This window comes from Pinus tabuliformis, chromosome 7 (genome assembly GCF_031772625.1).
Source record: "Pinus tabuliformis cultivar Carrire ecotype Pingquan chromosome 7, CPIR1, whole genome shotgun sequence".
NCBI classification, from domain to species: Eukaryota; Viridiplantae; Streptophyta; class Pinopsida; order Pinales; family Pinaceae; genus Pinus; species Pinus tabuliformis.
In genome coordinates, this window is record NC_142293.1 from 1,586,326,903 (window position 1) to 1,586,398,991 (window position 72,089).

The 72,089-nt window shown below is 35.8% G+C and overlaps 1 protein-coding gene and 1 pseudogene across 3 annotated transcripts; one reads left to right on the forward strand and one right to left on the reverse strand.

Moving 5' to 3' along the window:
• Positions 1-4,822: 4,822 nt before the first annotated feature.
• LOC149254155 (trimethyltridecatetraene synthase-like) lies at positions 4,823-56,503 on the reverse strand (annotated as a pseudogene).
• LOC149254156 (histone H4-like) lies at positions 24,247-26,018 on the forward strand. Of its 3 annotated transcripts, none has more exons than XR_016266265.1 (2): positions 24,247-25,117; positions 25,630-26,018. XR_016266265.1 is itself a non-coding variant. In XM_089456995.1 (2 exons), the coding sequence occupies exon 1, from the start codon at positions 24,285-24,287 to the stop codon at positions 24,594-24,596; it is 312 nt and encodes a 103-aa protein (XP_089313121.1). In that variant the 5' UTR covers positions 24,247-24,284; the 3' UTR covers positions 24,597-24,642; positions 25,630-26,017. The 3 variants fall into 3 exon arrangements, 1 of the variants encoding a protein (XP_089313121.1); XR_016266266.1 differs by having other exon boundaries at positions 24,247-24,809; XM_089456995.1 differs by having other exon boundaries at positions 24,247-24,642; positions 25,630-26,017.
• Positions 56,504-72,089: the final 15,586 nt, after the last annotated feature.

Sequence of the window (72,089 nt, forward strand, 5' to 3'; positions counted from 1 at the left end):
TAGAACAAAAGCATTGCCTTACTCCTACATATCATATCGAGTTATGAGATGGTTTAAATATTTGTCAAAATAATAGACTAGAGGTGAATACCCCATGAGCCATACAAAGATGTTGTGATGGGCACACACTAACAATGAAAAGTGGTTCACCTCGAAGTTTTTGGTCAACAAACGAGCAACAAAAATTGAACTATAGCTCACTAAGGACCCTCTAAATGAGAAAACTTAGGTGCAGAGCATATATTTTGCATGGCGATTTCCCTTTAGAGTTTTCAAATAACCATTAACAAGTATTACTCACATGGAAACAATAATGTAAACCACCTAAGTTACTAATAAACACACCCATAATAGGAATACAAAATTCCTCTGATGTCTTGATTTCCTATTCATAAACATGTTTGAATAGCTACTGTTTTGTTTGATAAGGTCCAAAAAAATTATTTTCACCTTCAAGCTTCTATTTTAGTAGTTTCATTTTTTAAATACAAATGCAATGAGGCACAGAGAAAGATGCAAGAAAAGGGGGTGGAGGGAATAAACTTAAGCAGGCTAAATGCACTAGCCAAGTTCAGACACATATTAGAAAAATAGATAACAAGAACACCTTTTAATGGTACATATTTGGGAATTGTTTGTAACTCATACTTCTCAAGTTCACCTTACATATATCATGCTTGCCCATTCCATTATTAAATGCACACTTAGTGAGTATGGTTCCAACCAAAATGAAGAGGAATGCATTTACTGAGACTTTTAGAGGAGGCAAAGATAGGAGCTACAACCCATAACATGATCCAACACCGAATATTTAAATAAAAACAATGTATGGGTATACTTGAATCCCAACATAGACTACAAGGATCCTAAGAGATTGATTATTCATACAAATTTACGATTTCTCATCGATGGTATTTAGTTGGTACCTAGAGAAATCATTCCTGATAAAAAATAAAAATGCCTTTACCATAAGAAGTTGCCATGCTTACCATAAAAGTATGTGATAAAGAATAAACATCATTTCCAACACAATCTTGACAATGCAATAGACATGAAAGCGGGAATTGGATTTGAATGTAAAACCATGAAATCATGCTATGTACACATTTTCAAAAGGCAAATATTCTCGTCTGATATATCATTGACATCATTTTTTCTTTTTAATTTTAATTGAAACAACTTTGAACAAATAGACATCCAAAAACAATTGATTGTATATTGGTTGCTATACATCTCAGTTTTCATCCATATTCCCTACTGATCTCTCCTCAACAACAAGAAAACCACTGCATCATAGTGAATTTTAAGACTAAAATTCCCAAATAAAAAATTATGTGATTATTGCTCTTTATACAAGCCATCTCGACCTTCTATTAGCATATATTTGTAGGCACCAAATAAATCGAATAAATGATGAAGTAAACAACCACTCTAAATACACAAGGAAGGTGGCTACTTTAAAAGAGCGTCATACTAACACTACACAACAATGTTTCAAAAATCCAACTGAAAGGTTGACACAACCTTGACCTTTAAAATTGATACCTATAAATTTGATACTATTGTCCGTACCACTACATGCACTTTGACAATTCTATTATTCAACTCCTTATCTGATCCATAAATCGCATCTTCAGACGACAATGTAAAAGGAAAGTCTAGTTGTATATATTGTAGTACAATATTCCTTCTACCAATTTGAGAATTTAAATCTCTTAGACGCTTTATATTACTGTGGTAGCATCAATGGCAATGCAATAGCAACCCACACTATGAGGGCAACACAAGTATGAACAATATTTCAATAAAACCATTTCTTGTCACCTTATTATAAAAGTTTGTAGACGATGACAGTGCACCACGCAACTTGCTTTGCTGTTCAGAGCCCACCACCACGTAGCTTCCTATTGATAACACACTGCTTATGGACAGTACACAGAGTTCATGCAGCTTGCTTTCCTGTTCACAACCTACCACCACGCAACTTCCCGTTGACAGCACGCTGCCAGTTGACAATACACAGAGTCCATGCAGAAGTTGCATATGGCAAATTACAATTAGGTGGAGGACGAAGAAAATCGAGGCTCGTGATTGGATTTGGTGAACATGGTTTGCCCACCTAAATCCCGCAGTGGAAGATGCTTATGAACATAATTATATAATTTAAATTTATAATTTTAACAAATTTTACGAATTCCTAAGTAAAATTACCATAAAATATAACAAAATCAATCATAATTATTAAACTATCACGAAATTATATATTTTTATTAATTATATAATATTAAATTTATTTATTTTTTAAAATAAAACGAAAATATAGATGATATAAATTATATGTCTTATAGATGATATGGTCATACATTATATAAAATTAAGAAAGTATGTTATTTCCTTTATCCCAAGTTAAATAAGATTTAGGATGATAAATATATATTTTGTATGTCATATTATGATACATATTATGAAAGTTTAAGAAAGTAAGTTCTTTTCTTTATGTTAGTGCAGAATAAGATTTTATAGGTGAGTAGAAATATATAATTAAACTAATTAATTAAAGAAAGTTTATAAGTTTGTTATTCTTGAAAGGTTGAAATCAATATATTTTTTTTATTATCACTTTTATTATAAAATGTCATAATTTTAGATATGGATTTCAAGACTAAGAAGGATTCACCCCTTATTTCAAACACTCTATCCATTGTTACATCATTGTTTACCTACTAAATACATAAAAATTTGATCATATACTCTTTAAACACCAATGTTACTCTTTTTTCTTAGAAAATCACCTCATTCTTCTTCATACTCTTTATTTACTTGGGTACCAAAAAACTAATCATCAATAATAGCACCCTTAATTTTAAATCAATGTGAACAAAACGAATATCACCACTTCATAACAACCCCACCAACTTTGTCATTTTGACACTACACAAATAACTAGAAAACCTCTCAAGTCTTAAATAAAAGCAATATTGTGTTAAAAAAAACAGAAATGTATAGTCCAAATTTTCTTTTAATTCTTTTTCCAAACATTTTTTACCATTCAAAACTCCTCATAATTAGATAATTTGTATCTCTGATTTGAATCATTACCTTTATTAAACTTTTTTATTTATATATATTAATTATTTAATTAATTATCTTATCCTAATACCTCACATTTTTAGAAAAATAATAAATTCCAACAGAGGAGATGGCAGTTTCCTGCATATTCAGGCTGAATTGCAAATATTTCCCACTTCCCGTTAATGCAAAGAGGACTTGAATAAAAAACCGTACATAAAATCCAAGAATATAGACAATACCGTGTCCCCTTTACGAGGCGAGATGCATATTTTTTATGCGAGATTCTCGGTAAATCGAACGGTGTATGATGAACACTGAATATGCTAACTATGCCGAACGTAAAGAGATAATTTTTATGATAGTTAATAAATAATAATTACAATGTTTTATTTCAAATTTAATTATTAGGACTAATAATAATGTTTTAGTTTAAGTTTAATTATTCTGATTAGATTTTTTTTAATGTTTAATATTCAAAGTTTAGTGTTGTTTATGTTGGGTGTGATTTTAGATATTTTTTAAATCAGTATAGATATATTTTTATTTTGTGTTTATTATGTGTTAAAAAATATCATATTTCTTTTTTAGTACAAAATTTCATGAAAAATTTACACATATTTTTTTTATCATATTTAATATATTTTAAGAGAGAAGGTGTTTATTGTAAATATTAAAATTTTATATATTTATTAATATGAAGTTCTAAAATATCATGGTTTATCGTAAACCATCACTATCTTAATTATCTTAATTTATATGATAAGATGGATACATAATTTATACTTATAATTTCTATCTTTTATATAAGATGTCACTTAGTGGGGATTTGAACTTAGGTGGTTAGGATAACAATGTGACTCACTCAACCACTCAAGGTAACCATAATTGACTTTATATATTTATGTATAAAAATATTCTTATTTCTAATGTTATGAAAACTTTCATAATACATATGTTTGACATTGTTTTGATTAGTATTTTTATGATGTTCATAGCTCTTAGAAGAGTCCACTTGCGCACAAACTTTTGGGTTTTCTTCAACCGTCTGTATTTCACTAAAAAATAGCTGTTTTCCCTTGTTTAAGTGCGCTACTGGTCCTAAATAAACTATCTTTATTATGAATGCACCCATAATGTGCATCTACAGAATGTAATTTTATCATTACCATAATGGAAGTATACCACCTTGGTGCTTATGTCTTAAACAAACACCTCGGTCCGTACTTTTTACAAACAACATCGGGACAGACAAAAAACGCTTGGAGACATGGTGTTTTATTTAAATTTACAACATTGGTGTTTATGATTTGCACAAAAGCACCGATGTGCTACTAATATAAAAGGACCAATGTTGTTAATTTGAATAATACAACATGGTTGGAAACAATATTTTGGAGCACTGAGGTGTTGGTTCTATGAAACCAATGGTACTTTAAGAATTACAATGCACCTGGGTTTTAAATGCAAACATTATCGGTGCTTGAAGAGTATAACGTCGTGGTGCTCATTTGTTTTTAATGCCTCGGTGTTGTACTTTTCATAAAAGGGATCGGGCCATGCAAAAAAGTCTTGCCCCATTGGTGCTTTTACGTAAAATAACGCATGAGTGTGTATTTATTTTACAGAGGCACCATGATACCATTGTTTATTATTATAAATATTGTTGCTAAAAAATTTGTATTCGAAGCGATGCACATTAATATACGATATCCTAGTATCCAATCCTTCGGTAAATATAAGGATTAGATATTTAGGTTTGTTGTTTGGATGGGTAGATTTCACAGAGATGCAAAGGTATGCAAGGTTAGGCCATTGCAATGAGAGGGTGTGTTTTAGGGGTGGACAACACAAATTCCCATATCCATGTCCTTGGGACTCTGCCCATTAGGAAGGGACCTTATAGGAATCTATGGATGAGATTAGCCAAACCCAAATGAACTACTTTCAGTCCCAGATTATATCTCGGGCACATCCTCCTCCCCGTCCCAAATGACAGCAATTGGTAATCTCTTCCCTTCATGTCCAACACACTCCATTGGAATCTCTCTAGTCAGAACTCATCAGGCTTCTCCCAAAAATTGCCATCCCAGGAAATAGTCCACATGTTAACATACAACCTTGTGTTGGTAGGAATGTCATAATCAGCAACGTTGTAGGGCTCTGTGGAGAGATGGGGAACATGTTGAAAAGTGTAACTAGGTTCAGCCTTCATAATGACATGTAATTATGACTTTTGTAAATGATGTAATAAAAATATTTTTGTGAGCCTTGCTTTATGGGTTTCATGAGCAAGTGATTTTATTTTAAATGGCTCCCATTGATATCCTTAGGATTTGTCATTAAGCGAAAAGAATTAATGTCATGTACGAAGAGCTCTTCTTGAGTGTATGTAAAATGTATATGAGTCAACCTAGTGTCTATAAATCCCTCCTAAAGACAAGCACAATCCTCCTCTCTTAAAGTCAGCATCCAAACGAAGTAAAGATCAAGTAGGCTTGCATTATAAAGACACATCGGTTCATTGGTTCATGTCGACTTAATAAGATGGAAAAACTACTATAAATGCCCAGCTCGAATCTTTTCATAAGCACAGATGAGAAACTCGGATACCTCTGCAACTTCAATGGGCAATAATAATGAATGAACTTCGAAAATCTGGATCTTTCGATAGAGAAGACAATTTGCAATTCTTATGTATTTTCGATGGGCAATCATAGTGAAAAGATCAATGGCAAATCACATTCAGGTTCTTGTATACCTCTGTGATCTTAGATAGGTGAGAGCAGATGCACATCTCTGTGATCTCGGATGGGTGACAACGAAAAGTAGTTTAGATTATAGTCATTATAGTAATAAAGTGCAGATAGTAATAAGGTGCAGCAAAGAAGGTTAAGGACCATACACAGGGACAGTAATTCGAAACAAGAATTTCTATATCTCAATAAGAATATTACAGGTTGGTCAACGACATAGATACCACAGTGATGATCTTGATATAATCTCTATCCTACAGTAAAGAGGATTCAATGTTAACCTAGGAAGGTGATTACAAGCATATGAAAAGGTCTCGCATAAACACGAAGAAGATCGAAGTGGAAGAGAATCAAAGAAAAGGGCTGACTGTCAAAAGGACTTGTGTCTTTGTCTTGGAGAGGCTACTAATTCAAGGGTTTTGGTCTTGGTATTCGTCAATTGGAATCTCTATAAGAAGAATTTGTGAAATTTTTCCTCTCAACGAGTGAGAGGTTTTGCCCTGGCTCATAACCTACATGTTGTGTCTCTTGTCTATTTATGTTCATGCATTGATTACTGTTTGATGAAGAAGAACACTAAAAATCTAACGTAAATAAGATCTTAATCCAAGTAAGCAAAACAAATTCACAAGAAGTCACTAATGGAGGAGAAATCAACTAACACTAATGCCCTAGATTTATCAACATGGGATTAGAGCTAAGGTGTTGAAGTCAAAGGAAGGGCATCTAATCAAAGAGGCATTCAAGGGCTTCAAGAAAAGGCATCTAAGCAAGTCGAAGGTTATCAAAGTAAAAGATCAAGTTCTACATTGAAGAATCAAACCTTAGATCAAAGAAGTAGCCTCCAACAACAAGAGCTTTTATTTCTATAGTCATCATCAAAAGGCCACAAATACCCTCATCAAGTTAAGGCAAGATAAGCTCGAAAGGACTTTAAAGATAAATATCACATCATCTTGGAGAAAGTTGAAACCCTAGAAACATTTATGATCTACACTACAAGAGAAGTCCAAGTATATTGAAGGTGAGAAGGCATTATCATTATCTTCAAAGCTATAAGGCAAGTTCCCTCTCATTCAAGCATGGTTCCTCTCCTTGCCCTTGAAGGAGATCATCCATTGGAGCAACAAGTACATCTTCTTCAAGCTTTATCAAAATGATCAAGTAAGAATATTTCATCTTCACTTCTCAAGTATTTTTCATTCTTTAATAAATTTGGTAAAATGACTTTGTGGTTGCAAGGCAATCTATAAGTTGGATGGGTCATTAAAGTTCCTTGCATGAAAAAGGAGGATAGACATAGTCCTCTAAGGAGGTGAAGTCAATGAACATATTAAAAGGTCTCCTCTAGATTCATGGAAAGGGATTCTTATGAAATATCCCCTCATATGGAAATATTGGAGACATCAAAGAAATGTATTTGATAAACTCATAAGAATACTCTCTGAAGATGCAGGAAATAATGTCACGTGACTTAGATACGATCTACACCAAAAATAAAGTTATCAAAGGATGAAGGATATCTTCATAAGATCTCATCTACAAGATCTAGGAAAGAAAATAATCATCATTGATCTATAATACACTAACTAATAATCAAGGTAGAAGATATCCATGGGATAATAAAGCTACTTCATTCAACAACTTGTGATTTCTACGCAAGATAGAAGAAGACAAGTTGCAGGAAAAAGTGTTGAAGGTTAAGGACTCAAACATTTGCTAGAAGGAAAGGAAGTTTTAAAAATTATGGTTCTCAGAAGAAAAGAAAATCATAACTAAGATTCAATGCTATGGATGCAAAGACTATGAAAGTTACAAGAAACATTGTCCTTAGCTTAATAAGGACAATAACAAGAAGGATAGAAATGAAGTCCATTTCACCAAAGAAGTGGAGGAGGCTGAAAGAAGAAAGTCCAATGAAGAGAATCATTAGAAGAAAGAGCTCATGACATCACCACAAGAGGCATGAAGGATGTCTAATAGTCAAAGGATATAGCTCTTGGTGATGTCATTGAAAAATCAAAGGAAGAAGTCATCTAGGACAAGTCTCATCATACATCAGTTTAAGAGGGAAACATCTGCTGAGTAATAATATGTGAGATGGAATCCTCATTGAAGGATTCACCAATCTAGAAAAGAAGCAAGTGTTTCATCGGGAACTCCAACTTGTGGATTTCATGGGATGATGCTATGATGACGTAAGAGATGAAGCAGATCAAGGCGTTGAAGATATTTTCAATCAAGGAAGCTACTAAAAGAAGCCTAGATGACCTAAAGGTAAAATGAGGTATGTATGCTTGTATTTAAAATTATAAAGTCATGTTGTATGGTTGCAGGTAACAAGGACTACTAATTCTATTTTGAGAATCATGATCAAAGGAAAGGAATCTCCTCCTATGAAAGAATGTCGGAAAGGCATGAGTCATACTAGATGAAATCAACATAATATGTCCTCATATGAAGTATGAGGTGGTTGACTACAATTGAAGAACTCTCATTAAAAGCTTCTGGAATGAAGTGTGTGAAAAGAGAGGAAGAGATCGTGATAATGTGCAACAAAGGTAGAAGGAATTCAACATCCGAAGTCCAAGAATATTTTACTAGAAGATCTCCGAGAAGAATGTGAAGACTCTGATGGAAGTCGAAAAAAGATAAAGACCATTGACAATGGATATCAGTGGGAGATGTGTCAATCTGCATGCAGGATGTTGATACTTAAAGGAAGATGTCATGGTAAAGGTAATTTTGATTTGAAATGTTCATTAATTATGTTGAAAATAGCAATAAGAAATGCTAAAAATAGCACTGCTATAAATAGTAGTTCATCCAGTGTTGAACATAGCAACATGGAATGAAAAATGGATGTGCTAAAAATAGCATTCTATAAATAGAAATTCGGGATACCTTCCCATTTTAGTTAGTCCCTAAACTAAAATAGTGAAGTAAAATTCGAATTTGATCTTAGTAGTTGTTCGTAAAATAATTAATTAATTCATCTTGAGTTAATTAGTTAAGGAAAATCAAACATGAAGTCTATGTGGGGACATGCAACAATTTCTCCATTAATTGAGGAATTTATCCATCAGTTAAAGAGATAAGGATGAGTTGTAATATTGAGTTGTAATTAGTTGGCTCAGTTAACTGAGTCAAGTCCAATTAGATTAATTCAAACAGTTTGTTGGATTATGTAATATCTCGTTTCAGAGATATTCTCCAAAACCCCAGTAAACATCAACCAAATACGTACAAATGCTATAATAACTGGGAAACTCAAAATGATAAAAATAACAATGGTGCAATATATAATAATATAAATGTGCAATATAAGCAGATACTCAAGAAATGCATAGAGAAATGCTAAGCCATTTTATTATACCGAGCAATAGAATGAGTACAGGAGGTGAACAAAAAGATGGCACCTTGACTTGCACGAGGCAAGTGAAGAAATACACTCAGAATAGCAAAGGAATAGCCTCTCTCAAAACTGCGTGGACGCTGCTGGAGAACTGTCGTGCTACTACTGCTGCTAGAAATCAAATGAGTATTTGGGGCTGTTACCCTCCTCAGAAAATGCTGAAACTCTCGAATCAGACTCTACTCAGGAAACCAAGAAAAACCCAGAAAGCTTTCATGGAATAGCCGACCCCCAAAAATCACCCCCTTGGGGTTCTGCGCAGTGCCTCAATGCTCTGCGCTGCCACTGAATCAAACCCTCCAGAAATCTACTTGAAACCTCTGCCAAACTCTCCAATATGCAAGGGCTAATCCCCTACTCAATCTCCCCGCACAAATCCTACTGCAAACCCTCAATCTAGAACTCCTGCTAGAAAGAACTGTGTCATCCCTCTCAGTGCTGCGCAGTCCTCCAAGGTGCTCAATCCTCCTGCCAAAATGTTGATGAAACTACTGTTAAAATGCTAATGGAAATACCTTGCCCGAGCAGGCACTCGAAGTCCCCCGGGGCTAAGGGTGAGATCTTCGAACGGAGACACTCAATGCACTAAATAGTGTTGCAGACTAGCTAAACAACCAGCATGCTCTAAGTCGAAGTGACTATCACAAATGCTCATAACTAAATGCCAAAATGAGGAAGCTCCTATCTCCTTTATAACCTGTGCCTCTCTCAATCCCAAGGCCCACCTTCTCCAGTGTAATTCCCCTCTTGCCACATGTTCCTTCCCTTCTGCATAGTCCCTCCAAGTGTCTCCGTGGGCTCCATCTCTATGTCCCCTTTTGGCCCAAGTCATAACGCGGTGCTACTAGGAAATGAATTTTATTCTAAGAGTGAGTCATGTCTGCTTTTCCTCACCTTTTTATTCATATATAAATATAGAAGGAAAAAATAAGAAAAATTGAATATTCCAATTAGCCATGGCTAATTAGGAATATTACAGTCTCCCTCGTCAAAATGTTGCTTGTCCTCAAGCAACTGAAGTGATGGATGCTGCAAGATTTTCTCACTCTCCCAAGTGGCATCCTCATTCGACAAATTCTTCCATCTCACCAAGAATTCCTGGACCGTCCTACTCTGTAGCTGCCTCCCCTAGTATCAATAATAGCCTCTGGCTATGGAGCAAGACGGTTCGGGAATTCCCCTAGATGCAGCCACTTCAGCCATGTCCTCTACTGCCCACTAACATAGTTACACAAGTAGCCCTCCAGCCATTTGTTAACTATCTCTATCGGTTCGCCTGTCTGTGGGTGATAACTGGTACTCGGTTTCAACTCCATCCACTACAACAAAACCAGCGATTAGCGTCCCTTTTTACTTCTTTTTTTGCATCTAGAGCCCATTTTTGGTGCTATTTGCATCCATTTATCAAATATGGTGCAAAACTTGACACAAAATTTGCATCAAGTTTTGCACCAAATCTTACACCAAGTTTAGCACCAGGTATTGCAATAGGTTTTGCACCACGTTTTGCACCAAATTTTATGCCAAGTTTTGTGTCATCCTTTACACCAGGTTTTGTTCCAGGTTTTGCATCAAGTTTGGCACCTAATTTTGTTTGACATACTTTTGCATCCTCATTTGCATCCACTTTTTGCACCTACACTTGCATCAACTTTTGCATCGACTTTTGCATCCTTTTTTGCATCCTTTTTTAAATCATTTTTTGCATCCATTTTTTCATCCATTTGTGCATCCCTTTTGCGCCAAGTTTTACATCAAGTTTTGTGTCTAGTTTTGCATACAATTTTGCATCTACTTTTGTTGCATCCACTTTTCCATCTTGTTTGGCATCCATATTTACATCCTCTTTTGCATCTATTATTGTACCCACTATTGCATCTAATATTTTTGTGCCACAATTAGCGCCTAGTTTGGCACCTCCTTTTGCACCCACTTTTGATTATAATTTTGCATCCACGTTTGCATCCTCATTTGCATCTAGGTTTTCATCAACTACTACATCTATTTTTGCATCCCTTTTTGTATCCAATTTTGGACCAGGATTTGCATCGGGTTTTGTGTCTCGTTCTGCATCTACTTTTGCATCGACTTCTATTGCATCCACTTTTGCACACAATTTTGCATCCACTGTTGCACCCATTTTAAATTTCACTTTTTGCATCCATTTTTACATCTTCATTTGCATCATACTTTGATTCTTTTTTTGCATCTATCATTACATCCACTTTTGTTATGCCACAATTTGCACCATGTTTTGCACTCACTGTTGTATCCACGTTTTCTTCCAATTTTGCATCCATGTTCACATCCTCTTTTGCATCAAATATTGCATCTATTTTTGCATCCACTTTTGTGTCAGGTTTATGCATTGGGTTTTGCATCTCGTTTTGTATCTACTTTTGCATCTACTTACATTGTATCCATTTTTTGCATCCAATTTTGTTTTGCCTGTTGCATCAATGTTTGCTTCCACTTTTACATCCATTTTTGCATCTTATTTTGCATATTTTTTGTCTATTATTACATCCACTTTTGTTGCACCATATCTTGCGCCTACCATTGCAACCACATTTTCTTCCACGTTTGCATCCCCTATTGCATCCACTTTTGTTTCATCCATTTTTGCATCTGCTTTTGTGTCCATCGTTGCATCCACATTTGTTTCACCACAATTTGTGCCAAGTTTTACACCTACCATTGGACCCATGTTTGCTTCCACTTTTGCCTTCATGTTTGCATCCAAGTTTGCATTGACAACTGCATCTACTTTTGCATCCACTTTTGTGTCAGGTTTTTCATGTTGTTGTGCATCTACTTATGTTGTATCCACTTTTCATCCAATTTTACTTCTATTGTTGCCCCCATTTCTATGTTCGCTTTTGCATCCCTTTTCCAACACTCATCATATTTTCTGCATTGATGATATTCCTTATGGCATTGACAATTATGAACAATTGATGACAATGTCAATAATATTGACAATGATGAAAATGAAGATGATGGCGATGACATGAATTGTGATTATGATGATAAAGACGATAGTGGTTACAATGACAATGATGATGATGGAAATGATTATGATGATGACGATGCTAATGACGTTGGTGAATCTTCCCAATTTTATATGTTTTCATTGTCATAATCATAAGCATTATCTTTGGTGTCATCATCATCATTTTCATCTAGGTCATCATCAAAAACAATAATGGCATGAATGATGATGATGATTACAACAATGTCGATAGAAATTACATTAATGATGATGATGGGGATGCTAAAAATGACAATGACGATGATAATGGTGGTGATGATGATCATCATCGATCATCTCTCAAAAACAGAGTTGTTATTTCTCTTACGTATATCAATGTGTCCTAAACAACCCTTTTCTAGCACTGATCACATTTTTTGGGTTGATGATATTTCTTACAACATCTACAATTATGAACAATTGCAAACAATGTCCATAATGATGATGATGATGGCATGAATGGTGATTATGATGATAATGTAATGATGGCAATAACAATGACAAGGATGATGGTGATGATGATGACAATGATTATGATAATGAGAATGACCTTACAATCTTATGGATTCGTGAACAATTACTAGTTTCAATACCATCTTCTGGATACGTATTACTATCATACTTTTTAGATTTTCTGTCTCTCTTGAGGTATCTTACTATAATGGTGTTGTCAACACTAGAAAGATATCTTGTTGTAATGGTGGTTCTAATGTTAGCACTAGCAAAGTTTTTGTTAAATTTTGGTTAAAAAAAACCAATTTATGCAATTATTTTGACAATCTATGTAAAAAAGTAAATAACATCCAATTATTTTGACTGTAGTCCCGTTGATTATCATGAATTCACCAGTCTGAAGACCATCTTCTACATACATATTATTATTAAACTTTTTGCATTATATCCCTCTTATATCTTGTTGTAATGGCAGTATTAGCACTAGAAAATATCTTGTTGTAATGGTGATGTTAGTATTAGCACCAAAAAAATCACTAAATTTTGGTAAAAAAAAGTTTATCATTTATTTATTTTTAATTTGGGAAATTTTTGTTTTTATATTTTTTGTTTTTAATTCTATTTTTATGCAGTAATATTTTTTTTGGTTGAATTTTGGTAGTAACTAGTTTTTGGTCTAATCATATGTATTAACCATGTTCTTTATGCTACAAGTCTAATTGTTGGGACAAAATTGCTCTTTCAAATAAGTTGCAAAAAGCATATAAATGGCACACTCCATCCATTGCAAGTCCTAACCTAATACTGCGAGGTTCATCCTTGAATTTTCTTGGCCATTTTTCCTCTATATGTTTCATTGCTTTGGAGTCCATAGGAATTCGCATGAATCCATCTTTACTCCTATTCTTTGCATGCCAATCCATCAATTGTGCAAGAGATTTACAACGAAACATCCGTTGTAGTCTAGGAATAATTGGCATGTGTCGTAAAACCTTATTTGGAACTGTAGAACCTTGTACATCCGTACGATATCTTTTCTCTTTGCAAACAGGGCATTCTTCATTGTCTTTATATTCATCTCTATATAAGATGCAATCATTTTTACATGCATGAATTTGCTTATATTCAATCCCCAACTTGACTAACAATTGACGCGCTTCTCTACAAGTTGATGGCAACACATTATCTTCAGGGAATATTTTATCCTTTAGAGCCCTGCAAGTTTTTTTTTCAAACCTACACGTTAGAAATGTCATTTATAACGTTGTTTATATACCATAATGTAAAATCCACCTCAAATTAAATTAAATGAAGTTAGTACTTATATTCTAATTGAGGACACAAATTGACAGTGCAAAACTAGAAAAATAATTCAAATAATTACTTTAGTAAGGTAATGAAGCTCTTGTCTGACCAACCAAATAATGACTTGATTTCCAATAATATTAATGTGCATGAAATCTTGGATGTTCTACTTGCACCCGATTTGAACACCACTGTCTTTGCTGCTTGCTTAATTGATGCATTGATGTTGATATCATCATAATTATGTTGGCGGTAGTTTCCCTCTATATCAACATCATCATTATTATGCACAGGATCATCACCCTCATCATTGTTTCCATCCCCAAAGAAACTTGTGAGCATTTCGTTCAATCCTTCTTCATGCATTACATTTTCATCGACATCTCTACTCTGAGTAGTGGATGGCATGTCATCAATGTATGCTAATTTCATCAATTCCTCAATTTTTTCACGTGGTAGTGCTCTCTTCAATGCTTCTCTTCTTCTCCTAGTATGGTTTAAAGGATGAATTGGATCATCTCGTTGAATTCTTAATGGTCTAGTTGGATCTTGATCATTAATAGGTGTATCATCAACATCGTTTACCTATAATTAAATGGAACCATTATTTAATGTTAGATAGCAATTACTGTATAGAACATGGATCCATTTCAAAGATATACGCAATAAATTACTCAACAAAACAACATTATACATATATACAATAAATTAAAAATATTATTTTTGAACACATTATTTTAAAAACAAGCCACATTAATTTCATATTCTTAGATTTTCTACCTTAGGAACATCCAAAAACAACAATTGTCTCAAATTATTCATCTATGCATGTAGTATCATCATAACCAACCTCTTGTTCATTATGTTGATTTTCTATTTCATTTACAAACTCCATTGTCATATCCTCTTCCACCCATTTCTTTTTGCGTGATTTAATTGTACGGCGTAGGCCACGTCCATATGCAGGTATTTGTATTGGTCTATCAAAATGATTAAACTCCTCATTTGTTCTGATTCTGTTGCCAACCTAAAATAATTGATACATGCATTATTTTTTCCAAGGTTAGAGATTAGACTATATGATGTACTTATATCGTCCATTAATTTATAACTGAACTTATTTATAACACCCACAAAGTATAACAAGTGTATCAAAGTATTCATTCCATGTATTATCATCATGACTAACCTCTTGTTCATTGCCACCAATTTCTATTGTATTTGTAGACTCAATTGTCATATCTTCTTCCACCCACTTTCTCATGCGATGTGCTTTAACAGTATGGTGTCCACCCTTGTGTGCATATTTTGGTTGTTTTGCAGTAAAAAGGTTCAACTTTGTATTTGTTGAAAACACATTTTCCACCTAAAAGAATCAACGACATGCATTATTTTTTTTCAAGTTTGAATAATAAACTATATAAATTACTAGGTTTAGGAAAACAAGGATCAGGAACTAAATTTCATTTTATTATATTTCATAAATTAATGTAATATTCAAGTACCTGATGCCCTAAATCATGTTGTGTGTCTTCATTGGAAATAAATTAATTTGTTTCCATGGCCTCTCCTAGCACCTGCAATACACAACAATGATAACAATTTTTATTAAAGTCATCTATGGAATTGTTATAGTCTTATTTCTTATTCCATTGTTTCAACCATTCTATTTTTCATGTTAGGTATTTGCATTTTCAATTATGAAATTCTCCACCATTGTTGTGACACTCTTATGATAATGATTGAACCCGAGTTGAAGTCTTAACTTTTCATGCAGATCTACACTTCTGATTATTAGGGTCATATCTATTGAATTTTGGATACTAGTTTTTAACATGGATATCAAGTTGCTTATCTAGTTTGAATGTACATTAGGAACATAGCGTTGTTTGAATCCTATGGAGATTTCAATATTTAGCGAACATTAGATGTTGAACATATTATACTACCATGTCATACATGTGAAGCATATTTAATATATGTTAGATGATCTAAATTACACCTTTGCATTAATATTAAAACACAAATAATATTTTTTTCTTATTGGAAAAAAAAACACTATGGCATTTCCAACCTAAGTCAATAATGACTAAAAGAATTATTGCATAAATAAATAAATCCTAAAATGATGCCTAAGTGATCTATTCCTCCCAAAGAGACAGGAGTAAAGTATAAATGGTACAACTATGGGCACTACAATGTAAACAACACATGTTCAAACCTTTACAGGGGTAGAGCCTTTATGCACTGTGCATGAGGGAAGGTGTTTGATATCTTATAGTTGGTTTCCCTTCATCACCAAAGTGGATTAGGTTATGAGTGGATTGGCAAAGCAACCCTTATTTGTTCCTTTTAGTTTTTGAGAAATCTCAAGTTCAACTAGTGCTAGTAAATGGTTTCAAAGATGTTTGCTAGGGTTTTTCAACAAGGTCACTAGATCCCAATGTAACATAGATACTTCATATTTGTTGAAAAGTAAAACCCCCACATAGCACTGAATAGATCATTAATGACTACCTAGAGAACTTAGACTAAATTAATCGTGGAAGTAAAAATTACAACCAAATTAATCATGAAAGTAAGAACTACAATTGAAAAAAAACACACTTGGTAATATACTAGAATTCATCCTCGCCAAATCCAAAGTTGATGAATAATATGTTAAATCTTTAATTGGTTGTTGAGTTAATAGATAGCTAAAAGTATTAACTATTTAATAAATACATAGAAAATATAAATATTAGAAAAAACGTATAATTAACTAGTTATAGAAGTATAACTAACTATATATATATATATATATATATAAAGAATTATAAAATTAGTTGTTAAGTTAATAGTTCTTTAAAAAATAAATATAAAAGAATTTTAAAATTGGTTGTTAAGTTAATAGTTCTTTAAAAAAAAATTAGAGATGATGATATATATATATATATATATTTAATTATTTGATTTATTTATTTCATGTGTAATTGTTAATTGGAGATAATGAATATGTATATATATTTATTTATGTATTTATGACATATTATTGTAATTTCAAGAAATAAATATAGATGGCCAATAAATAGATTATTGTTTTTTGGCTTGCCCTAACTACACTGGAACCTGAACCTATGGCCCTCATTTCCATGTTCAATGGGCTGACCATAGACCGTTCACTCCAGAAAACCCCGATCCGCTCCAGAAAACCCCGATTTCGAATAGGAAAGAAGGCGGAAGGAGGGGAATTGGGAGGATAACCCGAAAAAGAGGCGGTGGGAATGAAAAAAAGGCCAGTGCTGGAACCTATGGATCTCACTCCCATGTTTGATGTGCTGATCATAGATCATTCGCACAAGAAAACCCCGATTCGCTCCAGAAAACCTCGTAGATCATTCGTGCCAGGAAACCTCGATTCGCTCCAGAAAACCTCGATTTCGAATAGGAAAAAAGGCGGAAGGAGGGGAATTGGGAGGATAACCAGAAAAAACGCGGTGGGAACGAAAAAGGGCTAGCGCTGGAACCTATGGATCTCCTCCATCTTCAATATGCTGACCATAGAACATTCGCTCTGGGAAAACCCTGATTTGGAATAGGAAAAAAGGTGGAAGGAGGGGACTTGGGAGGATTACCAAAAACAGAAAAGGACGCGATGGGAACGAAAAAGGGCCAGCAATACCAGATCATCGTTAGATTGAAGCTATTGGTGGCAGGAGAGAAGGAAAGTGCACGGGTCAGGGAGGCAGTGGGACAAATCTGTGTGGCTTATAAAGACGCAACACAGAGGTTAGTTGATCCATTTGAACTTACCCTCACCAACTTTGACATTGTCCGCGCTGTTTATACACATTATGTGAACAACTGATGGAATCCCCTAAACTTTCTGTGCTTAGAGTTATTTTTCAGTATTGTTAATGAATGGATTATTATAAGCCCTAACTCTCTATTGCTAGATTAGCATTATTTTATCCTAGGGCAGAGGAATTGTAGACATTCTGTTAGCTAGCCACTTCTAACAGAAGAAATTTGTGATTATCTGAGACAGTTATTGTATCCTTTAACATTGGAAAATACCTTGGAACCTTTTGCCTCCCATTAGACATAGTTACTGGTTGGTTCTTTAGGCTTTGTCTCTAGAAAATCTGTCACAGCTGGCATCATATAGTGAAGGTCAAGCACCTAGGGAATGCAGTGAGGAGAAGCTTAGTTCTAAATGATGTTTAGCAAAGTCACATCTCACTAGTTAATGGTGAAGCTCAAGAAGATGAATTGAGTGATCCCAAAACTAGCGAAGGATTTCATGACTCTGTATATCAAAGAAAGGATCATTATGAACTTGCTTCAATGGCTGAAACTCAGGATGTTGAAGAAACTATATTTCAAAAGCAAAATGATGGCTCTCCTGATGCAGTTTGCATGAAAGTGAGAAATCCTGAATAGGTAGATATGTCCAACGAACTTCAAGGAACATATGAGAACATTCAAGCTTCAGAGGATGAAGTGCATCAAGACAACTTTTCAGACAATGGAAATGAGTTTTATAACCTCAATGAGTTGTATGGTTCAACTCCTCAAAAGGAGGAAGATATAATTGAGCAGATCACCAAGAATGTTCAAATTCCCTTAACAGATGGTGATCAAGTAGAACGTGGATCTTACAATGTAGCTCTGGAAAAGAATGCAGTTGAAGATGAAGCATATCAAGAAAGCATTAGTATTTTTGATGGCATAACTGATGCAAGTCCAATTAAAAAAAATTGTTTGATATGGACAACCATGGAAAACATGAGGGATTCATTGCCCCTGACAAAATTGAGGGAAAAGAGGATGACGAGGAAGAACAATCTATACAGAACGGAGCTGAAGAGACACAACCCAGCTACTAATGATTTGCTGCAATAATTCTAGAACAAATTAAATGAGCGAAGCTTCCAGATAATAATGATATGTTCCCTTGTTCAGGTATAACTAATTCTATTCTTGAAACAGAAGCAGACATTTCAATCGATTTTGTAGACTGCAAGAATGTGTTCTCTCATCAAGATATGTATGATTTTGTTCCAGATAAAAGATGGATTGTCTCAGTAATGATAGTACTGATGTGTTGTTCCCTCTGATGTAATGACTGGTTACAAATTTTGTAGGTTTTTTTACATGACTCTCGCCACAGGAAGTCTCTCGCTCTAAATCTTTATTGTTCTTAAGGGACCTTGTTATTTCTCTCAGTTACAGTCTCCCATCTCTTGTATACTACATTGTACACTGTTCATCCATTCATCAATGATCACATTGACATAGAGACATTGTTCCTCTGCGACATAGTAGGCTTCACTGCACATATGTGTCTCACTATCCTCTGTATATATATAGATGTGTCTTTGGCTCTACACAGTTCATATGGCTCATGATGTATAAGACTTTGTTCCTCTGCATTATGTATAAAATTAACACACAGGTTGACTAACACGTTCCTCTATAACAAAGTCAGTTTGAATGAATCTACATTGCTTCTCTGCGACATATGTTGGCACTGATGCATAGTTAATATGGAATCGATACTCCATATATATGTAATCTAACCAATAGCATCAAATGGTATCATCTTATATGACCATGGAAATAACTCCTAATGAAGACTGTAATCTTACAGAGACCAGCATAAATAAACATGTTGAATTTAAGATCCATAAGGCACTGTTCAGTATTTTTTAAGTGACAAGACACCATTGTTGAGAATTCGATGTTTATATGTAATCTAACCAATAGCATCAAATGGCATCATCTTATATGACCATGGAAAGAACTCCTAATGAAGACTGTAATCTTACAGAGACCAGCATAAATAAACTCGTTGAATTTAAGATCCACAAGGCACTGTTGAGTTTCTTTTTAAGTGACATAGAGATCAGTGGTAAGATCGAGTCTGACACCAACGACGCATTTGTGAGAGGTTCCTAGCCATGTAGTGAAGAAAAACTCCTTGCTACCTCGTGTTGTATGCCCAAATCTGATGGCTTTCATACAAATCCATAAAGAAATCAATGAGTTATTTTGCCATAGTGAAGGATATATATACACGCACACACACATGCTGACTGGGAATGTGAAGAAGGCATGCCATTAATCAATGAGGAGAATGATCCATCGAAAGAAGCTGGAAAATTGAATCCGTCCTAAGAGTATAGAGGACCCCATAAGCACTGTGTGAACCCACAAACTGAGCACTACTTCCTCGCCAAAGGCATCTGCATTTTTGGAGAATCTCTTGACCCCCCATTTTTGTCTCTTAGAGCAAGAGGATTAATGGGTTTTCTTGTTTGATAAGACTTTTCACTTCTACAATCCTTTTTTAGTCTAATTCCTTATAGTTCTAGGAGATTATCTTCATTATTTACTATGAGATTTGACCCCCCATGAACAAGGGGAGGGCTGCTTCATTTTCAAGTTGTTTTTGTCCCTTTGGAGAAGGAAACATCCATTCTTTGTTGAATCCCTAATTATACGTCCTTGTCTACTCAATCCTTCATCAAATATTTGTTTGATTCCCTTCCAGCTTTCTTAGAAACACAACTTTTTCCTTTCTCTTGTTCACATTCCTCTTCATATCTTTCATCCATAAAACTTGCTAGAAAGGGTCCCTGGTTTGTTTGCTGAGTTTTGGGAGAGATAAATACTTCTTCCTCTTCTGATTCAAGTTCTTCCTCATTTCATTCCTAGGTTGGAATATTGTCTAATAGTGGCATCTCCTCATTTTCTTTTCCATGGTTTTTTTTAATGAATTCATATAAGTTATCTTGGATGATGACATCTTGAATTTCTCCTTCTTTAACATGCTCTAGAGTCTCATATCGGTTACCAAGTTGGGATGGATTCTTACTTTTACTTGAGGAAGAAGATTGAGCTCCTTTAGGGGAAATGGTCTTTTTGGGGGATTGGGGGGGGGGGGGGGTGTGGGTGGCAGAATTTTATTCCCCCACTATTTTTCTCTTGGCCTCTAGCTGCTACATTTTGATCACTTGCTCTTCTTCTCTGGTTTTTGCCATTGATCTCCCTCTTTTTCCTAGTTCTGTTGCTCCTCAAATTGTTTACACTTCCTCACAAAATGCCCATATTCATGGTAGAGTTTGTTTTCACAAGGCAATAGGTCATAATCCATCTCTTGGATGAAGGGATAATTATCTAAGGATAAAAGAACAATGGAAGGAAAACCTTTATTGAGAGCCACTTCAACGCAAATTGAGCATAGGCAAGCATTCCTTTACATTGTTTAACTTGATATATATAGTTTCCCAACACATTCCCAATAGATTTGAAGGTTCCATTGTTCCAACAATGATGAGGGAGATAAAGAAACTTAACCCAATCTGAAACAATTGAGGGAACGCCATTCTATGAATTAAAGTTTGGAATCTAACGATCCAAGTATAAACCTCGAGTGCCCAAGAAGTATGGACAATTGTAGACTATTAGATCTACCTTATTTTCAAAGAGGAAGATGAAAAATCCATAGCCACAAAATGAGACAGAGAGTTGGCCTTTAATGAGAGGCTTCCAATTTTTGTCGATCCATGAATTTAGTGATTTGGGGGAGGGCCAAATGCCCTTAAACTAGCCAACCAGCCCCTATTTTCCAGTTTGAGATTCACCAAATGCGATTGAGCAATGTGCACTAATATCTTGGGAATTTCTTCAAGCTTTTTGACAAATTGATTGAGCTTAGCCCAATAATCTTGTGAATTGCCCAAAACTAACACATTGAAAGTTGCAATGTCAAGATGCCCTACCAAGCTTGAAGCCAAAAAAAAGTCATATTTGCAACAAATATTTAACAAAGCAACAAACCTTAACACTGAAAGTGCAAATAAATTCCAAAATTAAAATAATTAAAATTTAAACATCACACTTCTTTTGCTCAATCATTCATATTCAACGTTAGGATTGCATAATCCTAAAGCACACACACACACACACACACACACACACACACACACACACACATATATATATATAACATTTATACACTTTGAGTGGGCCTAATAGTTAAGAGCATGTATTTCCTCCTAAAAAGTCACAAGCTCAAAACCAGAAAAAAATAGAATATGTATGTCTTTATAAATTTTTAACTGTGATGTTAAAATTAGATAATAATAATAATAATAATATATTTAATGGTTAACCCTAGAGATTTAATCTCTCTCAGTGATCAATAGATCCAAGGTTAAGATAGATCTAGGCTAGTTTTAAACCATATTTGAATTCATTACATAAATACCTCTAATGATTCTCCAAGTTAACAAATTGATGTTTTTCCAAATTTACATTATAACTAACCTATCATACTAAACCATCATTAAATTACACGCACTAATATATATAACAAATTTAAAACTAATAAATATTAATTATTATAAACAATTTTTTATTATATTAACATTTTCATAAGAATTAATATCATATAAATAATTATTACTTGCTTTAACACCTCTGAGAGCCCACTCAAATAAAAGAGATTAGCATCATTATTATTAAATATTAGCTATTTGTTATTATTATTGATCCCGTTCCAGAATTTTATTTTGCATTTCCACTACTTTTGAGAAGAAAATCAATTTCCTAATTACTACTAAAGTAATTTTGTTTAGTATATAAATTTGTAATTACCAGTAAAGTTAATTTGTTTAGAATTTCATTACTGTAAACAGCCCAATATTATTTATCAATCTCTAAATTTATCCCATCCCTTGCGAGTTGTATTTGTTCGCCTCTCGTTTCCCCCTTTCAACATAAGGATGGTGCCTTGATTATTTTCATTTGTTTGAAATCTTCCTAGGTAGTGTTTTGATTATTTCTATTTCTTTGAAATCTTGTTGTCACGGATCGATAATACTATTTGGTTTTGAATAAATATTTGGCCAGAAAAATTGCAATTTAGATCTAAATTTATAAGTGTCAATGGGTTGTTGTATGAAGAGCGAAGCATTATTACAAGACCTTCAATATTCTATCGCTGACACCCAAATGTCCCGTGGCAAACAAATTTCTTATAATTTTATCATCTAATGGAATGTGGGTTTTAGGTTTATTTAATGTATAAAAAATAAATATTTATATAATAGAAGTTCTGTGGATGTAGTGTAATGATTAGGTAAATAAGTTTAGTTTTCACAAGTTTTATCGTCTAATACCAGACATAATTATGCATGTTTGAGAACGAAGTGCTCCCAATAAGATTTCTTTAGTTAAATTTAGTTAATTTTTTCTTACTTAAACAATAGTATCTATGAAATACTTTCCAAATATATTTTTTTAAACAAATTAGTAAAGTGCATCAGGTAATTCTATAATTGTATCTGAATTTAAATCAAACAATATATACATCATTCTTTTATAAAATAATACCTATTAAAATTTGGAATGATTTTAATTTTGTATTATCTTTTTTTTCAATTCTATGATTGTATATGAATTTATCAAACAATATATACACCATAATTTTATAACAAATTAGCTAAATATCTTAGAATTTGCATATGAATTTAAATCAAACAATAGATACACCATCCTTTTATAATAAGTTAACTAAAAATTTGGAATGATTTAATTTTATATCATTTTTTTCTAATTCCATGATTGTATACGAATTTAAATCAAACAATATCCGCATAATCCTTTTATAACCAATTACGTAAACATCTTAAAATATACACACAATCCTTTTGTAACCAATTACATAAACATCTTAAAATTTGGAAGGATTTTAATTTTATATTTTTATTTTTTTTCAATCATTTGGAGTAATTTTAAACCTAGGTTAACTTTTTTATCACGGTGTGAATTTTTAATCACATATGCCAAATCGGTGAATATCCTGGAAACTCCACTTTTAAAGCGACAAGATTTAGAAGCTCATCCACCATTTATATGACAAGATTTAGATTTTTCACTACTATTAATTAGTAACCAGTATTAATTAGTAATAAGTATAAGAAAGAAACTTTGCCCAGCAATCGGTCGTTGAGTTAGATTTTACCTTTCTTCATAATAAAGAAAGTCCGCCGAGCAATGGTGTCTTTTCATTGATCCTTGCCCTGGTTGGGTTGATCCGCGTGTGGGTGTGTTTGTGACGTCGATGGGCTCTTGCGAATCTGACGGCTGAGATTCATTTGGCGCCAAAGTCATAGGAATTTGAATTTTCAGGAGCCGGAAGATTTCAAAGCATTACATTGAATTGAATCTGTTGTTGAAGAAGAGGTAAAGAAGAAAAGCAGGAAAGATGTCTGGTCGCGGAAAAGGAGGGAAGGGTTTGGGAAAGGGAGGAGCAAAGAGGCACCGTAAGGTGTTGAGGGATAACATTCAGGGTATCACAAAGCCTGCCATCAGACGGCTGGCTAGGAGAGGCGGAGTCAAGCGCATAAGCGGTCTCATCTATGAAGAGACGAGGGGAGTTCTCAAGATCTTTCTCGAGAATGTTATCAGGGATGCCGTCACCTACACTGAACACGCCCGGAGGAAGACAGTGACCGCCATGGATGTCGTTTACTCCTTGAAGAGGCAGGGCAGGACCCTCTACGGCTTCGGCGGTTGATTGAATCAATTCTTCAAATGGATTCATCAACTAAGTTTGTTGATTAGTCAGTAGACCAATACCTCCATGCAAAGAGATTTATGAATTCTTTAAACGATTGAAACTGTACTTAGCTTTCTCTTCGGGAGCCTTTTATGAGTTTAGGATCAGCCTTTGTGCACAATTTGCAATGAGCCACTTTTGACGGTTCGGGTTTCATGGAGAGTTTCAAAGGTACATCATTTGAGTTGAAAAGTCTCTCCAAGGAACCAATCCTCTCATGATTAAATTTGTTTTGAGCTATATAACCATTTGTCCTCCAATCCTTTGAGGCTGGGATTGGTCTACTGACTAATCATTTTCCATCTGTCACATCATCATCATCCGAATCTCTATTCAAATTTGAATATTCATCAGTTAATATGTTCCTCGTCTTTCAAAACCTGCCATTTTATTATGTTATCAAGGATGGTCTCTTGACACCGCCCCCTCGCGTTTCTGGAATTTGTTTCCTCGTCTGTGAAGAATGCGGAGCAATTAGGGTAAAATGAGCGAAACAATATTTTCTGTTATGTTTTGTGTAGGAATTAAGAATGCTAAGAATGCTAAGCTGTTAAATTTTAATTTGGTCGTTTTCTTGCATTTGTTTTTTGATCCTATGCTTTGTTGGCCTCTTATTCAAGGAGTTTATATCATAATAAGATCCGTGGGAATCCTTCAGATGATCATTTGCTTAGTCTGAGAAATCACATTGAAGAACAAACGATATTAAAGGTCTTTAAATATAGATGTGTTACGGTATTGATGTTGCAATTCCACGGCTTATCTGATCATGTTATTCGGGCCATTTTTGGAGCTGGATACCCGTTTTGAGGGTTTATAGGCTACATATGGGCCATTGTGCCTCATTTAATAATTCTATCGGCTTTCCTTTGTACCTTTTGGGACAATTGCTAGTATATCTTACCTCATTTTATGGTTAACATTGTATAACAAAAACATGCGTTGTGTTATGTAATTAATACTAACATGTAATATTGATTTTTTTTGTCAGAATGCTATAGGTAATGATTTCCAAGACGATGATCCAAATTATGTTCAACATATATCACGAGGATGAGGATGAAGATGATGGTGGTGAAGGAGGAGATGATGATGATAGTTGCAGTGTTGGTGATGATGTGGATCAGAGTAATGAGGATGGTCAAGATGATCATGAGGATGATCTTGGTGGTGGTAGCTAGGGATGCACATGCATTGTTTTTTATGAAGAAATTATTGTGTAGAATGACATTGTTATGTTTAGATGGGTGTTGTGAATTTACCCTATATCAATGAGACATTTTGATTTTGTAATCATACGATGAGTTTGATTTATGTATGTTGTTAATTTATTGTAGAATAATGATATTCATGAAATATTTTGATTTGTTAATCATATTTGAATTTTAGTTGTTTTGATTAAAAATAATACTGATTTTATTAGTATTATGTTGCTATTTTATACATGTTTTGAAAATTGTTAATGACACATTGTTATTTTTTTGGATGGATGTTGTCAATTTCTCTTAAATTTCTTTACAAATGATTTTGAATTGTGATATCTGCTTTAATGATATTTAGAAACTATCATATATTTCACTATGAATCTATAAAGGGGGTCATATATGTAAAGAAAAATATACTCTATATAAGAAGTCAAATGCGGATGTAACCATGGATGCAAAATTGAAAGTAAAATTGGATGTTAAACTAGGAATTAATACAAAATGCAAACAATTGACATACAAAGTGTTTTAAATTAGAAGTGAAAAATTGTGCAATAGTTGACACAAAGAAGGGAACAAAACATGGCATACAAAAGGATATCAAATTGGGCAAAAACGAGGACACATAAATGGGCACCAAATTAGATGCAAAAAAAGACAACAACTAGATGTAAAATAAGATGCAAAGTTGAGCGTTAAAAAGAAGCAAAAAAAGTTACAAATTAATATGCCAAATGATGATGCAAATAATGGTGTAAATTTGGGATGCAAACTTGGGCGCAAAAAAGGAAAAAAAAAAGATGTAAGAAAATACATAAAACAAGATGCAAAATGGGGTTGAAAAAAGGTTAAACCAAGGATGCCATATTGGATGTAAAAAATGATTCCTAATCAAATGCAAATTTAGGTTCAAACTCAGACACAAAATTATATGCAAATGTGGACACAAAATGAGGCAAAAAAGATGCAAATTTGGATGGTGAAAACGATGTAAAACTAGACACCAAAAAAATGCAAAATTGGATGAAAAAGTGGGTGTAAATAATGGTGCAACATTGGACACAAGTAGACACAAAAAATGGTGCAAAAAGGGGCATAAAATAGCTTAAAATTGGATGCAAAACTTGGTGCAAAAGCAAATACAAAAGTAGACGTAAAAAATGGCTCTAAATTGAATGTACCATTAGACACAAAATAAGATGCAAAGGTGGACACAACACATGACTCAACATAAGATGCAAATATAAATGCAAATTTGGATGCTCAAAATGATGTAACATTAGATGCAAGAGATGGTGTTAAAAATGATGCAAAATTGGATGAAACAAATGACGCAAAATATGGTGCAAAATGAGATGGGAAAAATGGAGACAAATCAAACGTAAATGTGGATGTAAAAAATGGTCCAAAAAAAGATGCAAAAATGGGCACAAAAATGGATGCAAAATTTGGTGCTAAATCAAATTCAACAGATGGTGCAAAGATAGGCACCAAAGCTGGTGCAAAAATAGAAGCAAAAACTAGTGTAAGCCTAGATACAAAATCTGGAGTAAGACTAGATGCAAAAACTGACACAAAATGGATGCATAAAAAGACGTTAAATTGGATTCAAAATACAGTGTAAACTTGATGCAAATGATGGCGCAAAAATGGAAGCAAAAAATGACACAAAATAAGAAGCAAAAGAGAATGAAAAATAGATGCAAAAAATGACACAAAACTAGAAGCAAAACCTGTCACAAAATAAGATGCAAATATTGGTTCAAAATTTGACGCAAAAAATGATGCATAGTTTGGTGTAAAAAATGATGCAAAATCTAGAGTGAAAAAGGATGCAAAATCAGGTGCAAAAAAGGAAGCTTTAAAAATTGTACAATAGAGCCAGATTTAGCGCCAGGTTGCTCATCACAATTACAAAAAAATTGCACTAAAATCTGGCGCTAAATCCGGCGCAAATCGCTGGTTTTGTTGTAGTGATCCCCACTAGCCGAAAAAAGATCTTGGCAAAACCCGCCCATGAAATGGTTGTCCTTGTCATTGATGATGGTCTTAGGAAGACCATGTAGCCTGAAGACTTCTCTGAATAATAGCTCGGCCACCTGTGCTGCTATGTAGTGTGCGGATATGGCAAAGAAATGTGCGTACTTCGTTAGTCGGTCAATGACGACAAAGATACAATCTTTGCCCTATACCATGGGCAACCCTGTGATGAAGTCCATCGAAATACTCTCCGATTTCCCTTCCAGAATGGGAAGAGGCTGCAACAAACCCGTGGGATGGCTCATCTCCCCCTTGTTCCTCTGACAAACATCGCACTCCCGGATATGTTGGAGTACGTCCTCCTTGAGGCACTTCCATCAGAACCTCTCTCTGATGGCCCGGTAGGTTTTGGTAAACCCCTAATGGCCAGCCAATGGTGAATCATGTGATGCCTAGAGTATCTTCTTCTTGAGCTAATATCCCTCCGTTAATAAGATCTGATCCTTGTAGTAGATGATCTCATCGACCACCCTATACCTGTCATCCACCACCTACCCATCTAAAACCTCACATGCAAACCTGTCATTGGAGTACTCTATTAAGAGTCGAGCCCTCTAGTCTATGTCCAAGCTCATGAGAGACAACGTGGCTGGTCTACGTGAAAGAGCATCTGCTACCACATTGTTCTTACCCTTGACATACTCAATGTCAAAGTCATATGCTTGGATCTTGCTGATCCACTTCTGCTGCCTCTCCTGTAGATGCTTCTGCTCCAAAAAGAATCTGAGGTTGTCGTGATCAGTCCTCACCCTGAACTTGTTACTCACTAAATACTGCCAGAATATGGCCAATGCATGCATGATGGCCAGCATCTCCTTGTCGTATTTGGAATACAATCTCTCTTGCGGAAGGAGCTTTCGGCTCTCATAGACTATAGGGTGACCTCCCTGCATCAATACTGTGCCGATCCCCTCTCCCGATGCGTCACACTCCAAAACAAATGGCTGCGTGAAATCTGGCAATGCAAGCACTAAGCAGCTGCTCATAACCTCCTTGAGCCTGTCAAAGGCTCACTGCACTGTATCTAACCAACTAAAAGCCCCCTTCCTCATCAAATCTGTCAGGGGTGCAGCAAGTTGTGAGAAACTCTTGACAAACTTCTGGTAGTAAGTACAAATGCCAATGAATCCCTGGAGTTCTATCACGTTTCTCGGGCTCTAGCCACTCTCTAATGGCCCTGATCTTCTCCTCGTGGACTCTCACTCCATCCACCCCTATGTTGTGCCCCAAATACAACATCTCCGTCAACCCAAACTCACATTTGGAGAGTTTGGCATAGAATTGTTGCTCCTGCAAGATACGCAACACTGTCTCAATGTGCTGGAGATGCTCCTCCCAAGTCCTGCTATAAATGAGAATGTCATCAAAGAATACCAACACAAACTTCCTCAAGTGACTACAGAAGATGTGATTCATGCAGTACTGAAATGTGGCGGGGGCATTGGTTAGCCCAAAGGGCATCACCAAGAACTCAAAGTGCCCATAATGACACCTGAAGGCAGTCTTGGGAATGTCCTGCTCCCTCACGTGAATCTGATGGTACCCAGATCTCAAATCAATCTTTGAGAAGAACCGTGCTCCTCTCAACTCATCCATCAACTCGTCGATCCTAGGTATGGGGTGTCTATTCTTCAGTGTCTTCTTGTTCAGGGCCCTGTATTCAATGCACATTCTCAATGTGCTATCCTTCATATTCACCAATACCACAGAAGAAGTGAAAGGACTCGTGCTCGGCCGAATGTGCCTAAGAGCTAGCAACTCCTGAATGGACCACTCAATCTCATCCCGATAGGCCTTGGGATGCCTATGGGGGTAGTGATCACTGCCTGTATACCCTGCTCAAGCTCAATGGTGTGCTCAAACACCTGGTCTGGTGGCTGTCCAGGCGGAATCTCCCCAAACACTATGGCATACCAGTCAAGGATGGACTGTATCTCTGGATGTACTGTCTGCCCTGTAGTCCCTGCCTCTAATGCACACAGCTCCACTACGCACTCTATGTCCCCCTTCCGGAAGGCTACCTCCATCTGATGAGTCGAAACAGTCTGAGCCGAATATGTGTGCTGCCCCCGTATCTTCTCATGCCTCCCTGTCTTCTCATCATCCCACTCCATCTCTAGGGTCTTCTAATCCGTCGTGACCTTCCCTAGAGTGATGAGCCACTGAACACCTAGTATCATGTTGGTGTCTGGAATATCGGCCACGAAAAAGTGGTCAATCAATGTGTAGGTGCCCATCGTCACTGATAGCTCTGGGACATAATGAGCACACATCATGCTCTGATCTCCTGGGACCAAGACTGAAAACCCATCAAAGCTCTCTGTCTTTATATCTCTCCACTCAACCATTTGTGCATCAATGAAGTTGTGGGTTGCCCCACTATCCACTAAAACTGATACTCACTGGCCACGTATTGTCCCCCGTACGTGTAGCGTCAGATACTTGGGCACTCCTCTCAATGCTGCAAGGGTCCCTCCAGTAGGTGCAAAAGATGCACCACCTACTGCTAGTAGTGGAGGTGGAAAAGGTCCCTGCACGGAATTACTATCTCCTATCTCCACATCATTCTCATCATCCTCTGCCCCACTGCTCTCGAAGAAGACCTCAATAAAATGTGCTTTGCCAGTAGCACATCTATGTCCTGGTGCCCACAGCTCCTGACAGGTGAAGCACAACCACTTCTTCTTCAGCTCCCTCCTAACATCATCATCAATCTGTACTCATCCTAGATTCCCCTTTGGAGGTGGAATCCTCACATCCTTCCCCTTAGACTGGAAAGTCTGCCTCTGGGGGTAAAGTGTCCAGGTCCTGGGTAAGACATCCTGTAAGTCTCGGGTCCTGCTAATAGCGTCTAGGAGTGTCGCTATTTTAGTGGATCGGAATAAACCCTGGAGTGGCTCTGCTAACCCCTCAACATACATATATATCCTCCATGTCGTGGATAGATCTGGCACCATCACTGAGACCTTGAAGAAATCTACAATGTAGGTCTCTGAGCTCCCTATCTGTTTGAGCCTCGTTAGCTCAACAAAATGTTGCTCTAGATCCCTTCGATCAAATCGCTCCATCAATCTCCTAGTGAACTCGGCATATGTCGTCACTGTGGAGTGTCCAAGTGTAACCATCCCATGAAACCACCAATCCTGAGCCTCACCATCCAAATGCAATGTTGCCACCGTGACGGCCTCTATCTCTGACATCTGGTTAAGCTGCAAATAAATGTCCAGCTTCTCCACCCAAGACTTTGCCGAACTGTTTGATGAACTATCAAACGTAGGCAAGTGGAATCTACTTGCTACACGGTGGGTGTCACCATCATGGTAATGTTGGTACCCTCTGTGATGGTCATGGGGTCTACTATCCCGCTGGAGCTGAACAAAGTCTCTGAATGAGAGGTCTTCCCTGAACTCCTGCCCATGAGCCTGGTACTCTAAAAAATAATCGCCCATATGTCTGGGCTCTTCCTCCTGCTAGGCTACGACCCTCGTGTTTGCTCCTAAGAAAGTGGGCATGGTAGAGCGTGTAGGGGCATGTTAGGCCACCTGCTATGCAGTATCATGCTGCTTTGGCAAATGGTGGAATGCGCCCGATCCCTCACCAACCTGAAAAACCCGTGGGCTCTCATGCTGTCTAGCCTCTGAATTTCTTCCCCATCACCTCAATCTACCTTAACAGATCTTGTACTGATTTGAGGAGCATATCCGCAAATCTCTTCCCGTCCTCATTTGCCATTAGATCCCCCTGCTCTACGTCCACCCTAGGCTCCTTATGTTCTGTATCCACCACAGGATCCTCCTATTCTGCGTCCACCTCAGGAACACAGTCTCCCTCTCCGTAGTTATTCTCCAACCTACGCCCAGTGTCTCTATATCTCCTACCTCTGTAACAGATGTAGGGTTTTTCCCCCGGTGTCATAGATTGCTAGCTCCACAAGCTAAGCTAGATCTATGCTCTGATACCACTGTAATATCCCATTTCAGAGATATTCTCAAAACCCTCGTAAACTCCAACCAAAAACGTATAAATGATATAATAATCGGGAAACTCAAAATGATAAAAATAACAGTGGTGCAATATATAATAATATAAACGTGCAATCTAAGGAGATACTCAAGAAATGAAGAGAGAAATACTAAGCCATTTTATTATAATAAGCAATAGAATGAGTACAGGAGGTGATAAGAAAGATGGCACCTCGACTTGCACAAAGCAAGTGAAGAAATATACTCAGAATAGCAAAGGAATGGCCTCTCTCAAAACTGCGTGGAAGCTGCTAGAGAACTGTCATGCTGCTGTTGCTACTGGAATTCAAATGAGGATTTGGGGCTATTCCCCTCCTCGAAAAATGCTGAAACTCTGGAATCAGATTCTACTCAGGAAACCCAGAAAAACCCAGAAAGCTTTCCTGGAATAGCTGACCCTCGAAAATCACCCCCTTGTAGTTCTGTGCAATCCCTCAATGCTCTACGCTACCACTAAATGAAACCCTCCAGAAATCTACCTGAAACCTTTGCCAAAACTCTCCAATATGCAAGGGCTAATCCCCTACTCAATCTCCCAGCACAAATCCTACTGCAAGCCCTCAATCTAGAACTCCTTCTAGAAAGAACTGCGTCATCCCTCTCAGTGTTGTGAAGTCCTCCAAGGTGGTCAATCCTCCTATGAAAATGTTGATGAAACTACTATTGAAATGCTAATGGAAATACCTTTCCCGAGCAGGCACTCGAAGTCCCCCGGGGCTAAGGGTGAGATCTTCGAACGGAGACACTCAATGCACTAAACAGTGTTGTAGACTAGCTAAACAGCCAACGTGCTCTAAGTCGAAGTGACTATCACAAATGCTCATAACTGAATGCCAAAATGAGGAAGCTCCTCTCTCCTTTATAGCCTGTGTCTCTCTCAATCGCAAGGCCCACCTTCTCTAGTGTAATTCCCCTCTTGCCAGGTGTTCCTTCCCTTTTGCGCAGTCCCTCTAAGTGTCTGCGTGGGCTCCATCTATGCATCCCCTTTTGGCCCCCTTGGCTCCCCTTTAAGTCACAACGTGGTGCTACTAGGAAGTGAATTTTATTCTAAGAGTGAGTCATGTGCCCTTTTCTTCACCTTTTTATTCATATATAACTATAGAAGGCAAAAATAAGCAAAATCGAATATTCCAATTAGCCATGGCTAATTAGGAATATTACAAATTAATGTAAGTTCAATTAGTTAATGCTTGCATGCATGTGACTACTGCACTTTAGATAACTGAATATTCTCTCATAAATAACTCATGCATGTCAGTTCAGACAGAGACCCAATTGAGATCAGATGGAGGGGCAGTGTACTATTAGTTGCTAGAATATTCCATTGTGAATATTCCTTGCATGCAGAAGGAATTTTTTCCTTGAGGATTGCACAGTTACTTCTTCAGGTTTTGTCAGTGTGATAGGCCAATTCACACATGTGGCTTCACTAGAACCCAAGAAAAACTGCGCAAGGAAATAGGAGGCTTGGAGGGCTTGACGAGGACATATACTATTCAGTCTGTGAGTTGTATTGTTTGATTGCAGAGAGAGCAGGATAGCTTGAGAACTGATTCTTTTTGTAACTTGAACAAGATTTCCACTTGTATGATAATACAAAGATTGGGGTTTTAGGCTGAGGCTTTCCCCAGGTTATTTCTTCTGTGTTATGTGTGATTGATTTCTCATTCTCAGTTATATGTGTTCTCTTGATCTTGCTCAATTCAATTAAGCTTCCGCAAAGTGTTGTAGAAGTAGATCTTATATTGTGTTTTAGAATATTGCATAATCTGTTGATCTACAGTGGGAATTTCTACTTGGTATCGGAGCAAAGGTGATCAAGGTGAAGAATAGTATACAAGAAGGAGGAGTTCGAAGTTTGTGGTTCCTGAATATAGAAATCGAGTTCTTATCACATATCAATTTCACCAATGGCATTCAGCAGTTTAAGACTCGTGTATGCCCTTGATGGCAACTCGAATTATATAGCCTGGAAGGATCACATGGAGGAAGTATTAGAGGATAACGGTCTAAAGGACTTCATTGATCAAGAAGTCCCCAAGCCCACTGATGCTACTTAATTGGCAGAATGGAAGAAATGTGTGGCTAGAGCAAGGAGAATCCTCATGGAGGGAATTCAAGACCACATTTTCTCAAGCCTCCAAGGGAAGGAGACACCGTTTCTGATGTGGAAAAAATTGAAAGATCTATATTAGAACAACAGTGATCAGAGGAAGTTGGCTCTGAAAGACAAGCTTCGTAAGATCAAGTGTGAAAAGGGCGACATGATCTCTAGATATCTGAACAAGCTCACCACCTATAGGGATAAGCTTGGAAGTGTAGGGATCATGACCGTTGATGATGACATGGTGAGTCTTGCACTCCTCGGTCTTCCTAAGAGCTGGCATAGCTACCAAAACTTGGTTAATGGAAGAGAAAAACTTCCAGATTGGGAACGACTTTGGTCAGATCTGATTCAGGAGAAAATAAGAAGAAACAACAGAGATGGATCCTCATCAAAGCAATATGATGAGGAAAATCTAGCTTTAGCGAGTAAGGTGAGGAAAGGGAAAGGGAAGGCATCCCATCCCAAATCTGGTTCTTCCCATGGTGGGAAGAAGATTGACAAATCGAAAATGTGATGCTTTCATTGTTATGAAGTGGGCCATTATGCTACGATTTGTCCATAAAAGAAATCCAAGAAGGGTTCCTCGAAGGGATTTGATGGTGAGGCACTGGCCTCACAGTTTTAGTTGGATTTATCACGTATCACATGCATGGTTTCATCCATGGTGGGATGTGTGTGGTACCTAGACAGTGGAGCTTCATTCCACATGTCAAGTGACAAGAATCTTTTCACTACCTTGGAGGAGAAGGATCTCCAAATGCAAATCGAGATGGGTGATGATGGAAAGTACCGTGTTTCAGGTGAAGGTATGGTTCTGTTTTAGAGGGAGCATGGAGCTCCCCTCACCCTGACTGATGTAAACTGTGTACTAGGTCTGAAGAAGAATCTTGTGTCTGTTGCTATGCTAGAAGATAAAGGCTACGATGTAGTATTTAGTAAAGGAAAGGTATTCCTGAGGCATATCGATACTGGACAGACAAAGCGAATAGGAATTCAAGTTAAGAATCTCTACAAGTTGGAGGTAGATGACTGTGCTGCTTTGAGTTCCAAAGCTGAGATGGTGCAGAGCCAAGATGTTGGTGAGCTATGGCATAAAAGACTGGGCCACTTGCACCACAGAGCCGTGAAGATCATGTAGCAGATTTCTATCGGATTACCTAAGGGAAAACTTGAGTAGATGACTATGCAAAGGTTGTTCCTTGGGTAAGTATGCGAAATCTTCCTTTCCAGATCGAGATAGTAGAGATGGAGCAATCATGGATTGAGTTCACTCAGATGTTTGTGGACCCTTCTTTACAGTCTCCACCGCTAAACAAAGGTACCATGTTATTTTTATTGATGATTTTTCTCATAGATGCTGGATCTACTTTATGCAAAAGAAGGATCAGACCTTCTTGAGGTTTTGTGAGTTTAAAGCCTTGGCAAAGAAAGAATCTGGAAGGAAAATAATAGCCTTGTGTAGCGACAATGTTGGAGAGTATGTCTCCCAACAGTTTAAAGACTTCTGCGCTGCAGAAGGTATTAAATGAGAATTGACGGCACCCCATAACCTGCAGCAGAATGGGGTGGCTGAAAGGAAGAACAGATCGATTATGGGAACAACTCGAGCGATGTTGCATGACCAAAGCCTACCACTGCATTTGTGGGCTGAGGCATGTAATACAGTAGTATACTTGCAAAACAGAAGCCCACACCGTATACTGGGAATGAAGACACCTATGGAGGCTTGTTCTGGGAAGCAACTTGATGCAAGTCACTTCTGAATCTTTGGATCATCAGTTTACTATCATTTGACCAAAGATGCCAGGAAGAAACTAGACCCAATAGCTGAGTTGGGAATACTTGTGGGGTACACGGATACACCCCACAACTATCGCGTGTGCCTGCCTTCCACTTAGAGGACTATGGTACGTAGGGATCTGAAGTTCAATGAGCAGAAAGCCATCCAAGTGTCACTTGAGAGGGAGCTCAAGTTGCATGCAGAGGAGGAACCTTCAATTCCTAAGGAGGAGGAGCCTCAAATTGATGCGGAGTAGCCGCATGCAAAGGATATGAGAGTGGCGACATCTGCTCATGTTGATACTTCCATAGATGTGCAGAAACGCTCAAGGGAAGCTGATAGGTTGATGTTGTATGCATGGGAAAATGTGGTACAACCATCTTCTCAGCACAGACAGAGGAGGTCACCCGAGTGGTACACTGGGTACATGGGCCTGGTTGGGGAGTGTGTAGATACCGAACCTTCTTCATTCAGGGAGGCAGTGCAGCAACTAGTTTGGGTTGATGTAATGGTAGAGGAGTACGACTCTATCATTCGGAACAGTGTGTGGGATGTTGTTTCAAGGCCTTAGGGCAATTCAATGGTGAGTTCCAGATGGCTTTACAAGGTAAAGGAGGCAGTTGATGGCAGTGTTGAGAAACATAAGGCAAGGTTTGTTGCCCAAGGTTTCTCACAGGTCGAGGGGATCGACTACGATGAGACTTTTGCTCCCATAGCAAGGTAAACATCAATTAGATCGATGTTGGCACTATCAGCTCAGATGGGGTGGAAGATCCACCAGATGGATGTGAAGACAACATTCCTCAATTGGAATATTGAGGAGGAGGTGTACATTGAGCAGCCAAAAGGTTTCGAGACCTTCAATTGTGAGTCGCATGTGTGCAGACTCAAGAGGGCTTTGTATGGGCTGAAGCAAGAACCCTGTGCTTGGTACACTAGGATCGACAGCTATTTCACTGGTTTGGGCTTCACCAAGAGTGTAGCAGATGCGAACCTTTACCACATCATGGTAGAAGGTAAACCATTGATCATTTTTCTTTATGTCGATGATATGATTTTGACAGGTGATGATCAGTTGATACCGTCTTGCAAGGAGGACCTTGCAAGAGAGTTCGAGATCAAGGACATGGGCCTTATGCACTACTTTCTAGGCATGGAGGTGTGGCAGAAATATGGGGAAGTATTTGTGTCTCAAGGAAAGTATGCCAATGAGATACTCAGGCACTTTCACATGGAGAAGTGCAAGCCCATGTAGACTCCTCTAGCTGGGAACTGGAGGAAGGAGGATGCTACTTCAGGTGAGATAGTAACTGCTACTGTTTCTAAGCAGCTGGTGGGTTCACTTATGTATCTGGTGAACACACGACCCGACTTATGCTTTGCGGTGAACCAACTGAGTCAAGCTATGGGTCAACCTACCAAGCTATTTTGGAAGGCAGCGAAGCATGTGCTGAGATACCTTAGAGGCACATCTCAGTTCAGATTGTGGCACAGAAAGATAGAGGGGGTGAAGCTTCGGGGCTTCACGGATGTGGATTGGGTAGTGAGTCCATTAGACCGAAAGAGCACTTCTGGAGGAATCTTCAACCTTGGTTCAACTGCAGTTTCCTGGTATAGCAGGAAACATAGATTAGTTGCACTTAGCTCAGCAGAGGCTGAATACATGGCTGCTAGTCAGGCTGCATGTGAGGCCATTTGGATGCGGAATATTCTAGTGTGATTGTTTGGTTAGAGGATGGATCCTATAGTGATCTACTGCAATAACAAGAGTTGTATCAAACTCTCTAAGAATCCAGCTTTTCATGACAGGTCCAAGCACATTGATATTCGGTATCACCATCTTCGAGACTGTGTGGTCAAGAGGATCATGTTGTTGCTGTATGTTTTGACCGAGGAATAGGATGCAGATATTTTGACTAAGGCATTGTCAAAATGCAAGTTCGAGTTCCACAGAGACAGGATTGGGGTTACCTATAATCCCTTTCTTGTTGAGAGGGAGTGTTGAAAATAGCAACAAGAAATGCTAAAAATAGCAGTTCAGCCAATGTTGAACATAGCAACAAGGAACAAAAAATGGAAGTGCTAAAAATAGCATTCTCTAAATAGAATTTCGGGATACCTTCCCATTTTAGTCAGTCCCTAAACTAAAATATTGAAGTAAAATTTGAATTTGATCTTAGCAAGTGTTTGTAAAATAATTAATTAATTAATCTTGAGTTAATTAGTTAAGGAAAATCAAACATGAAGTCTATGTGGGGACATGCAACAGTTTCTCCATTAATTGAGGAATTTATCCATCAGTTAAAGAGATAAGGATGAGTTGTAATATTGAGTTGTAATTAGTAGGCTCAGTTAACTGAGTCAAGTCCAGTTAGATTAATTCAAACAGTTTGTTGAATTAATGTAAGTTCAGTTAGTGAATGCTTGCATGCATGTAATTGCTACACTTTGGATAACTGAATATTATCTCATAAATAACTCATGCATGTTAGTTCAGACAGAAACCTAGTTGAGATTAGATGGAGGGGCAGTGTACTATTAGTTTCTAGAATATTCCATTGTGAATATTCCTTGCATGCAGAAGGAATTCTTTCCTTAAGGATTGCGTAGTTACTTCATCAGGTTTTGTGAGTGTGATGAGGCCAATTGAAACATGTGGCTTCACTGGACCCCAAGAAAAACTGTGCAAGGAAATAGGACGCTTGGAGGGCTTGAGGAGGACATATACTATTTCTATTCAGTATGTGAGCTGTATTGTTTGATTGTAGAGAGAGAAAGATAGCTTGAGAGCTGATTCTTTTTGTAACTTGAACAAGATTTCCACTTGTATGATAATATAGAGATTGGGGTTTTAGGTTGAGGTTTTCCTTGGGTTATTTCTTCTGTGTTATGTGTGATTGATTTCTCATTCTCAATTATATGTGTTCTCTTGATCTTGCTCAATTTGATTAAGCTTCCATAAAGTGTTGTAGAAGTAGATCTTGTATTGTGTTTTAGTATATTGCATAATCTGTTGATCTACAATGGGAATTTCTATAGATTATTTCTGAACTAATATCTGAATCAGCTTATGTAGGTGGACCATATAGAAGGAAGTAATTTCCTTCTGAAAAATATGGCATGAAAGCAAAATAAAATGAAGCAAAGACAGATCGAAGATCACTCTCTGATGAGTTGAAGACATGACTGACTCATGGGTAAAATTGATGAATGAATGGTGCCCTATGTAGAAGTCCCCAAAGTTGAAGACTCCTTAACGAAGAATAAATTCATGACATAGAAGGAAGGAGCTCTTCAAGTAGCTGGTTGTTTCAAGATCTCTACATGAAGAGCTACGATAGTTCCTTAGTTGATAGGGAGCCTAAAAAGAAGTTTCTTACTTGGAAGAACTTGGAAAATTCCTAAGAAGGGAGCTTAGGTACATTCCTTATGTGACAGGAATGAGTACATTCCTTTAATGGAACAAAACCTCTTGGTATGAAAAGGAGCAATAGGCATGTCATTCTTGTCTTCACTTGGGAAGGCAAAATATAGGATAGTGGAATCATTCGGCAAAAAATGCTCTTTGAGGATGAGACAGGGCATCCAACAGTATGAGTAGTCATGGAGGAATGATATTCTCTGAGGACTGGAGAGTCCAAGGTAAGAATAGTCCTCATGGAGCATACCGTGAGAGAACCAGGGTGGGGTATGTACTGAGAGAGATAATGATGAGTGTGTCTATAAATCATTTGTCTAACCAACATTGTGCTTTGATCTTGTGGAGAGATAGAGTTGTTAGTCAAGGCCTTGCTATATGACAATGTTGGTTGGTATGATGCTATACAAATGAGTTACAAATCCAAATTTTTCTTATGAGATATTCTTCAGATTGAGAATGACCAAGTACCATTATGAATACCTCCCTAGTTAACAGGGAGTGTTGAAAAGTATAACTAGGTTCGGTGTTCATAATTGTTACACCAGACAAATCCCTCTTGTGAACAAGAGTGGTCTCCCTAGATCCTTGACGGAAACTAGAAACAAGCAAGACAATTGAACTTACCCTTTCCCTCAGTTGAACTTGTTGGAATTATAAGAATTAAAGCTAATGGATGAGCCTCTTACCTATTTCATGAAATTCTCAATGAAGATCTCTTTTTGTGACTTGATGCAACTCTTCAATGCTTGATAAGACCCGCAAACATTGACCATAAAAGGATCAAATTCACATGCGATATAATAATCCAAACAACTTAACCTAATGATAAAGGAGTTTAGGAATTATATTTTCCTTAATAAACATTATAAACAATTGTAAACCATTCATTATTCCAATAAGACAAATCAATGGGAGAAAGTGTTCATTTGTATTAATAAAATATTAGGAGGAGCCTTACAACCTTTGCCTTGATGCTGTGAGGTCCCTCCCAAATTCCTTCAATATCCTACTTAGATGACAAGATTTCCAATCTCAAACCAACAACATAAGTTTGTCTTCTTTGAGTTTTGACCTCCTCAATCCCTCTACCCTCTAGTCATTTTATAGGCCAAGGGGAAGAAGTTTCAAATCCAAAAGAGGAGGATCAGACTCCTTCATTGAGGGATTAGGTTACCATGAGAAAAGGGATTAATATGCATTTTTGAGGGTTATAGTTTAAATAGTCATCACTTGGAAGCCTTTAGTTGGGAAATATTTGACCAACTATGTTTCTAGAATGTACTTTTTATTTTTACTTTCTTGAATTCATCTACATGAGTTTATAGTGGTAGAAAGAGCATGGATCTGCACTGTTTCTAGAGTTAATTCCAGCGAATGCATGAGAAACTCTAGAAAAATTAGCGTGGTGGAACTTAACAAGGTGTGACAACTATTTTCCCCAAATTTCTCATCTACTTCAAAATATTTTGGGTTATTTGACTTTTGAGGGAGTTCATTCAAACATGTTCACGGATGGTAAAAAGACACATAAATTGATCAAGTGTCATGGTGACAAATTGACATGTAATACATTGCCCCCTAAAGTGTGAAGTCTATAAAATAAGTTTAAAATATTGAAGCGCTTTATCATTCCAAGGATTGGATCAGAGGCAATGGTCGGAAACCTGCACGAAACATTCAACGATTACTATGCAAATATATATCAAAAATCATCTTTGAGGTAGGCATTCCCATACTCATAGTAAAGTGAACTCAATGAACAAGCATGGAAAAACCAAAATCATATATATGATAAACACAACATGGACGCAACCATCTGTCTACATAATCATGAATATAAAATTTCCTCACAGCCTAGATTGATGAAACTAGATCTAGGGTCTTTATCTCCATCTCTCAATTCATGGTGCGAATCTAACCATGCGAGTGAATGTTTAGAAGTCAAACATGGAAGAAGCCACTTGATTACCGATCAATGATGTGAATCGTTAACAAGCACGAGAGAAACCACTAATAATGACAATGGTTCTCAAGGTACTTCCAGTACAATCTATGAAGTGTGAATAGGTGATCTAAAGTCGAACACTTATAGAATCGTTCGATCGAAGGCCAATGCTGAGAACCCATCAATGAAATCGAGAAACTTGCCATCAAGGCATGTAGGCTTCAAGGTACTGAAGGTTTTTAGATCAACTTCCTAGATAATGAGCAGAAGCCGATAGGAAGCGACCCGTCATAGGAAAGCCTACGAAACGAAACATAATGTCAAGTTTTGAAAATAGTTTGCAAGGATTAACTTAAGGATGGCCAATGTGATTGAAGACTAGAATTTTCAAAGGGGTCTTGAACAGAGGTCGAACTTATTTTGAACACAAAACAACATGATAATTGACTTGGCAACAATTAACTTAACAATAATACCAAAAAGCAAGAAGAATTTCAAATGAGGCATTTAACTTAACGATAATACCAAAAACCTGGACATGAGTGTGATGGAGTGTTGTGCTCAAGAGTGACTTGCTACCTTTTTTAAAAAATGAAAATGTAAAATGGACACCTTTTCCCAATTTCCCCCCACCATTACTGGCAAGTACCTCTTTATTTTTTAACAAGCTTGAGGAGGATAAGATATGCTTGGATAGTAAGCTCATCATTCGAATGAGTCCACCGAACTATATTTAACGAACAGTGAGAAGGAATGCTTCGGTCCCATTATACTCAACAGGTCCTATACTGTTTAGTTTTTACGAGTCCAGTAAAGGAGTAAATCAATGTTGTTTTCTTTTAAGAGTTTGAAAAAGACACAAAAAGGAAACTCACTTAGTTCTTTTACTGTAAAATATTAATGAGCCCGAAGAGAGTAAATCTCGGTGTTTTTCAGTTTTAGAGAGCCAAAAGAAAAACATAAGTAGACTCGGTCAGTTATTTTTCGTAACTTTTAGTCCCTCAGGTCTGAAAAAGGATAAAATAAAATAGGAGTGAACACTATTGACCATGTTCGGTCAATGTATACCTTTTTCATAAATATTCCTAACTCAGTCTGTAAAAGGGGTAAACTTATACTGAGTGGACGTTTGTTCATTTACTTTTACAAGTTTGAACATGCAAGTACTCGACAATATTTTTGTTTTGAAAGAGTCTTAAAAGGGCTTAAAAGAGGACTACATGTTTTTTTCTTTTCGTAATTTTTAAGAGCATGAAAAGTGATAAAAGTATGCTAAATAGTCAAAATGATTCATCCTCGCTCAGTAACCTATCCTGCACATTCAAACTCAATAACACGTCATAACTGCTAAAAAATGTCATTTTCCCTCTTAAAAGGTTTTAAATATAAAAAATAATTTTTTTAGCTCCAAAACAACTTATAAAAGTGGGAATGGTATATTATTTTCACCATTTGCATTTTTACCATTTGAGAGTAGAGAGAGGCATTTTTACCACCAGACTTCCAAGACTGATTCTGAGCTAGTCGAAGGACGAAATCACACACCGCTTCTTGCAGGTAGAACATCTCTCCTTAACTTAGCTTTTTATCTATTTAAAATTTCATTTTAAGCTTCCATTTATTTTTTTGGGGCAAAACTATGTTTAAAATTGATCCCTCGTGCTTGCGTTGTTTCTTTTCATTCGAGCTCGCAGAGGCCGATAAAATTTTCCTTATGGAAAATCATGGCCTACATGGAATTTTACTGGAAAAATCCACGCAATCATGCCCTGTCCGTAAAATGGATGTGGTGTAGGCGCCGAGGGTTTATTTTTAAAGAAGTTTTGGGCCAAAAAAACATGAGATGGGTTTCCAAAATGATTCTAATCCTTTTAAAATGGTCATTTCAGGTCATTTGATTGCTCAAAATGGAGTGGAGGGAAAGAGAACATGAAGCCAATAATCTGGCAGCTTTCGCAGATCAGGCCACCAGGAAGGATCTCAGGACTTGTGACCTCCTAAAATATTCGCTCATTCCTGAGATGAAAGCTCAGGTAGATTTAATGACATGGCCGGTAAGAACCTGGAATGTCCATTAATAGTGTTTTATGGTCGCTGATCATCATGTTAACATTGACACCGATGAAATCTATTTATTGATTGGGATATCTCATCAGGGAGTTGGTATTTAATTATTCAGACAGAGGTTAGGAGGAGATACTACTAATGGGTATCTACGATGCTTTTGTAGGGGTGCACCACCTAAGGATGGGAGAATTGATATTCATACCATCAAGCTTTTGCCCTTGAGGACCATTACTTTTATTGTTTGCAAACTGTGTGATAGTGTTTCCCTTCATTTAGTCACATGAGCACAGATGTAGACGGTCATGGAATGTTGGGAATGCACGGTGTACAACTGGTGCGAAGTAGTGGTGGTGAACATGAAGGGCTAGTTGACTAGTTGTAAGAATGGAAAACTGGGGAATTTTGGTTATGGTGCCATTCTTTTTTCTTTTAACCTAGAGAGGATTCCTATTCTCCAGCCACAACAGATTCTAGAAAATGAGGGTGGTCCCATGGATCCATGCATGATGAGGTGGGTTGCATTGATGGCATGCCATGGAGGTGATGGACTAGTAGTGAGGTACACTGCAGAGTTCTTTGATTGGTTAGGCCAGCAGATTGTTCCAATTTAGGACTTTCTGTATGTCGGGATGGATTAGAGAGGTGATCTTGATCTCCCACTTCGAGACAGAACTCAGTGAGGTGATCTAGGTGAGAATTTCAAATTTAGACATATTTCTAAATTTTTAATTTTTTATGTGTTTTTTGTCTTCGAAGGCTAATTATCTTAAATGCATGTGCATATGTGGGCCCAAAACAACCATCAGGGCTGAGACGATTTCATAGGTGAGGCGAGTAGCCTATAGTAGCTGCGGTAGCTAACCTAGAGGCAAAGGATATCTTGACAGTGATGGAACAAAACCTTGAGAGGTTAACTTTGAACATCCCGAAGACTGGGACAGATGACATTCCTCACGCCTATCAAAAACATGTAGTTGGGGTTCGAGGGCCCCTCAGACATTTGTTGCATCAAGTTTCTTGTGCTATCATTTGTAATCATGAGCATCATCATGCTTAGCTATTCTAGTTTTTAGAACCACATTTTGATTTTTGGTGTCAGCATATTTAGAAAATAAAAGGCCATGGGGCCTTATGTCCTCGGATGACATATTTTGTAGACACACACTTTTATACAAACTCTATTTTAATGAAAAACTACTACTTTCGCCTATTGTTTATCTTAATCAATGTATGAATGAATATTCTTTTAAATTGACACATGTTGCAAATGTCTATTTAAGACATGATTCACCAATGCATATTTCAATGTGTTTAAATATCTCAGAATGTGTTGATATTCGATATAATCAAATTTCCTTTCCAAAAGACAAACCCGTGAAAACACTGTTAACATTGTTGGACTTCTTACTGTATATACACTATTTAAATGTGATACAATGAGGTGCGAATCTAACCTAACGATCAAACGTCGGATACCAAATGTGATGGCATCAACTAATAACTCAATGATTGCACTATATTCTACTATGTTGTTGGTTATTTGACCAAGACATATTCCATGAATAGAGACTAGCTCATCACTGGGTGAATAGATAACCCAAGTTGCAAAGAAATTCTGAGTACTATGACAAGTGCCATCAGATTTAAGTCTGAGAGAATGTCAACATCTACAAATCAAGTGTAAAAACAAGATAAGCAGGAGAAGTAGTAGAAAATGTGAAAAACATTAACTATCACACGTACCTAAAAAATGGTAAATAAAGTATAGATCTCGACCAAAATTTGATGCATAATATTTATTTAGGTAAAGACCATTTTTGGGCTTTCCCAAAGGAATACCATCGTAATCAACCAACTCATAGGCTCCTTTAGCTAATACACGTTTTATGATGTAAGGGCCATGCCACATGCGTTCAAAATTTCGTCCACCTAACTTGTCATGAGCTTGATCATAAACCAAGACTAGGTCACCTTCTGAATATGAACTAGGATTAACATTTTGATCAAACTGAGATTTGACACATTTTTTGTGCTCCTCACTAGCCAATGCAACATCACGGTGATTTTCATATAAATGTGCTAAAGGTACAAAGTGTTCTTCGTCTGCAGAGGTAGTAGGTAATAATTTGATAGCTAGTTTTATGGATGGGATTTCACATTCAATGGGTAATACTACTTCCAAACCATAAACAAGTTGGAAAGGAGTAAAACCAATCAATGTTTTTGCAGTAGTACGGTAAGCCCACAGTGCTGAAAAGAGCATAGAATGTTAGTTTCCTTTATGAATACCAAATATCCGTTTAATCATATCGGTTAAAACTTTTTTGACAACATCGACCTGACCATTAACTTGTGGATAGTACAGAGTAGAGCTATCATGGCGTAGGCCGAGTTGTGCGGATAGTTCGACCATCATAAAGTTATGAAAATGACTACCATGGTCTATAACAATAGCTTGTGGGACACCAAACCGAGCAATCTCATGATTGAAAATTAAAGTTGCTACAGTTTCACCGTCATCTCTATATGTAGGCATCACCTCAGCCCATTTCGTAAAGTAATTGGCTGCAAGGATAATATACCCATGCCCCCCTGCTGAGTGAGGGTTACAGGAGACGAAGCCTATGCCCCATATGGCAAAAGGACTAACAACTATAATAGGGTGAAGAGGAGCTGGAGGTGCTTGCATTTTGTGATCATAGATTTGGAAATTATTGCATTTGCGGACTGTAGTAATGAAATATTGAAACATTGATGACCAAAAATAACCAGCACGTAATATCTTTTGGGTAGTAGCATACCTAGACATGTGACTACTACATGCTCCAGAGTGGCAGTCATTTAATGTTTTTTCGGCGAGAATCAAACAATGTCGAAATATAGAATTGATACCGCGACGGTAAATAGTGTCACCAATAATATTGTATTGTTGGGATTGGTATCGAATTCGATGACTATCAGTTTTGGATAACTCGGGCCTAAAATTTTGTGTTTGGAGATATATAATGATATCTCCATACCACAAATTTGACATACTAATAAGAAAGAGAGGTTCGTCAGCAAAAGAATATTCTACTACAATTTTTATATTAGTACGAGGAAAGTCACACAATTGTTTAGTGAAAATCAAAGATTTCTTTAATTTGGAATTTTCAAATTCCCAATCAAACTCTTGTAAGATAACTATCCACTTGGATTATTTTCCCTGTAGAAATTGTTTAGTGAGGATATACATCATAGGGTTGCAATCTGAAATGACAATTGTTTTTTGGAGAAGTATATAGTGACAAAATTGTTGAAAACTTGTACAACTGCCATGGCTAGCTTCTCCACATGTGCATATTTAATCTCGGTTTTAGTGATACTACTCAAATAGTAAATCACATTTTCACTACTAGAATCATCCTCTTGGACTAACACCATGCCAACCGTGGAATTGGACGTGACTAAGTACAGAAAGTAATCTTGATGATAATCAAGTGGATGTGGTAATGGCACATTAGTTAGTCCATGTTTTAATGCATCAAAAGATTTATCAGCAAGCTCATCCCAGAGAAATGGAATTCCCTTTTTCAATAGTCGAGTAAAACCCTGGGTTAGTTCAGCATAATTTTGGATGAATCTACGCAAAAAGTTTTCTTTCCCTTGCAAACTTTCGAGTTGAGTAAGGCTAGAAGGAGTAGTAAAATTGGAATTGCCTCTACCTTCAGGGGTTTGACACGAATGCCTTCTTTCAAAATGACGAAACCTAGAAGACGACCTGATTGCACACAAAAAACACATTTGTGCAAATTCAAGAAAATATTTTAGTGCCTACACCTAATGAAAATTTCTTTTAAGTGCAGTGGGCGATCCTTCCTTTTCATTGAATGAGCCTGTAGGTCATCTAAATAAGGCTAAACAATATGCATGATATTGTGGAATGCATAAGACATTGCCCACTGAAAAGTTGCGCCAACATTTTTCAGGCCAAATGGGAGTTTGCAATAAGCAAAATTTCCCCATGGGAATATAAATTTGGTTTTGTATTGATTGACAGGGAGTATGTTTATCTGATTGTAGCCAGAAAATCCATCCATGAATGAAAAGCTTTCATTGTCGGCACAATCATCAACAATTTGGTCGATACATGAAGTTGGATAATTTTCCTTCGGACAAGCTTCATTAATATCTTGGTAATCAACATATACTCGAATAGTTTCTTGTTTTTTATTAATGGGCACACTATTTGATACCCAATCAGCCAAAGGAATGAGCTAGATGAAATCTTCTTTCAACAATCTTTCAACCTCAGTCTTGATAGTGGCAATTTTTCATGGATGTATAGGATGTAATCATTGTCTAATGGGCTTAGCATTTGGATAAATTTTTATTTCATGAACAATTATTCTAAGGTCGATTCCTGGCATTTCTTCATATGACCAGGCAAAGATGTCATGGAATTCCTGAAATAAGGCTTTGTAAGTTTGAATCTCATCTAAAGAACAAGAATCTTCTATATGAATATTTTCAGTTATCCCAGGTTTCACTGAGATATCTATGGTGTCATTGCTGATATGTTCCCTAAATTCTGTTCAGAAGTGGAAGAAAAGCTAGATATTGGACATTGAGGATCACTAAGAGCCTCAGAAGAAAACATAGATGATAAATTATTCTGAATTTTGTGAAAGTATGGCAATAAGTTTGAATGATGATGAGTATTGTTCCATGGAATTTCGTCCAAGGTCATAACTTACATAATCCCTTCATTAGTTAAAAAATTTGTGTTAAAAGGATCATGCATATAGATTGGTTCCAAGTGTGACAAATGAGAATATTCATCAATAATAGTATTCATTCGATTGTATTTAGATGTTGATGAGTTGGAAAAAGACTGAATTTCCTCATAGGCTAACTCAAAAGGGCTACAAGGCATTTCATTACCATATAAGATCATTTTTTATTCTGAAGGTACTTTCCACGGATCTCTCGATTCAAAAGTACTTGATGTAATCATGTTAATCTAGGCATCATTATGAGGGAAATGGGTGGAGGGAATGTGAAATTTCCCATAAAAGATGAATCTTTGAGAAGACCGACACTAACTTCTGCATATGGAGTCATTGATTTTCTAACAAAAGGCACACTACCAGTGGAATTAGGGTCTGAGGTATAATAGGATAATTGGTCTACTTTCACAATCCTTCCTTTGTGAAGAAACATGATCATCCTAAAATATGAAGAGACAACTTCCGCCATGGCATAAGTCTAGCTATGAGCAAGCAAAAGGTTATAGCCAAGTTGAACATCAACAACCTCAATGTCTATTGCAACCATTTTTCCCTCTATTTCGATTGGAAAATCATTTAAAAGTCCATACACACGAAAACCTCTTCCACCAAAGGATTTCAAATTCATGGGAGATTGATTGATTGTTGGAGAACCTAAGCTTTCCAATAGGTAATGGACATAATAAATGTCGATGCTCCTTCGTCAATCACTTTTTGAAAAACACATCGCGTTTTGACATGAACTGGTATATGAAAAGCTAGTTGGTGCGGAAGACCCGGGACATTATTTTCAAGATAGAAAATAATGAAATTGGAGTCATGAGGATCTACTACTCCTATGGATGATAATAATAACTCCCTTTGTGCTAGACAAGTGTGCAGCACTTCAAGACCTGGCATTATCGAAGGTGACATAGCCAAATCTTCGACAATGTTATAGTTATGAGTAGCCCTAGCATGAGGATTAAAGGCTGACTTTCGAAGCATACCCTTAGGAGGTAGACGAATTATCATATCAGGGTTTTGTTTTTCAATATGCAACGGTTCAGAAGGAGGAGTAGATGTGGACGTCTGACTAGCTGGACTGGAGTCATCTCCATCTTCAACAAGACTCTTTGACATGTAATCTTTGGATCTCGTTGCTACCATAACTTTGGAAGACATCATCATGATATCTGTCAATGCAGATTAGGAGGATTGGTCATGAGAAACCATTTTACTATCTTGGGGAGGAAAAGGATCCTTCAAAACAACGGGAATGGGTGAACTTTTGACAAATTTGGAAACTTAGGCATGATGTGGGCACTCCTTGGTTTAATTATCTTCATCACAAATTAGGCAAGGATACTGAGGTTTCTTCTTTTCATCAGACAGTTCATTCTTGTTTTATTTCTCCTTAGAATGAGTTTCTTGGTTATCTTTGCCTTATATATTTTTCTTATTTCGGATTTCTTACCCTTGTTGGTAGATGACTCTATGACGCTAATTTACAAAGTAATATCAGGAGAAGGATCTTCTTCAGGTGAATCAGATAAATCCAAAACCTAAGTTTCCTTAGAATTTTTCTTTTTGTTCTTAGATTTTTGGCTCACAGAACTAATCATGCCATCTGTGGCATGTGATCCTGTAAGGTCTGGATTAGTTTGACTAGGTCAGGGTAAATCTGGGATCTTTTCATAGAAGGTACCAGACTGAGTATAAACAAGATCAAGATATTGAGCACGAGCGATTACTTTCTCCTCAGTTACAACACCCCCTTTGGCCACATCTTCAGTTATTACCGGTAAAATATATTTTATGAACCATTCACCCAAAATTAGGTATGGAATGTAAACTTTAACCAAGCAACATATTCATCTCCATTCATGAATGTGATTTGAGATATGGGTTGATGTTGACTACTTTAAAAGTTCAGTTCCATTATCATATCGAATGGGTAACTGAAAATGGGTCAAAAAAGTTGTAGCAAGGGTATTAAATGTGCTGAAAGAAGCGTGCTGAAATTATACATACCATTTGGCTTCTAAACTGTTTAAGGTCTATTGAAAAAGTCATAATCTAAGAGAATCGTTGATTAATGAGTTGGAAGCACACCAAAGATGATAGTTCACAACATGGTTGGATGGATCTTCGCCTGAATTACCTTCAAAGTTAGGAATATCACTGGGAAACTTAGTAGGAATGGCTAGCCAAAATGGTAAATAAAGAAGTGGATCGTTAGTTAATCGAGAGAGGTCAGCAAAATCCAAAATTGGAATGAAGGGAAACTAGCGGTTAGGATCTTGAGATGGATACTGATAACCCTGAGGGATGAGTCCTGTACTGGGAGGAGGATACCCAGGATATCCTGGAATAGCTTGCGTAGTTGGAATTTTCATACCTCCAGGATATCCAGGATGAACCATACCGTATTGTGGTTGTATAGGTTGTTGAACCATATGAACTGGGTATGGTTGATTATGAAAAGGGAGACTTTGACTCATTTGACCTTGAACGAACTATCCTTGAAAGGGTTGATTTTGCAAAGGTTGACCTTGAAAAGGTGGAACTTGAAAAAATTGACTCTGGGGTAAACCTTGGAAAGGTTTCCCTTGAAACAATACTTGCATATATGGGATGTTAGGATGTACAAATGGTATTTGAGGTATTGACGGAATTGTAGGAATATATTGAACACCAGATACCTGAGGTAAAGACTAAAGAAAGGGTTACACCATTACTTGTGATATAAGTGGGACAGTTACTTGTGATACTCCTAGAATGGGAGTTTTAGGTGAACTTGAACCTGGGTTCTGAACATTCATTTGTATAGAAGACTATACGAAGGTTTCAGGAGTAATCGGGATAGGATGCTGATGTGGTTGATGGTTAGGTGTTGATGGATTAACCTGGAAAGTTGGATGGACTTGAAAAGGTATACCTTGAAAAGGTAATTGTTGTATAGGTTGTCCAATAGGTTGAATGGGTTGATACAAAGGCACATGAGAAGCAACTGAAATTGACTGTTGATTTAACCAAGGGTTCCAAATTGTATTCATTCCAGGGTAAGGAATTCCAATGGCGGGTTGAGGCATAATAGGCTGACCAAAACTGGTTTGAGGCATTTGAGCATAATTAAGATAATTCTCGACAGGGGGTTTCCCCCCAGTTGTAGGATAGGATCCACCAAAAGGTTTTCCTCTAGGCGGAGGATATGATGGTTGCCCCCGAGGTGAGTAATAAACACCTTTTTGGTTTTTTTGTGGATTACCAACATTACTGGAAAGAATATTAATAAATTGTTTAGATGTCAAACCTTCATTGGTAGGATTAACTACCCAAGTTGACATGTTTGAAGATGAGTTCGAGGAAGAAGCTCCTGAATAGGGTCCCGCAAGAGAGTGATATCCAGGTGGTAGAAAACCACCATACAATGTTGACTCTGGAGAAGTAGAAAACATAGATGTGTCTAATGAGGTACTTCTAAAAGCCATCATAGACCAGTCAAAACCTGGTACAGTAGAGTAAGGAGTCATGTATCACAGAATCCCTTGTCCTAAAAAGTTCAAGGATGTGAAATACCAAGGTTTAGGGTGAAGAGATCCAAACAAAAACTCTGAGATATCTGTGGGTTCACTGGTAGACACTATTGGTTCTTCCTCTTGGCCGGAAACAAGTTCTTAACTGGCAATGAGACTAAGAGGGAGACTATCAGTAATAATAAGTTTCACAGTTGGTGAATGTGGAGAATCTTGAATATGCATTATAACGGGTGTATAAGTCTCAGGCTCAGAATATCAAACTCAGGTTCGTTAATATCTGGTTCAGAAATGGGATTTGTATCTGAAAAGTCTCTGGTATCTAATTTAGTTTTAATGAGTTCAGTAATTCATAAATCAATTCCTTCTGAGTGTGATGTTAATTTCTTAGTTTGATCAAATTCAATTTCTGTTACTTAAAGGCCCAAAATAGTAGATGTTATCAGTTGCTTAACTTCAATTCCTCTTACATGAGAGTCTATAATAGTAGAAGTTTCAATTTCTGTTGCAGTTTTGGATCTTGATGTTCTAGATTTTTCAGCTTTTATCTTTTCTAACTAACTCGGTGTATACTCAGGGGGGTCCCCAAGTATTCTACGTGTTTGTCTTGGTAACTCCAACACAATGAAAAATTTTCAATTGATCAATTACACAATATATAAATTACACCCAAATTCTATCAAAAGTAAAAAAAAAAGCAACACAGAAAGTGACACGTACTAATAATCTAGGAGTTCAAATCATACAAACTGACTCTTCACAGAGATCAATAATTACCATTTGATGATGAAATCCAATGTCGTAGTGATCAAGGTGAAAAGCTTTATAGAAATGAGCATTTGGAACCAGTTACCCTGACAACCTACTTAATGAAAAGTCTAGAGAAATTAATTCTTCTATAAATCATCTCCAACACAGATTACCCTCCAAAAAGTCCAAGTGAATCTAGTCAATTTCTATTCCAAGTACAGCAGGACCTTCCCTCTGTCATCACCTTAGGTAGAGCCCTAGGATTATAGTCACTAAGTTTAAAAAATACAACAATTTTACCTTGGGGGATAGTCGCAGATCAGACGTACATGCAAGGGTAGAGTAACAAGCTCAATCCCCTAGAAGGCTCCTCCACACGATCAATTGCAGGTTTACTTTCAAGTGACCCCAAGTACCTTTTGGTACCTTTGTAATACGTGCAAATCACTATATCTATGCCAATGAAGTGGGTATGATCACTTCACCAGATTCAACACGATCTTGTGCTTAAATCATGTACAAGAAGAGATTCCCAGAGCAAAATGGAAATAATTGGATTTTCTCTCCCTAACTCAAGATTCTATTGTTTGTTTGTAGCTTTGGAATGTTTACTTCCTTCCCTATTCCAAATCCCTACACTTTGATGAATGTTTACTTGAAAGTTTTGAGTGAATAGAGATAAAGAGTATTTTGGCTTATTTGATGTTTAGAGAAATCTGGAATTTGGTTTGTTGACTACATTTTCATTACATTATAGTGAAATTGGTTTCTTTAGAAAAATTGGAAAAGTTGTGATTTTTTTCATTTCATTTCGAAAAATCAAAGAAACTCTTTCTTTTCTCTAAATAGGATTTCATTGAATTTCAAAGTTTCTATTGAATTTTTGAGTGCATTAAGATTTTGAGTCATGTCATAGCATCATAAGTTTCACCTTAAGTTGTTGTTTAATCAATAGGTGATGAAGGTGAAACTTATGATGTTATGACATGACTCAAAATCTTAATGCACTCAAAAATGAAATAGAAACTTTCAAATTCAATGAAATCCTATTTAGAGAAAAGAAAGAGTTTCTTTGATTTTTCGAAATGAAATGCAAAAACTCACAACTTTTCCAATTTTTCTAAAGCAGCCAGTTTCACTATAATGTAATGAAACTACAATCAACAAAACAAATTCTAGATTTCTCTAAACATCAAATCAGCCAAAATACTCTTTATCTCTATTCACTCAAAACTTTTAAGTACACAGAAATCAATCAAGAGAGTTGGAGAAAACACATTTTTCCTTATGAATGCTTTGATTTAATGATAATAATAGTGTAATTGTGAGAAATTTCCAAGATGAAAGCAACAATTTCCTTTATCAAGCAAAAATGACCACAATTCCTTCACAAAAGCACTAGGTCTCAAGAAACTCTAATTTGCAATTCAAAATGAGTTTGATTGCAAATAAGCAACAACTAAGGCTTAAATGATATATTTGACAAAACAAAATAAGAATATCATAAGAAAAAGGATAATCTATCTTTTTTTGATCAATCAACAAATCAACCAAGCAAAACCTAAAGTAATTTCTTCAAAAAGACCTAATTCTCAAAAATCATTAACAGAGCAATCAATTGAGCTCAGAAGAAACACAACACAGTCCAAACAAATATAATGACACTTCCAGAAAAACAAACTCAGGTCTGGGTTGAAGCAAAATCTATATTTTCAAAAATTCTCAAGGCATGCGCAGGTAAATAGTGGAAAACAGAGTGCATGCGCTCTGTTGCTAAGGAAAAACTAGCACAGGACTATGCTCTGTTAGAAAATAGAAACAACACAGGGGTAAAAAACTTAAGAAAGAATAAAAATTCAAAAAATCAACCACACAGATCTAAGAGTTCATTAAGTTATAAAGACTCGGGTTTGGATAAATCAGAAGAATCAAAAAGAAAAACTAAGGAAAAAGACGAGAACAAAGAAGTTCCCCAGTATGGTCGCCAATTTGTTACACCGGACAAATCCCTCTTGCGGACAAGAGCGGCCTCCCTAGATCCTTGACGGAAACTAGAAGCAAAAGACAATTGAACTAACCCTTTCCCTAAGTTGAACTTGTTTGATCATGCCGTCTTGCATTATAAAGACATGTCAGTTCATTAGTTCATGTCAGCTCAATAATATGGACAAAATACTATAAATACCAAGCTCAGATCTTCGCATAATCACATACAAGAAACTCGGATACCTCTGCAACTTCGGCGGGTAATAACATTGAATGAACTTCATAAATCTAGATATTTTGGTGGAGAAGATAGTTCATACTTCTTATGTATTTTTGGTGGCCAATCACAGTGAAAAGATCAATGGCAAATCACATTCAGACTCTTGTATACCTCTGTTATCTTGGATGGGTGACAATGAAAGGTAGTTTAGATTACAATGGTTACAGTGACAAAGTGCAGATAGTTTGGAGAAGGAATGAAGGTGCAACGAAGAATATTAAAGACCATATACAGGGACAATAATTTAAAAGGATAATTTTGATATCTCAATAACGAGGTTATAGGTTGGTCAAGGAAATAGCTACCATAGTGATGATCTCGGTATAATCTCTATCCTACAGTAAATATGATTCGATGTTAACCCAGGAAGGTGATTACTAGCACATGACAATGTTTCGCATAGACACGAAGAATATTAAAGTGGAAGATAATCAAAGAAGAAGGTTTATTGTCAAAAGGACTTGTGTCTTGGTCTCAGAGAGCCTACTAGGTCAAGGGTATTGGTCTTAGTATTCGTCAAGTGGAATCTCTATAAGAAGAATTTGTTTGGGTTTTCCTCTCAAAGAGTGAGAGGTTTTGGCCTTGGCTCATAGCCTACATGTTGTGTCTCTTGTCTATTAATGATCATGCATTGGTTACTTTTTGATGAAGAAGAACACTAATAATCTAACATAAATAATATCTTAATCGAAGTAAGTAAAAAACATTCACAAGCAGTCACTAATGGAAGAGAAATCAACTAACACTAATGCCCTATATTTCTCAACAGAATGAACATGGGGGCCATCGGGTGGAACCTCATCATCTCCTTCACTATCGCCTACGGATACTCCAACCCACCAATTTCCTTCTCCTCCACCCACCCCTCTCTTCCCATCCATTTTTCCAGCTCTTCCATCTCCTTTTCGATGGTTTCTAGTTTTTAAGGAGTTCGACCAATGGCCACTCCACGAGCTTCGTAGAGCTCTCGATGTCACATGCTATAATGTCTTACACACACAACTCAAACGGTTTAGAATGCCATAGAATGTAATGAAGACGAGAAAAGTTATAAGTGCATACTTGAGTGAATGCTTTGACTTTGACTTGACTCAGATTCAACTGGGAATCATTGACCCTCTGTAGAAAAACATCCACCATATGGTTGGCCACATAATTATCTACACCTGCCCTTCGCTTTTCCTTCTCTTCTAACACTTCCTCCAAGAAAACATCCAACCACTTGCTCAACTTCTTCATACGCCTCACGTAACCCTAGAGATCTAGCCAAATGCGCCATGGTATAAATCATCCAGTGTTAAAAACCTAGTTGAGAAAAAAAAACTCCTCCCACATCTCCCTGAATCCGTCGGCTTTATTTTGTTCCTGACCTTCTCGTCCAAGTACATTTTTCACAAAACCATCTAAGAAATTATATTATTGCTAAAATTAGTCATCTCTTCCCTAATTTCTATGGGGAGGACCTGTCGGCACGTCTCGAACATGGAATGTATCATCCGAGCCACCTCTTTGACTCTGATGTACTCAAAGGATTCAAGTCGCTTGGCACTAAAAAGCTCCATGAGGCAAAGTTTCCTTCTGATGCAGCAGTGATCTTTGTAGGGAGACCTGGTGATGTCAGAATAGTTGTAGACTGTGTATTTCACGGCTGCCACCCAGGGGAGGGAAGTGTAGATGACGTTGTTTTCCTTGAGAAATTCTTAGGCAATCTCAGTTTTGGATAGGACCACATGAGCACGGATCCTAGTCTCATATACAAGAGCGGGCTTTACATTTTGAAAAGTCACTCCAAGGATCTATGAGGCAGTTTCCCCATAAGTTGCAGGTTCCTGATTATGGGCTAGGCATGGGGACCAGGTGGCAACTTCAAAGAGAGTCGAAGTAGCGTATAAATGAGATAAGCAAATATGATGGCTACTGCAAGATAGATAATAAGTTGCATATTTGCAGCGATGAACACCCATTGTAAATCCATGGTAAAGTAGAAATTCAGAACTCTCAACATTTACAAAGTTGCTACATGAACTATGTAGCTCCCCGCTATGGATTATGATAACCCAACCAACCATGTGGCTATATGGTGGAAAAATGGAATCATTCCATAACTTGTTTTTGCACTTTCCACATGCTACAATTCCATTCAAACTATGAACATAAAATCATTTAAAAGATTATAATTATCTTATCATACATGAGGGGTTAAGTGTATTTTAGTATCCACAAATCATTGGTTCAAATCGTGTTAAATTTTAAATATTATAAATGTTGTGTTAGTTTTTGTTAGATTTCATACACCTTGTATGATTGATGAGATTATAGAACCTCCTCACAAATACAAATGTATTTTAAAGTTGAGTGAATAGTTGTTATTGTGTTTTTCTTTTGCGTTGTACATCCAAAAGCTAACCTCCAAAAAAGTGATGCGGAGGCAAGTCACTCTCCCTTTGAAAACCAAGGAATAGGCATGACCAAAATTTTTTGGAAGTTGTGTTGAATTATTATTTATTCTTGTCTATAAATAATGTTAAAGATCACTAAATGGAAAGTTGTCTAAAATTAGAGTGTTAATTAACTAGTCAAGTTTGAGTGAGTTCTATTTTAGTCTTATATTTGGTAAAGTCAAATTTAGAGTGTGTTTTCATGTTGAAGTTATTTTGGATGAGTCGCTAGTTGAAAAAGTATAAATACCCCTCACTGGGTTCGTTGTAATCATCAAGTTTGTGTGTTCAATAGAAGAGACACAACTCATATTACTGTTTGTGTGTGAAAATTTGTGTCTTTCCTTCTCTGCCTTTCCAAAAAATTGGTATCAGAGCGAGGTTACAAAGAGCTAGGGGAGAGCGGATCAACGATTGTCCATGGGGAGAAATGTTTTTTTTATCTTGATTACAACTATAATGCACTCTGCAGGATGTATGCAAAGTGTTTTAACACAAGAGGGTGCTAGCAAGCACCGCGTTACAAGTGGAAAACTTACCGTGATTTACGAGCACACGGGTTCCTCTAATCATTAGTTATATAGATTAGGTCAGTTCAATTATGGTTGCATGTTTTGCTAATTATTGATTATGGAACTTTTGGTTTGGACATTTGCATTTCTATGGTTTAAGATTATTGTAGTAGAAACAAATGGTTAGAGGATTATCTCCCATCAAAGAATCGTCTAGTAATTGTGAGTGTTGCATCTTGGGAAAGAAACATCATGAGATTTTTTCGAAATGAGTTGCATACAGAGCAAAGCCACTACTAGAGTTGCTTCATATAGACGTGTGTGGACCTATGAGGACACAATTGGTGGAAATTGTTACTTCCTCACTTTCATTGATGATTTTAGTAGAAATACATGGGTTTATTTCCCGAAGCAAAAGTCTAAAACTTTTGCAAAGGTTAAAGAATTCAAAGCCTTAATAGAGAACGAGAGTGGTCATCACATCAAGATATTGAGATCATATTGTGGTGGATAATACGACTCGAAGGAATTCCATGCTTACTGCAAACAACATGGAATTGGAAGGAAATTTCTTACTAGATACACACCATGAAATAATGATGTAGCAGAGAGAAAGAACACAACAATTATGAACCTGGCAAGAAGCATGCTGAAAGGAAATAACTTGTCAAACAAGTATTGGGCAGAAGCAATTGCATGTGTTTTTTATGTGATAAACAAATATCCTACAAAGAGAATGATGAATAGAGTGCTAGAAGAAGCATGGTCAGGTATGTCTTGCAACATATCTCATCTTATAGTGTTTGGATGTGTAGAATATACACATGTTCTTAAAGAGTTAGGAGGCAAGTTGGCTGATACAAGTGAAAAATGCATATTTATTGTTTATAGTGAGCAATCAAAAGCTTATAAATTGTATAACCTTGTCACCAAGAAGACTATAATCAACAAAGATGTTGTGTTCAAAGAACAAGAGTCATGGAATGGGATTGCAGAAAAAATAATTGATGTAAGAGTACCTGTCATGGAAGAAGAGGATTTAGCAAAAAAGGAGAAAATGAATTGCAAGAGAAGACACCAATCAAAATCACGGCAAGAACTCCAAGATATTCTGAACAATATGGATGTTCATGTAGATCAGTATATCATAGTTCTCCCAGCAATCAGTCACATGATGAATCAAGCAATGGTAAGAGAAAAATGAGAATTCTGCAAGATATTTATGATGATTTGGATGTTAGTTCAAATTTTTCATTATTTTCGTTTCAACCTTCATCGTTTGAGGAAGCTATTAGAAATGAAAATTGGGTGCAAGTTATGGATGAAGAATTAGAAGCTATTGAAAATAATGATATTTCGGATTTGGTTTATTTACCAAAAGGTAAAAAAATTAATGGTGTGAAATGAGTGTATAAGAAAAAGTTGATTGAGAAATGAGAAATTAACAAATTTAAATCAAGGCTTGTATGAAAAGGATTCTTACAGCAACCAGGAAGAGATTTTGCAGAAACATTTTCTCTTGTAGCCATATTGGATACTGTAAGAGCAGTCTTAACAACAACACGTCAAAACAAGTTGAAAGTGTATCATATGGATGTGAAATGAACCTTCTTGAATGTAATTCTAGAAGAAGAAATCTATGTGCAACAATCTCCAAGCTATGAAGTTGAAGGTCAAGAAGGTGAAGTTTATAGGTTGAAAAAAGAACTCTATGGACTCAAGCAAGAGCCAAGAGCCTGGTATAGCAGAATTGATGGTTACATGATTAAGAATGGATTTTGTAGAAGAAACATTAAAGTGAACTTATACACAAAGGTAAATGAGCATGGACATATTTTGATTGTTTTCTTGTATGTGGATGACATGATTTATACTAGTGATCTTGAATTAGATGAATTTAAAGAAACAATGAAGAAATAATTTGAAATGACAGATCTTGTCTTATGAAATATTTTCTTGGCATAGAAGTTGAGCAATCTGAGAAAGGAATTTTTATTTGTCAAGGTAAATATGTTAAATAAATGTTGAAAAGATTTAGGATGGAAAATTGTAAACTTTCTCCTATACCAGTTTCAATAGGTATAAAGTTAAGTAAGGATGCTGAAGGATTAAATGCCAATCCAACTCTATTTAAAAGATTGGCTAGATGCCTTATGTATCTCATAGCTATAAGACCAAATATTATGTAAGGAGTTAGTTTGATTTCTATATTTATGGAGACTCCAAAAGACTCACATTGGAGAGCATGAAAAATAATTCTAAGATACAGAGTAGTAACTACAGATTGCGGTATGATGTATGCAAGTACAGAAAGAACCAATGAAGAAATAAGTTGAAATGATAGATCTTGTCTTATGAAATATTTTCTTGGCATAGAAGTTGAGCAATCTGAGAAAGGAATTTTTATTTGTCAAGGTAAATATGTTAAATAAATGTTGAAAAGATTTAGGATGGAAAATTGTAAACTTTCTCCTATACCAGTTGCAATAGGTATAAAGTTAAGTAAGGATGCTGAAGGATTAAATGCCAATCCAACTCTATTTAAAAGATTGGTTGGAAGCCTTATGTATCTCATAGCTATAAGACAAAATATTATGTAAGGAGTTAGTTTGATTTCTATATTTATGGAGACTCCAAAAGACTCACATTGGAGAGCATGAAAAATAATTCTAAGATACAGAGTAGTAACTACAGATTGTGGTATGATGTATGCAAGTACAGAAAAAAGGATTTGGTTGGATATACTGACAATGATTTTATAGGAAGTTTGGATGATAGGAAGAGCACTTCTGGTTATGTATTTCATCTTGGTTCAAGTGTGATATCATGGGCATCTAAGAAGCAACTTATTGTGACACTTTCATCAACATAAGAAGAATATGTAGCAACAACAATAGAAACATGCCAGACAATATGGTTATGAAGAGTTTTGGATGGAATTTAGAAAAAATTATAAGGATCAACAATAATCTATTGTTACAACACCTCATCCATTGCATTATCCAAACATAGTGTGTTTCATCAAAAGAGAAAGTATATTGATACAAGATATCATTTTATTATAGAACTTGTGAGAAATAGAGAAGTTTATTTGAAGCCTTGTGAATCGAGTGATCAATTGGCTGATATATTCACTGAAACATTAGAAAAATATGTATTTGAGTTTCACAAAAGAAACCTAGGTGTTGTAAGGATAGCTAAGACTTAGACCAGCAAACATGTTTGAGTTTTCATGGGTCATTTCTTAGTTTAGCAGCCATAATTAAGGGGGAGTGTTAAAGATAGCTAATTACTCTCACGTGTAGAGTTATATAAATTTAGAGTGTCAGTTAACTAAGTCAAGTTTGAGTGAGTTTTATTTTAGTCTTATATTTGGTAAAGTTAGATTTAGAGTGTGTTTGCATGTTGAAGTTATTTTGAGTAAGTCACTAGTCGAAAAAGTAGAAATACCCCTCACCGGGTTCTTTGTAATCATCAAGTTTGTGTGATCAATAGAAGATCCACAACTCGTGTTATTGTTTATGTGTGAAAATTTGTGCCTTTCCTCCTTTTCCTTTCCAACAAAGAAATGGATGGCAGGCCCATGGTCTTGCATTCTCCGTACAATATTTGAAGTTACAAAAGTATTCCTTGAGTCTATGCACTGCCATTTGAATTTCAAATGATTTTTAAATGAGATGAGTGTATCTTCATTCAAAAATGTGAAAATTTAGCACCAATTTACTAGTGTTTGAATGAACATTGTTAATTTCGCATTTTCAAGTGCACTTATTTTTAAGGGTGGACTAAATTATATACGTAGTGTTGTTGTTGTTTTTTTTTCCTCTTATTTATTTTTCAGTATAGAAAATATCAATTTATGATAAATGTCAAAATGTTAATTTCATGGCATATTTAATTTATAATTTCGGCATGATGCCCATTAAAGGCCAAGGGGCATGACTCATCCCTAGCATGAGAATGCATGGAACACTAGAGATGGCAATTAATATCAAGTTTTGAGGGATGGCGAGAGATATGAGCTTGTCGGGGAGCAAAATAGGCTTGAGCCTGTGCGAGGGTAAGAAGCCAAACCCCTTGTTGTTGGGATTTGAATTATGTTTCAAGCTTAATTGGCATAATATCAGCTTGATTTTTAAAAACCAGTTGAGAATAGTGGATACTGGTAGAGTGAAGGAGATAGATGGGGAAGGTGAGCTTTCATCTAGTTGTGTTGACTAGTAGGAGATAAAGGTACAACTAGTTCAGGGAAACCTACAGGTGAGGCTAGCTAACATGTGCAGCAAGTGGTTGTCACTCCTCTCGACAATTGTTGTTTCAGTCGCTCTAGTCCAAGCTTAAGTTGGTAATCCCTCCCTGGCCTGTTAATTTACCTAGTACAATGCATCTCATATTTGTCGATCCATCAATTATCACTGGTACATTGAGTTTTGGGTTTGGTATGTCGGAGTCTAGTCTTGGCTTTGTTTATCTCTGATTGGTGGGCATGATGATAGCATTTGGATTATGGTATTAGAAGAGTATTCCTGGTTTTCCCCTGCCAGTGCTTGTTGTTTAGAGTTATTGTATTAATGGTTATCTCTGGTCTATGAGTCAAGGGTTATGAGTTGACTTGTGGTTTTTGAGAGTAATGTTGGGCTTATTCTTTTTTAGTGTCTAAAGTTTTGGTTACTTGGAATATCTCTTTTTTGGGTTTATCCATTATTGTGTCTCAATGCTCAAACAAATGTACCCCTATGAACTTAGCAGGAGCAAGACACTCCTTGGCCTAAGATGGTGTCAAAATTCTAGTGTTGGTAATTGGATTATTCTCACTTAATTTGTTTTAAGTGTTTATGCTCCAAGTTTTTGCACACCTCAGACTCTTGGTTCTGACCATTCATGTGGGAATTTGAATAAAGGGTCTCTCCTACACACCATACCTCCTAGGAAACATATGAAAATTAGGAGAGGCAGCTGTGGTAACAACTCCCAAGGTCAACACAGGGCCTGCATATTTTCCTAGGACTTTGCTACGACATACTTCAAAATTGTTCCGCTTGAGATTACATGAGAAATTTGAAATTTTGAAACCATGGTGGGAACTAAGAGGAGATATTGCTCTAATTCTATGATATTGGAAGAGATATCCTGTTGGGTTCCCGACCTTGGTCATACCAGGGGCCAGAGAAAACAATACCTAAATTCAATTACACTACATTGGTAATAAAGACCTTTTTGGCTATGGTTGAGGATAAGTAAGTGGAAAGGTATAATGTGTTTTCTTCACTGGAGGATATCAAAGGAATGCTAAAAAATCAATGTTTCTTTATGGACAAGCTTGAAGCAAGGTTGGCTTATGTAGAATGACATCTTCAATGAGATTATCATACTCCTACTTCTCTGGGTTCAAGTTTAAAGGGCCCAACTCCTTTGGCTTACTTGGATTCTTAATGGTCTACAAGTCTAATAATTTATCTGGTCTTATCTCATGTTTTGTACTAACTCGATATAACCAAAATTTATGGGTTTATTTTTGAGTCTCTTTGTAAAAGATAGATGTGTGATTCTCTTGGTTTCCCTTGAGAGAGTAAGAATCCCTCTATATGAAAAAATAAACAACATTTTATGTATAATATATGTACACTTGTTTTGAATACATTCTAAGCCAATAAAGAGTATATATATATATATATATATATATATATATATATATATATATATATATATATTCCCAAGGAAACATCTTAACTTTCATTATATAAAAGATTGAAAATTACATGTTGTAGATGCTGCAAAAGGTTCATATCTCAAAACTGGTGGCCATGACTACCACGTACTGTATAGAGTTCAAGAAATGACTAATGTATAATTGTAACTAGAAACAAAAAACATATAAATTATATACATTCATAATTTCTAATAATCAGAAAGATCTGCAAAAAGAGGTCCATCTATGTGTTGTGTAGGATTAATTTGATGCTGCCACTTGTGGTTGATGATTAATGAATGACCTATGAAAATACTGATAGAACTCGTGTCCTCTCTATTCTTGTATCATCGAAGTACCAAAATGTTGCTATGCTGCTTCTTTGGATAGACTGTCAGAAATTTGGTTCCTTTCCCCGTAATGGGAACTGATGAAGAAGCTCGCGCATGGGTAACCCTCATATATTCCAGTCTAGAGGATGAAGCTTGCTTCCCTTCATTCTTGTCTATCCCCTTTTACTGATGAACCAAACTCTTTTGAGGCATCTAGATCATAACATTTGGGTCTTCTCCATTCCCAATTGTGCCTTCATTCCCAATGATCCTCTATTATCTTCTTCTTTGCGTTCAGTGGGAATTCTTTGAAAATGTGACCAACTTCATGACACCTCTTGCATCTAAAGGATACCCTTTTGTAGTCTAGCTTCTACATTCTGGAGAGACCCCTCCATTGTAGCTTCAGACTTTCCACTAGTCCCTCCTTGGTGTTAAGACATACCAAAATATGGGTGGGGTAAAAGCATGTTAATGTGTCTCATTATATGGCAAAAGCAAAAAAGTACTCAAATAAAAAAAGATAAAAAAATAATAATATAAAAATATCAATTAAATGAGTTGAGTTTCATACTTGTTAATTATAAAAAATAAATGCTAAATTTGTAACAAAGCTAACTCACAATAAATTTTGGTAAAAGCTATAGTGAACCTATTTAATGGGTTTAGAAAATATAAATAATGTTATAAAAAGTAAATACTAAATTTGCAAATAAGTCAACTTATAGTAAATATTGGTAAAAGCTATGGTTAATCACTCACAAAATATAAATAACTTGATGTAAAGTTAAATGAAATGCTAAAACTCTTTAATATATATATATATATATATATATATATAGTAGAATTTCTAAACAAATAATTTTATATATTATATTCTGAATAATATAAAATACGTTATTATATTCATAATTAAAAATTTTATTATAAAAAATATAAAATATATTTTAAAAAATTTCAAAAAATAATTTTAACATTTTGTTATATGTTATTTTCAAATTTCTATTAAAAAAAATGATTTTATAAACTTGAAAGGGTAGTTTCTTGGGTCGCGGTTTTATATATACGAAAATATGATCATTTTTACTAGTATTTTAATAATAATTAAATAATATGCTTACTTTTTATTTTTAAATTTGTTTAGCAATCTTTAGAATGTTTACAACACATCTCTTAAAGAAATTGGAATTAAAAAACATAAATCAATAGAGAAATGGGGGGCGCGGTTTTGTCACTACTTAAAAATTTATGTAAAATATTAATGGTACCTTTAAAAAAAAATGAATAAATTAGATAAAAAATATATATTAAATTTTAGAAAAAACATGACATGAAATTGAATTTAAGTTGACATGTTTTGTCTTCTTTTACCACCACCTAGTTTTTGATGATTTTGTGAATTTAAGAGTAAACATTCCAACTCCATTTATTTTTATAAAACTTCTTTGCCACAAAAAGGGAAAAAGTGATACACATTAACATGCTTTTACCCGGTGCCATCTTGCCCGTCTCAACAAAATATTTATCATAAATTAAGAAAGCCCCCCAAATCATCCCCAATGCTTTTGAAAACATCTTCTATCCAAAATTGAAGAGGAAAAACTGAAATTCTTACCCAAATTGAACCTACCCCCAATTGTTCTCTCTCGAGATCAAATAGAGGTGACCATCTTTTCATCATTATAGGAGCCATCTCAATGTGCCAAAATTTCATCAGTACCCAAGATGTATGTTCTGACCTCATTAAACAAAGTGCAAACCATCCCCTGGTCATCGTCACCATAGTCGATAATACTTCTAAAATTTGACCCCAAACCTCTGAGACCCATTTCTTCAGTCGTACTGAAGAGTAATTTCCCCCACAAACCCTACCCACTAGAACCTGATATGTCATTTTCATAACCTCATCTAGTTTGATACCTTCCACTAGAACCAACAAATTCCCTCTTTCTCTAACTTTTGTACAGTTTGATTTCTTATCTCGCTTCTTCAGAATACCTTCATCAACATTTCTGAAACCTTGTGGGGCATTACCTTTTGAAGTACTAGCCCTAATCTACAACCAATAATGTTCGAGTTCACTGACAGTGATCCCATAAAAAAAATAGAAGTTTGGGCTAAAGAAAGAGTCCTGAGACCCGATGTTATTTGGTCTATATTGACCCTCTTCCCCTAGCTATAACATGCATAATATTGGCTCCAAAAGGAACTTGGCCATCACATTGCTCTGATACCCTTGCTGATTCATCCCTATTAGGGATTTCTATGTTTCGTTCTTCCTTTGAGCTAGGGTATAATAAACAAGTCTCTAGAAATTGTGAGGACAATGGAGATGGGATCGAGAGTTCTGGTTATAACTGCTCAGTATCCAATATCGAGTTCGCTAATTCTCCTGAGCAATGAATCCCAATCGAGTTTTTTCCTGATGACAAGAATAGGTTTTGAAAACCTAGGGTTGTAGGGCATCCAAATATTTCCTCTGAGGAAAACCTAGGCGAGACAACTTGTAGAGTCGATGCTCCGTTTGACTCTAGTAACTCCATACCAAAATGTTGAGGTGGATATTCTGTCCAGATTAACATAGATTCTATTGGATCTGAGGAGTAATCCACTAGCTCCTCGTCCATCTTAGCGAAGAAATTATTCCTTGTTATTTTGAAGCCTCTTCAATAACCACCAGATACTTCCCGTTTCACAACAAAATACACCTACCCAAAACAGAAACCTCCAACCCAATGCATAAAAAAGATACAACCCCACCCCGCCCCGCCCCGCCCCCCCGGCCCTCTTCCCCGTCGACTTCGGCATGAAGCTGCCGATATCTGCAATGAAATAACCAAACCCTAATGGAGATCGCAAGGTCGACCTTTCATGAAATCGTAGAGCCATCCTCCTATATATATATATATATATATATATATATATATATTAAGATAACTGTTAATATATATACATTTAAAAAAATACATAACAAAATCCTTAATTATAAATATTCAATGCAATTTTATAATGCAAATTATTAATTTGTAAATATATTTTGTTATAATATTATGGCTAGTCAATAAACATATGCTCAAAAATATGTAACTCATTTTATAGTATATATATAATTAATTTTATAACATTTTAAAATTAAATTTAAAAGCAAAAGGAGCATATCTATCTTATAGATAAATCTCAATCCTCTATTTTCATTACTTCTAAAAATATTACGTAGATAGTTAAGAAAAGTTAAATTCTTGCCATCTACCTATTAAATACTGATAACTAAATTAAATTTTTGGAAACTCTATTCTAAAATAAACAAGCTTATAGTCTAATAATTTTTAATTAAATTATGATATTTTGTTATTTAAAATATATTTTTAATGTATTAAATTGATTAATACCCTAAACAAAGTAGTGAAACACTAAAATTACGTACATCTAACAAATTTCTATTAATTTTTAAATAAAACTAAACAAAAAATCAAAATGCAGAAAACGTAAACTACAACTACATTATATCTTTTTATTAATTATATGATATCAAATTTATATTCTGAAAAATATTATTAAAATATGGCATTATTGATATGATATAAATTTAAAAGGAGATATGATGTAAACTATATATTTTATAAATCATACGGTGATGCATTATGTAAACTTATGAAAGTTTAGGAAGTTGTGTTATTTTCTTTATGTTAGTATAGAACAAGGTATTAAATAAAATTGGTAAGTTTTTGCATTTTTTAAACATTTCTATTAAGAAGTATTTTATTTTTCATTGTCATTTATATTATAGAAAAATAATTTCTTTATCTATTTTAAACTTTATAGGAAATTTAGTATTTTTCTTAGCTCGTTCTAACTAATGTTATACTTATATTTACATACAAATGCCTCTAAAACTTTATCCCATACTCTTTAACCACCATAGATCTATGTCATGTCAGAGGATCACCTCTTTCCAAATGTTCCTTATCTATCGAAAGTGGAAGACACTCATTATTAGTAGTATGACCCATGACTTTTGATCACTCTAAATTAGCAAGAGTGTCACCACTTCATAGAAATCCGAATAACATGGTTATTTCAAACACCACATTAACAACCAAAAAGCTTGTAATTTTTTTTATGAAGGAAATAACATGGTTCTTTTGGGGAACATTTTACTATCCATAACTTTAATCAATCGCTTAGGTTAAAAACCAATTACTAATCATCTTACTTTCTTCCATGCGGGTTTTACTAGGAGAGCAATACCATAGCAGGTGGATTCATATTGGGGGTATTTATTGAGGAAAAAATGACATAATATATTGGGGGATATATAGGGGATAAAGGGTTTTTATATTGGCAGGGATAAAAGATGGAGCTCAAAGTTAATGAAAAATTATAAAGGGGTATAAAAAATGTTAATGAAAAAATGGATACCTACAATATCTAGTGAAAGTAAGGGTTTTTAAATTGGGAAGATGTATTGGGTTTGTATTGGTAGAGGGTTAAATAATGTGATTTTTAAAGGTATTTTCCAATATGTAGTCAAATTAGGGGTATTGTTTGATATGCCTCGAATGCACATGATATGTCATAGGTTCATTGAGTGAAGCCTCGTGCTTTCTTCTCACTTCGTATATTACAAATTTGAATTCATCTCTCCCAAATCCATCTTTTTAGTGATAAAAAATATATCTAAATTTTATAATAAGAAAACCCCTCATTTTATTTCTTTTACCTTTTACTTTTTATTTATTTGTAAACAATATATGTATTTCTAATTTGCATACGGATGTATACATTTAATAATCACAATAATAATGATAGACATTATTTTATTTTTATAAAAAAAATTAATTTGACTTTTATATTATATTTTTAAATATTTACATCATATTTACAATATTCTCTTTCTCTAACTTGTCACATGGGAAACCATGTTAGATATAGAAAAGAATCAAGTCTAATATAATAAAATTAAATTAAAAACTAAAATATATTCCCAAAAAGTTGACGACAGGTCTGCTTTCCCTTAGTTGGGTAAATGAGCGGTGGAATCTAGTTAAAAAAGCAATATTGCGAATCTGCAAAGTCTGAAATGTCTACATAAAGAAACTAAAAATAACAACAAATTTGGGGTGGATACACCCCTAGAGAACAAGCATATAAATCCATAAATTAAACAATATAATCATAGGGGAACCTATGCCTCATTGGGGCAATGAAGTGTCTAGATTAATGGGTTTCTCCTTGACCTTCCATGGAAATGGAATTAGAGAGTTGGGTGGTGATCCCATCTCCAATCTTTCCATCCTTCCCTCGATGTCCAACATAAGGTTCTTCAACTCACCCAACTTGTGCATGAGATTGACTTGAGTTTGATGTTGATCTCAAGAACCTTTCCAAACAATATCTTGACTTGCCAATGCACGTCGATTGCATGTAAGTAGTGATTTACTACCCTCGAAAATTGCCTATATCTAGTACCCACAGATTCACCCCAGCCATGATATCTGAGTCTAGTACCTCCTGCCTTTCTCGATGAATTTCCTCCTCCACCAGTCAAATTTCTTCCTGAATATTAGGAGTGTGCTCTTGAAAACCACACATTCAGAACGTGGTAGAAACCTTTCCAAGACCCACCCACTATTCCATGCCCCCCCTTCTCTACAATAACATGCACGTTGACTCATCATAGTGGTAGGAGGTAGCAAGACACAAATGAAACTTAGCTGGTGTGGGGCCGAGAGCTGTAAGAAACGTTGATGGAAGAATATTGCCAGAATGTAACATCCATTTCTTTGACCCTCGTTTATGTAATATTAGATTATGATTGCATTTCTAGCATTAAGAGACATGACTGGTTGATATGTTAACTAATCTCTTAAAATTAATTATGTAAAATTGATTAATTGGAAAGTGAAGGAGGAATTTCCTTACAGATGCACAACTTGAGTGAAGCTTTCTTGCTTTCTTATGTGCTTTAAAAGACCATCCATGAGTGAAAGGCAGGTTACTAGTTGCAAGCGAATTGAATCCCTAGATATGAATCTAGTGAGCTAAGACAAGGGGAAACTTGCTTCGTGTCACAAACCAAACATTAGATAGTCAAGTTAAGTGATGAAGGTCGGTTCTAGCCTACTAAAGCCACTTCACTGAGACACATTTATGAGTTGGGATTGGGAGGTATGGGCAGAAGACAATGCCCATCCCATCTCCCTCATTGATTGATACCGAGGAAAACTACCTCGGGAAGAAGGAGGAACACATAAATAAGGAGGATATTTAATGGGGAAGAAGACAACAAAAAATAGGGGATAGGGAAGAGAGGTGCAACGGAGGAGTATGATAACAACAAAAAACAATGGTTGAAGAACATTGGAGGGAAAAGAAAAAAACATTGTTCTTAACTATTGTTTTTGTAGACCAATAACTCTTGCACAAATTTCACAAATTTGAGATTTATAACTCTCCTAACTATTTTTCTTGTAGATCAATTGCAATTTTATGAAAACCAAATGACTTGATTTGACATATGTGCAGACTAAAGACAGTGCAAAAAACCCCATGCTCAATTATACAATTTCACACATGATCCCAAATAAATGTTTTTGAGGGTGATATACTCATAGTATATTGTGAGGGTCAAACAAGAAATTCCACTTCACCATTAAAAGCAGAACTTGTACATGCAAAACTTGTTGATAAATATGGATAGTTGACCATCACAGTGAACATAAGCAATAGTCTTATAGATAAATTCCGTGACATTTTCCTCCTTGGAAACAACATTTGTATCAAATAATTTGGAATAAGAAACAAAGGAATCTATGAAAGAGGAGACTCAAAATGTTGCATAGTGTTACATGAAAAAACTATAGTCCAAAAAATACCTCAAGTTTGCAAGAACCATAGATTGGCACCAGACACAACAATACAAAATCTTGTTGTGTCAACTGAAGCATATCTAGTTGGGTCTATTGCAGTTGTAATTATATCATGTCACTAAAACAATAGAAAAGTTAAATTTCATATCAAATATGGTGAAACTTCAAGTGATACAACAACAATATGTATGTTGTTCTAGTAAATCTCTCCTTAGTTTCTATTACAAAGTCATCAGAAACTAGTAAATCTCTCCTTAGTTTTTATTACATAGGAAAAAGAATCTACTTTGGAACTTTCCAAATTTATTAATAGTCATACTCATGATCATTTATAATGCACAATATCTACAACTAAATGAATAACACAAATAACATTTTCTAGCCATAAAGCATCAACTAATATTAAAAAACACACCACTTTACTTATTCAAAAATATTGTCAGGAACGACCCAAAAGGATGTAAGATGTTGTGATCTGCAACAACAACATTCATTGCTTTTCTTAATGGTAGTTGTGCAAAATCACATTCTTTTATCTCTCATCAAATCAAGAACACAAGTATTAAACACCACTTCTTCTTTTTTTGGCATTTAATGTATACATGGCTTCGGCCATATGTGGATTTTCTCTCTGAAAAATAATGTTCGATTCAAAACCTTGTTATTTTTCTCACAAGACCATGATAGTACTCAATAATTAGAGTTTCTTTTGAAATAGGTGCAAGGAATACTTAGAGCAAAAAATGTCTTCACACCACCCTATCAACAAATTTGTAGTAAATGTGTAGATACCATGCTTCCAAATTCCTCAACTTGTACATTATGCAAGGAAAGTACATAATCTTGTTATTGCCTCAATGTGGAATGCACATTGGAAACACATGATGGAAAAATAGACTGCATATTGCAAATGCCACAACTACAATAATATTTTCCAGCCATTGTTGAAACAAGTTTTCAACAATATCTCAAGAACATTTCATCTATAGTCTTTTCCCTCAGAAAGCTTTTTGTCCAATGGATTTTCACCTTGACACTTGATAACATCATCACTGAAATCAAGCCACTGTAAACAACCATTGCAACATCATCAATTGTTCTAGTTTCTCTACTATAAATGTATATGTCTTGATAAAACACTTTGTCTCATAGCACATTTTATTTTCTTGTAAAACATTTTAAAAAACATTATTCTTGCACTACTATTACTTTTCTTTCACTAATATTTATTTCATTGTTCATTGTCACAAAAAAAAATTCCAACTGCAAGTCTATTGGTCCAACTGTCAATGTTGTGCAAATATAGAATGCAACTTTGTTTTTTTCAAAATGTTGCAACAAATAAACTTCTGTTTATGAAAAAACTTTAGTAATAAAAAATTGCAACAGTCCAAAAAGTAGTTGGTTTTTTGTATAAGTTGAACAACTCATACAATTTGGCTACTTGTATTTTCTTATATTTTTGCTAATCTCAGTGTCATTTTATTTTAACATGGTTAAAGTTTGAACTCTTGCAATTCCATTAAAAAATTATCCAAAAAAAATATGTTATTTCTATATGTTCTATGGTTTTTGTAAAAAGTTTATTTAAGTTTATTTTTTTTCTTGAACTTAGCTCTGCATCTCTAGTGCTTGAATAAATCAATATGTCAAGTTTCTTTGCCTATTAATCTTATTATCATTTTATAATGGAATGATATTCATGTTACAAGTGAATTAAT

Bases quoted from the DNA above. Each gene is read 5' to 3' on its own strand.
- LOC149254156 (XM_089456995.1), top strand. From the start codon at position 24,285: ATGTCTGGTCGCGGAAAAGGAGGGAAGGGTTTGGGAAAGGGAGGAGCA.